The sequence below is a fragment of the Cydia amplana genome, chromosome 8 (assembly GCF_948474715.1).
Source record: "Cydia amplana chromosome 8, ilCydAmpl1.1, whole genome shotgun sequence".
NCBI lineage: Eukaryota > Metazoa > Arthropoda > Insecta > Lepidoptera > Tortricidae > Cydia > Cydia amplana.
The window spans coordinates 13,795,570-13,856,517 of record NC_086076.1 but is presented as its reverse complement, the minus strand read 5'-3'; the positions used below and the strand labels follow the sequence as shown (position 1 = coordinate 13,856,517).

Sequence of the window (60,948 nt, the reverse complement as noted above, 5' to 3'; positions counted from 1 at the left end):
GTTATCGGAGAGCGCACCTACACTGGTTTTTTGAGCGTTGGACTAGCCCGCGCTCAGGTGCCAAATAGAATAATTAGTACCCTTTTTTGCAGGTAAGTAGCACGTGCGGTTTTACTGAACAATAGACAATAGGATAAGCCTTCGGGCTCTACTAGAAAGCTACAAACTATAGCTGTAATTTCCTTTCGAATAATAACACTTTCTTACCGATATATATTTTCTCGTACTGTGTTTCTGTAACGAAATTGTATTATATTTTTAGAGATTTGTTATATTTAACGTTTGTTTTAGTCTATAATGATGAAATGCAATACTCACCTATATCATCATCATCATCATCATCACTGGACTGAACAGTAATTTTTCTTTTATGACTTTCTTTCTAAAATAATAAAAGTCAGTGGTTATGAAGTTCTTATACTAGATATTTTTTTTACTCTAATCTAAACTGTAACTCGAGTACATACCCCATTAAGTATACCAGTATACGTCTTTGATCTTCTGTCAGCATCGGTTTTACCTTTTTGGTCAAAATGTTTTTTGGTTGTAGATTTGCCACCAACTGTACTTTCACCGTAAGGTTCGTCAGATGGCGAGTAATCGTTTCTCTGTCTATTTCGTTCAGATCCTTGACCTGAGACCCGAGACCTTTCATCAGAATGCTTTCCTGTTCTATGTCGCTCGGTGGTAGATGTTTCGCTGATGTCTCTTTTTCGTTCGGCTGAAGATTTCATAGCCATACGTCTTTCGGTTTGAGACATGTCGTCCGAGTGTTTTTGAGTTCTACCTCGTCTTGCTGAAGACAATTTATCGGCCTTTTGTCGTGAAGCAAGAGACTTTTCCACCTGTATTCTCTGACGGGCGGCTGGAGATCTTTCAACAGAGTATTTTCTGGCTCTCTGTCGTTCAGATGGTGATGTTTCATCAGAGTACTTTCGAGCTATAAGTTGTTCAGACCTAAATACTTGAGCTACACGCTTTTTTTGTAAGTGTTTGTCACCTGTACGCTTATGAGATCCTTTGGTGTAACGCTCTTCAGTTTCGCTTGAACTGGCATTAGATAAACGCTTTTGAGGGAAACGCTTTTGTGCTTTTCTTCGTATTCGTTTTTTTACCTTAGTGCGAATTTTCATTTCAGTCACTAGTAAGCCGGCCCTTGCAGCAAGTTGTCGTCGCATTTCGATTTTGAAGTGTCTTTTAAGTACGTTCAAGCGCCCCGCAAGAAGGAATAAAACAGACCCAATCATATTAAAGTTAACAGGACAGCTGCTCTGTGAACGAAAACAAACTTGTTTCTATGATTGATTCCTGTTAATAATAAAAGTTAAATAAAAACTGTATAAAAACTGACAGCTGCGACAGATTGTTTCTATAAAATACTTACATCTGTTTCACCAAAAGCAGCGTCTATCATTTCCCTAACGGTGTAAATATTAAAACTTGACATAATGTATAAATAATATTTATCACAATGAAAAAACAAACATATAAGTAAATCATTTAAAAATGACACTTTTGCATTAATAATGTCAAGACATTGTCAAGACGATAGAAATGTCATGTTTTCTTCTTTATTATTTTGCTGCCGTCTACGTAGTCTCATTACTTACGAACTGGTGGACGACCAAACATTACATAGAGACAAACCAAAGAAAGTCTGCAGCGCAATAATTTGACAGCGAATTAAAAAACTACATATGGCAATGTTTTTTAAGCAGTCAGTAAACGTCATGCACTATGGTATGTTTGTCAAAATCGTTTAAATATTCATTGTGTTATGTGATGAACGGAATAAACATGGTGAAACCTTACAAAACCGGCGTGCGGGAGTTACTTTTCCGCGTGACGAATAATTTTACACTTGTAAAAAGTCAGCACGAGGCGATTCAAGCTGAAAAACGACAATGTTTACAAAATTTGGAGTTGATGACGGGTAAGTGGAATGAAACATCTTAATACTTCACCATATGTACCTACTTAGATAATATAATATTGGTTTAGACTAAGGTTTCACAGCAAATTGAACACACCTAATAGGTATAGGCATACTTGTGAACTTCCTCTAACATTTCGAGAAACTCATTGGTACTAGCCGGGTTTTGAGCTCGAACCCACAACCTCCATGCTTATGCTCACGGCATGGGTACCTACTAGTTAAAGCTAAAATTAATTTTTAATATACAGGGTGTCCCAAGAAGTAGTGATATACTGAAGCTGGGAGGTAGAGGACCTAGAGGGCTATCTGAATCACCCCCATGTATGTTCCGCGATTTTTCGTATTTTCGGAGTTATGATTTTTTTAATTTTTCACCTATCGCCAAATACGATGAGATTTTTATTTATGGTGACGTGAATTATTGCGGTAGATGCTTGATTTTTTTTGTGTGCTAAGCTGATAGATAGGCCAATTCAGTATGGTAACATTTACTATCGTTAGATCTTTGAATGGAATTAAAAGAAAATTAATGCCAAGAAAGATAAAATTACCCAGTATGTTCACAACTTCAAGGGCGCTTAGAAAAATAAAACATTCAGTATATCACTACTTCTTGGGACACCTTGTATGTTTATTGTTTTAATGGTTTATTTCGTTTTTCCGAAAACTTTAGTTCGCAAATTGCGGGCAATTTCTCTGTCAATCTAATTACGCCTTAATGGGAGTAAAAGAGAAAGATGCTCGCATATTGAGAACTTCGGTGTTCGCGGTAGGCCCTCTGTACCTATTTACCGCCGTCGCGGATATTACAAAAGCTTATTAATTTTGATGAAGCCAAATGTCACATTCTCCCAATATTATTTATCAATATTAGTATATGTCTACATATTAATAGTGACATCTATTGTTGGAATGAAATTTATTTTACCATAAAAATTAAGCTGTGCATACAGCTAAATTTTTTCATAGACGGTAAATATGGTAGAAATTTCACAAGTATCAAGACTATTTAATCCATTTTCTGTGGTGTTGTCGCATACTGATTTTTAAAAACTACTTTTAATCTAGCGCTGCAGACTTTCTTTGGTTTGTCTCTACCTAGGGAGGTGAATTCGTAAATGCTCCAGATCGCAGGTGTTTGATAAATATGCGATCTGGGGCTTTACGAATTATCGCCCGTGGTTTGTCTAAAGTTTTACGTCTTGCCTTGGCCAGGAAGTGAGATTTTCTTCTCGCGTAGCGGGAAGAAAATCCCACTTACGGGCCTAGGGTGATATGTAATGTAATCGAACGAGCGAAGTTAACTTACATTCAACTTGGAACACACGGCTGGCTAGGGGCACGTCCCGGCATTTCGATGTTTTAAGCTGAACTCAACTTAAGTAAATTGGTTCCAATTTAAATGAAATTGGGTAAACGCATAATTGAGTTGTTATTGGGTTAAGGGCATATTTTAGTCATTAAATTATGAGCAGGCTTGATCAAGGGGTTATGGAGCTAGAAGAGCCTAGAAGGCCAAAAAGCTATTTGTAAGGGGTCTTGCTATTCTTGTCATCTTATTTCCAAGAAAGTATGGTCGAGTTTGGTATCAAATGAAAGCGCTCGGTTTAGACATTTATAATATTGATTTTTATTTACGATTTTTATATAAATACGTAGCAAGATAAAAAACGAAATAAAATAATCATGATATAGGTATTTGAAATTTGACAAGAACGGCCACGGCTTACCACAGATACAGTTTATTTAATCTGTTGATGGTGACGGTTGATGGAAATCTAATAAGCATAAACCAGTGGCATAAACGCCGTCGAGAACGTAATTTACTTTCTATACATATACTCGTACTCGCATATTTGTGCAAACGAGATGTATAGAAAGTAAATTACGTTCTCGATAGCGTAAATGTAAGTTTTGATACTGTCAGTGACTCATGGTACGGGCTCAGATGTATGAGAGAGGTCGAAAAAGGCGAGTTTTGTGAGTAAAAACTTGAGCCGGAGATGAAGTCGGAGCCGATTTTTTTAAAGAAAGACGCCACGAGCAATTTCCGCAACAACGTTGCACACAATACTTTTCCGATAGTAATGTCCCTATTTCATAATAAAAACTATGATTTCACGGGTTTGTAGATATTTGCAGGTGATGTTTAAATAAATAAAACGAGTTGTACAGAAACATGATGTATATTTATAAAATATTTACAGATTTTCCTTTTTTAATTATAGCTTAATATATTTTGACACCATCAACTTGGATAATACATTTTTATTTACAGAAGTCGTAAGTAGATGTAGCAATAAAATATAAATATTTTAATCTAATATTTAATGGTTGACCCTGTCTCAAGAGACGTAAATGATAGTCATTAGTTTGCGACAACCGTTTCACTGCGCGTTAGAATCAACTAATATTTGAACAATTTGAAATTTGTCTATCTAAATAATCTACCTAATATGAGCTAAATAGTTAGGCATGGGTCCGACAGTCAGTGGTACCCGGAAACGCGCAAGTGGGCGCTTCTAGGGGTGGCTGGGGCGGCGGTGACGCGGCGGGGGGCGCTGCGCCCGCGCCTATGCTTTGACTAGAGGTTGTCTGCGCTACAGACGACGTCGGCCTCGACACAAACACCAAACGATGATCATGTTTAACGTTATCGTTTTTAACCGTTACTGAATCTTTGTTAGGCTTTCCCTCATGCTTATCATGTTTTTGCCTTTCATAATGAAAAATAGCGAGCGGAGGCATAGAATGAACGTAAGCGTGCGGTTCGTAGTTGTCATCGACGTAATCGTTTGGGTTCCAGGCTGCAGTAGTAGTGGTGGTGGGAACGGTAGTTGTCCTACTGTCTGTAGTTGTAGCTCTAGACGTGACTGAAGCCTTGGTAACAGCATGATTATTAGTTACTAGTTCAGACGACACAGTTGCGGTCGCGGGGACTGTAAATATCCTTCTCTTCTGATTCGATCTAGTCTTCCTTCGTTTTTGTAATTTTGGCACATCGAGAAAGAATGGATCAAATATAAGATCTGACTCCTTGTAGTCGTCGTAGTTTATTGGCACAATTGGTTTCACTGCACTGACAACGTTGCCAACAGTGTAGTTTAATCTCTTCCCGTTACTATCGCTGACCGAAGCGCTGGCGGTGACAATAACCCGCGGTGGGCTTTTTGGCTTGTTCTGTGGCGCGTGGGGTGGTGCAACAGATCGCGCAGAGAGAGTTGATTCGCTATCTGGTACAACTGATTCATCACTCCTCTTACGTTCATAATAGAATGGATCAAAAGGTAAAGGCCTCTGAGCCGGCAAGGACAGGTAAGTTTGAGGTTGTTGTTTATGCTTCACTGCCATTTCGTGGCGTTCAGATGATTGTGAAGTTGGCCCAGGACGCAATAGTTGATCCCGGGGATCTAAGGTAGTAGGTCGAAAAGGTTGAGGCTTCTGTACAAAAGGTACCGGTCGTGGTGCGGTACGGGAAGATTCATATTGGAAATGATCAAACTGATGAGGAGGAGCATGCGTTATGAAAACTCCGTCGGCAGGGCGAAAACTTTGGCGCTGAAATGAAATAGCTTCCGAACCAGGTCCTCGGTGTCGGTAGATAAATTCTTGTGGAGACAGGAGTGAGGGATCAGAAGTAGGTGACGCAGACGCAGAAGATAGCGACGAAGCGTGTGACGGAGGAGACAGAGACGACAACGGAGGGCTTTGTGAGGGATTCAAATATGGTCCAGAAGGAAGTTGGTGGTGAAATAAAGAAGATGGTGTAAATGTTGCAGTAGGTTGCGGCTTTCTAGTAGTAGTTGTTGTAGTAGTCGTTGTTGTTGTGCTAGTGGTCGGAGCGTGCGTGAAAGTAGTTGTTGTAGAGGGGGAGTAATCATCGTCATAATCAGGATTTTCGCTATCGAATTCATCTTCTTCTTGATTTTCTGTAAAAGTAAACAAAAAACATTCATAATATATTAAAAATAATTACAAAACTAATCCTGTACGTGCTTAAAATAACCTTGAAAGTCAACTTTAATCTAAATAAACATACTTCTAAAAGCCATACTGTTTTGATACTTTGCAGGAATATGATACAGAAGAGCATACCATACAATAGCACACCATACTATAACAATAGGTACAGTAAGTAATTTGTTTCCAGTTCCTTTGTTCCATATAAGTAACCGATCTAATGATGGAAGTCTTTGGTGGCTACTAGTACTTACTAGACAGCCCCCTAATAGAGATTGGGCTCATATGATTCCTTTTTCTTAAGTCGATTTTTTTGGAAGGGTTAAGTTCACTGTACTTGTTTTTAAAAATGTTACTTTTGGTACAAGAATATTTATTAATATTATTTTTACCCCTAAGTGTAGTAATAACGCACCTTCAATGACTTCTTCGTGCTCTGGCGACGTAAACCCAGAACTAGTTGGGAGATAATGATTTTTATTTTGATGCTCTTCTTTTTTCGTATCTAATACAGGGTCTTCCGTTGAATCCTCGACCTCGGCTTGTATTATATGAGTCTTTTCACTTTGTGCAGGCTCAGCTGCAGGAGCGGGCGCAGGGCTTGCCGTTTTGCTTGGTTTGGTTTGTTGGTTTGTTTGTTCAGTCGTTTCTCCTTGAGGTTTAGATTGTTCTGGCTGTATTACAGGTGGCGCTAGTGTACTCCCGTATAATTCTAAATTTAAGCTATAAAACTTTTCAGACTTTGTACAATCTACTTCATCCACCCGTTCACATACTCTTGTCTCCTGAAAAAATAAATAACATTCTTGTACTGAGCCTGTTTACAATTTATGAATGATCTATCGATTAAGTTTACATCATGTACCACATTTTCCGTGAAAAAACTATCCAGATTATTACTATTATCTAAAAAAACAGTGGGCTTAATTAACCGACTTAAATCGAATAAGTTCGACCTAATTTGGATGGTTATTATGTAAAAGAAATTTCAGGATAATTTTAAATTATGTAATTATTTAATGTATGTAGGTATAAGGTGCGCAACTGCGCATCATAATGTGATTTTGAACCAGGTAGTAACTAGACATTTATTATCTGGTTCAGTATCTTCGAAATATAAAAAGCTGTGCGGCTATCAGCTGCCAAATTTTCTCAAGTGTTCTTCTAGAGTTACAAAGAACATATTAGGTACCGACATACAATGAAAGCTAATTTTAAAACGACGTGATGAAGTAGTTTGAGATTCATTGCCATTGACATTACATTAAAATGTATTTATGTGTAGTATTAAATTTCGTTGCTAAGGCCTAGCGGTAAGAGCGTGCGACTTGCAATCCGGAGGTCGCGGGTTCAAACCCTGGCTCGTACCAATAAGTTTTTCGGAACTTAGGTAGATACGAAATATCATTTGATATTTACCAGTCACTTTTCGGTGAAGGAAAACATCGTGAGGAAACCAATAAGGGCCTAGTTTACCCTCTGGGTCAGATGGCAGTAGCTTTCGTAAAAACTAGTAGTAGGTATATAACCCACGCCAATTCCTGGGATTAGTTGTCAAGCGAACCCCCAGCCGTGGCAAAATGCCGCGACAACGCGAGAAAGATGATTAAATTTCGTTGCTAAATATTTCTGTAATTCGTTTTACAATGAGAGCGTACCTTCGTTTTAACGGCGGCTATGTTTTTGCGACTCTTAAGCTATGACAATATCGTCTATCTTGATGTGTTAAGGCTAATTTAGACGATGCGAGAACTTCCATGCGAGTTTCATTACATTGCGGGTTTTGATCGGTCGGTTGAATTGGACGTAACCAACAGTCCGCAATATAACTAAAATCGCATGCGAGTTCGCGCGCCGTCTAAATCAGCCCTTACCTGATCAAAGACGGTGCCGTTAAGGCAAAGGAACTTGATGTCCATGGGCTCCTCCTGCTGGCCCACGGTGCACACGTGGAACATCTGGCACGAGGTCTCGAGGTCCGCGTAGTAGCCGCCGATGACCTTGCCAGCGCACGTGAAGTTCGTCTCGGGGAGGTTGTCGAAGTCCAAGTACTGGAATTGAGAGGATTTGGTGTTAATTGACACTACCGTCATTTTCGCCGTTCAGTGATCACTCTTTTATAAAGATCAGGGTAGGTAGCCAACGTGCCAATCGTTTATGCTACGTAGAGAACGAAACGCAACTGTCACTGTCGCACTAATATGGAAGAGTGATAGACACAAAGCGTTTCGTTATCGTAGCGTAAGATTGTCACCTTGGCTAGGCATCCAGGTTTGAGGTAGTGGTCATGCGCTGCGCTTATCAGCTTATCACACATTGGCAGTCAACCTTGCTGGGAAAATTCCCTTGCTGGGTCCAATACATTACTGTATTCTCATTCGTTCCGTGGGAACTAATCAATTTCCATTCCTGGAAATGTGAAGTAAATTTCCTATTTGTACTCATGCGTTCCATTTGAGCTTCACTTGCCACTTCTATTTAATAACCGACTTTATAAAGCGATAAACAAATAATAGTTTTAACAGAATAAATCATGTCAATCTAATGCAGAGATAATTATAGTAAACAAAAACTGTACTTACTCCTGGTTCTATGGACCTCGATATCCGAAATTCGTTTTGGAATACGTATATCAGTAGCCACAGCCATACTGAAAAAAGAAAGTTAAAACATAAATTTTATGAATTCGAACTTAAGTGGAATACAATTAGAAATTGACATGTGGGTTTAGACAATCAATTAGTTCACTAGACTAAAGGGCCGGAGTAAACTGTAAATTAGAAACAAACGAAATTAACCAAATTTAAACCCTATTAAAAAAATAAAGTCTATTTTTTTATTCGGTTGACTAAAATGACAGTTCACAGTATGAACATAAAATGTCATTTCATACTATGAAATGTCATTCTAGTCTACCGAATTAAAAAATAGACTTTACTATGATATTTTTTTTCGTAAAAAGCACTTCCCTTTTGCAGTGTCCATTGAAAATTTATTATATGTTACCTGCGCTATAATAACAATTAAATTGACCCTTTATTCTCAAAAATCTGCTTAGTACTTTGAACGCGACAGTGGAAAACACGATATAAACACATATAAAATACATAGACTAGTCAAATCATAGCCCTTCCGGTATAAATGCAAGGTTGAAAATGTAAAATGTTCAACACCCTATGCCTAAATAATCCGCTACGAAAGGTTCGTCTCACAGATATCGACATTCAGCGATTGATAGGATTGCTTCTTACTTGTCTGAGACGATAGTCTTTTATCGAGTTGTATTTAAAGTAACTTAGGCCCAAGATACACTTGTAAGTTTTACTTACGTAAGTAGGGACTCAGCTATACTACAGATTGAGAGATGAATATCGTTATCTCTTTCTAACAAATAGCTTCGTCCCTACTTACGTAAGTAAAACTTACAAGTGTATCTCAGACCTCATTGTAAAGGATGGGAATAACTGCAAACCTTAAAAAGCGGCCAAGTGCGAGTCGGACTCGCCCATGAAGGGTTCCGTATTCAGGGGATTTATGACGTATTAAAAAGAACTACTTACTAAATCTCGTTCAAACCAATTTTCGGTGGAAGTTTGTATGGTAATGTACATCATATATTTTTTTTAGTTTTATCATTCTCTTATTTTAGAAGTTACAGGGGGGGGGGGGGACACACATTTTACCACTTTGGAAGTGTCTCTCGCGCAAACTATTCAGTTTAGAAAAAAATGATATTAGAGACCTCAATATCATTTTTGAAGACCTATCCATAGATACCCCACACGTATGGGTTTGATGAAAAAAATTTTTTTGAGTTTCAGTTCGAAGTATGGGGAACCCCAAAAATTTATTGTTTTTTTTTCTATTTTTGTGTGAAAATCTTAATGCGGTTCACAGAATACATCTACTTACCAAGTTTCAACAGTATAGTTCTTATAGTTTCGGAGAAAAGTGGCTGTGACATACGGACGGACAGACAGACGGACAGACGGACAGACAGACAGACAGACATGACGAATCTATAAGGGTTCCGTTTTTTGCCATTTGGCTACGGAACCCTAAAAAGGTAGAACATGAAAATACCTACCTTGTAACGCCGAGGCGGAGCGTCCAATCAGCGCGCCGCCGCATGAGATCCGAGCCTGCCGCCGCATCTGAAAAGTAAACAACAACACTGTTAACACATTTAATTTACCTTAATATAACTCCAAACAGACGCTGACACGATATAAAACAATACGTAACGGAACAAAAGATGGGTCGCCTCATTCGCACGCGCATCACGATCAACAATAGTTCTTTCGACATTTAAAATAATTATTCATTTACGATGAAATATTTCAATAAATTAATTTCATCCAAAATTATATAATATGGTAATTAAACATTTTGACTTAATACTCTACTTTTTAAATAGTAATTGAGGAAGTGGTAAAATAGGAGGAGTATTGTGCAGGCGAGAGAAGATATTAAATAAATCATTCATGTCGTGTTCTTCAAATTTCTAATCAAAACTCTATTGTTCTGCCAGTAATTGTTTTTTCTGCATATGTTACCTCACAATTATATCTAACTAGCAATTGAAAGCTAAGAATGTCGGACAACCTATTATTATAAGTTGAGTCCAGTTGGTAGGTAATGATACCCTAGACATGGAGCCATGTGTGTTTTAAATTAACAAATTTCTAACCGTTTGGTTGAGTTATAGTACTTTTGTAGTCTTATAGAGTTGAGTTTAAAGACAAGAGAAAAAGTGTTTGTACGGTGTGATTAAAAGTATGTAAAGGTTTCACATTAGGTATAATAGTTTCCCTATTGAAACAATTTACAATTTATCGATTGTCAAATTGTAATCAAAACTGAAATAATAATTTTTGTTGGAATCTGTCCTCCCAATTTTACTTTCGACGTGACGTCTCTGGTGCTTTTTCGTACGTGAGTAAGTACCTATTCTTAAATACAGTTTGTCACTACTAAATTTAAACCCTCAGCCTAGTTAAAATATTAACTTATGTCTTAATACTCGTACTTTCGAAAATTCCTTAAAGATACGTTTTGTAATTTCATGTCCTTAGAGGCGTATTTATAAGAATATAAGTAAGCCAAACTGCAATTTTCCAATTTAAAACCCCTTTAGCTACACTACTAAGTACCTACCAATCTCATGTACGAGTAATTGAATCGGACCGCGGACAGGTGTCTACGTAAAATTAATGATGGTCATTAGGAATAACAAAACAAACTCGGAGTTACTTCATACAAGAGTACCAACCTTTTCTTTTTTTCGATACATTACATTAGTATGATGTAACTTTCATTTGTTTGGTAACACTGCACGCACCGCCTCTATTCAATTTAACAAATAGCTCATATCATTGATGTCAAAATATATAATACAGGTGGGCATGAGTTTCCAGCTTTAGGCTCAGAGCAATCTAAGTAATTAATAATTATTTAACCCTATAATGCTATCGAGTCAATAATTGTAAACAATCACTATAATGTTACATAAAGAAGGCCATCTATTAATTTTAAGCCTATGAGTCCTATGACATTCTAACACCCAACATACACTGTTTTGGATTGATACCTTGTGATTGCCTTCATCAATATTTTCTATTTTCATACCAAGTGACCCGTTTTCCGTGAAGTCACACGTTTTCTTTTACGCTTTCTTTCCTTATTCGATAAGTGTAAGTTTGTCGCCCTGGTTTTGATTATTTACCATTGATTTTGTTAGCAACATTTTCGAGTCAGTAATTATACTTATAACAGTAGTTAAGTACAAACAGCTCTTTTATTGCTATACAATACTCTATAGTAGTTTAGTAAGTAAATAATTACACATGTAAATTCTGTGTGTGTGTGTAAGACTCTATATATATATTTTCATCAAAACAACGCAGTTTAATGAATGTAATTATGCATAGTATTACAAGAAACAACTTCCACCCAGATTCAATCGATTATCGATCGACGTCAACATTCACCGATAACAAAAAATGGTGGTTGAGCGTGCATTTGCAATGCAATTGCCTTGCCAACCAAAAAGTCGTATGTCAATACAGAGTACTATAGTAACGTATGGCTTTTTGGTGCGAACGGGTGGTTGTGTCAGAGGCAGGGCGTGGTTTCCTCGTCGTAAGAGCGCCCATGCCCAGTGGTCCGGCGCAGAACTGGAGCACGAAGTTACCAATGCAGTGCACACACTGTTGCAAGTTGCACAGATTATTCAGCTGATTGCGTGATGAAAATGTGAAAAAACCGGCCAAGTGCGAGTCGGACTCGCGCACGGAGGGTTCCGCACCATCAACAAAAAAAGAGCAAAACAAGCAAAAAAACGGTCACCCATCCAAGTACTGACCCCGCCCGACGTTGCTTAACTTAGGTCAAAAATCACGTTTGTTGTATGGGAGCCCCACTTAAATCTTTATTTTATTCTGTTTTTAGTATTTGTTGTTATAGCGGCAACAGAAATACATCATCTGTGAAAATTTCAACTGTCTAGCTATCACGGTTCGTGAGATACAGCCTGGTGACAGACGGACGGACGGACGGACGGACGGACAGCGAAGTCTTAGTAATAGGGTCCCGTTTTTTACCCTTTGGGTACGGAACCCTAAAAAAAACATGATCTTATTTGGAAATAAATCTTCTGTCTCTACAGACTGTAGGTACTTAGGCATTTTTACTGATATCAACTTTTGACGCAGACGAAATTATCAAGAAAATTGTAAACTGGCCTATTTATGTATGATCAATAGGTACCGATTAATTGTCTGTAAATAACCTATGGCCGCATGCAACAAAACACAAATAACATTATAGGTTAAATATTGCCGCGCCATCTGTCATCACATGGGTAAATATTTTTACAAGATTTTTTAACGACCTACGATGAAATGAAGAGACGGTTGGTCGGTCTTTAGTTTTTAAATAAGATTAAGAAAGGATCAACTAAGTTCAACATGGTCGTATTGAACTAACTTGTAATTATATTTACTGTCGATACTTTATTGCATTACATGGGCCGTAATCATAGCAACTGTTCCACTATGCACTAATGGCAAATGCACTAAACCTATTATTTTATAGTTGTTATTAGTTAGGTACTAATCCAAAACTAAATATAGATCGCAATAGGCATGTCATACTCTACGTTTGAAACTTAATAGTTATTACTTTAGTTATCTAGTAAAAACTTGATCATTGATGTAATCAGAGACCATATTCGTCATTTCATATTATGTACTTATGTTTTCGTTTAGGGAAATGAAATATTTTCTCGATTATAAGGCATTTTATTTCACGCTTGTCGTTTTTATTTCGCAATGTATAATTAATATTGTCAAATTATGTGCAGTATATCCACTTCTGTTTGCGCAAGTACATGTCTAAGTTGACTAATTCCAATTAGTTCTATTAATTATGGTAGGTACGTAATGATTATTGATTAAGTAGCAGAGTAGCAACACTCAAAACCGTTATTATTATTACGTATGCTTTTGATACATACGAAGGTTATCAATTAGAAGCGTGCCTAAATTATATAACAGATAATAGTAGCCGTAGATCTATTGCAAATGGACAGGTAGTAATGACTTTACTATCCGAATATAACGGTTCTCTTTATGGAAGTATTATGATGTATTGACGGTTATTGTAACAATATTATAATAGTGCCAACAGATTGCATAATTTATCAATCTTGGATAAGTAGATACGTTTTAAGGTATCCGGTTAGTTATTGATTGACGGGTCAATAAATTATATATTTCCTGATGGATTCACTCGCCATATACATTAAGCCAATATATTAGCCAAGTTACTCACTGTTCATGACCAAAGCATATCGCAAAAAAAATAATTGCGTTAGCAACTGATAAGTTTAAAGTATGTAGTAGTAAATAAGAAGCAAAATGTATTAATGACAGGATTCTCACTTACAGTTTCCTTAATTGTGAGAGCGTGACAAGTAGGTAAAGAACTGAGCTCATACTAAAAAAACATAAACACCAAAAAGCACTCATCTCATTTACGATTTTTCTACTTACTTTGGCACTTAACGATTAAGTTTTTTTTAATAGGTATGTAGTTTACTTCTTAGCGTGACATGACGGAGTGAAGACGGAATGAAAAGGACTCGTGTATTAATTCGTAATTTCGGGTTTCTTGGTGACATACCCATGTAGACCCCCGCTTGCGCTCAGTGCATCGATCAATTGTTTATCTTTACATCTTGATAATATGGTTCGCAATCGAATGACTTGTCACTGTAGGTAACTCGTTGTAAGTGTTGAGGTAACGGTGCATGTGGGCCGGCGCGCGCGCTGCCGTTATGTCATCAAGTATGGCGATAGTCACATGGCGGTTACTGTGTTACCGGGCCGCTAGCAAATCAATGTTTTGGGCTATTCTAACTAGTCATTACTGCTACTTTGATGACGCTTTTATGGTTATGGAGTTATTATTTATGAGGTAGATAATATATAACATGTTGAACAACAACGCATAATTAACAGATCAGATCAGAATTCAGTTACGTATAAAATATAGTGAGCATTAAAATTTGGTGGTAACAAGTAAAAATAAATGGGTTACTTAACAATAATTGAACTTATTCAAGGGACATAAGGGGAAAAAATGCTAAATAAAAAATGCCGTGGTTGGAATAAGATATGCGCCAACAAAAAAACTTCTCTAAGTACTTATAGATAAGTACATGTAATTTTATAAAATAAGACTCTCCTGATATAAATATTTTCATGTGGTGTTATTAATACGGAAATGGGTGAATAGCAATTTGGTTTACATAGTGAAGGACCTGTAATTAGTCCAAAGTTAATTGATTCCATTGTGTTACGACAATTACGACGCTTCTCTTTTTCTTCTACCTAGCGTTATCTCGACTTTTACAATTAAGACATTTCCATTTAATTTATATGCATGAAAGTGTGTCTTATATGTGTACGACTTATAAGTACAACAAATACAGTCCAATACAATTTACATAGTTAATGTTCAGAACACAATGGAATCAATTAACTTAAGAATAATTTAAGATCCTTAAAACTATGCTTAACTACGTAATTTTTTTTTTCAATTCACCCAAATATCTGAGTAGGTGCCGAATAGGTATCTCTAAGGGTCTCCCCAAACTTATCGACGCGGAATCGGCAATGCCAATAGAAATGAAACTTTATGTCCACGCAATAAGAGCGAAAAAGACGCCGACGCGTCGGCCGTCGACGGCCGAACGGAGCCGAACCGAACCTTACCTGTTTATGCTGTTTACTATCGGCTTTCGCCGAATCCGCGTCGATAAGTATGGGGAGACCCTAACAATATGGATTTGTAATATAATACGTAATTATACTGACAATTTGAAATAGTTAATATCAATGATAATATGTTAATTAGACACATGTTTTTCATTTACACTCCATAATTAAGTTATCCAATACTGAAAGACATGACATGTTGGTACAAAAAGAACAATAGAAAGGCCCATTAGTGCCGATGCCTTTAAAAAACAAATGGATAGCGCTCCACTTTGAAAGAATTGGTGCTTACATGAAATGAGATTAAGGTGATGTTTCAATAAATGTTACGTAACTCTGGCACGCCTGACCGACCATCCGTATTATACATTAAACAACTCTCGTCTGTCCGGGTATCCGATCACGCCTTGTCAGGAGGGACACTCACGAAATCGTTCCAGTTTCAAACAGATACTTTCCCTATGATATGATAAAGGTAAATCGAAATGTCATATCGATATCAGAACATAATTTGAATTCGTGACGAAAAATTCACTTTTTGCAAAATGGTTACAAAATAGCAAGGCGTTATCACTTTAAGGTTTTTGATATATCTTTGTTGTGTTGCCAAATGTGTCTTAATGTGGCAGTTTATTGCACAGATCTTGAATATGACAAAGTTGGTAATAGGTGTGCTTGAGATTCACACGATATCATGCTTGGCCATTAAAGTAGCAGACAGATTCACACTTTAGTACAGTGGAGAAACGTAGTTAGAACATTGCGTTTTCATACACTGTTAACGCCTACTTGAGAAGGCTGAATAGCGCGCCTACTCGGAGACTATTAAGCTAATAATTGTGACCTATGACAACACGTGCGGTGTATATTATCTAAGCCATATTAGGATCTCTTAACAATCCGTTACGGATATAATTCCAGGTTGATTCACGAGATGATTGTAATATGCTTATCAATAACAACGCTTTGCGCCCACGCACTCTTAGTTCATTCAATTGTTATTCTTTTATGGAAGTCAGGTGGCGTTGTTTAAGCTAAATCACGACTGAAACGTTTTTGGAGCTTGAGTCATTATTAAATTGGGCCAGCGCAATAAAGATAAATATTTGTCTGCGGTGACCTCGTGGTAAAAAACAACTGATTTGCACTCATACTTTGGCTTACCCTATCTAATCTTCTGACATCTTGAAATGATATCAGTTAGTACCTAATAGGCAAAAGTTTTAATGATTACTATTTTATATACTCACAGGCAGTTTGGGAGACTATCTCCGTCGCGCTGATGGGATGGGGGCGGCTCCTAAAATTAGTGCGATAAGGTTGTCCTTGTCCTTCCTGGATTTAATATTTAGTTAAAAAAGGTATTCCCGTAAAATTATTTGATTTAAGCAGTATTAACGGACAAGTTCGCAAGTACGTACGCATTTACGCAAGTTGCGTAAGAATCTCAGTACACTTATGACAACGAGATGAGTAAGCGAGGTTGTTGCCCCCAACGGAAGTAGCGAATAGTTGGCATCCTGGATGACTGGTCCGGAATGCGGGATGAAGGTCACGGAACTCACGGAGGACAGACGACGCGTGGGTATTTGATAATTTGTCCAGTACGGGGTATAGGCTGGAGCGATTTTAATATCTTGGATATGAGCAGTGATCGGCGTTTAGGGTGCACGCCCCGCGGGATATCAAGTCGGAATGGAAATCTATTTATAAAGCACCTATACGACAATAAATAAACAGTTATCGAGGTCATTCACCCCGAGTGGCACCTAAACGCCCATCACTGGATATGGAGATAAGTACATATTGCATGATTATTCGTGCAGTTTTATCCGTGTATGTTCCATAGTATGTTCGAATTTTCACTTGATTCTCACTAATATAGTACCTATGTGAGCTAAATAGTTGAATTTTACTTATATTATAAATGACAACACAGTTTTTAAACGCCTCTTTAAACAATTCTAAGCCACTTCCTATTTGCCGCTCTCAGTACCTACACAGTTCAATATGTTGTTGTTGATGTTGTGATCCCAAGGCACCCCAGAGGTACGGTGGGCCTTCACAAGATCGCACCACGCCTTCCTATCTTCATACGTGAGCTACTAGCTGTCGCGCTATAGTATTCAAGTATCCAATATACTCGTCGTACATAATAATTATTGTATTGTAGCCACCAAGTGGATGCCGGTAGAGGGACGTCGACGGGGCAGGCCCAAACGGAGATGGCGGGATGACCTGGACAGCTGGCCGGAGGAAACACCAAATCGGGAGTCGTAGAAATCAAGGGGGAGGCCTTTGCCCAGCAGTGGGACACTCAGATAGGCAAGGAAAATAAAAGTAAAGCATAACTGAACCGCAAAGCATCCGCCCCTGGCTCGGACCAGCTCGCCGCCCCCACCGCATTCCGAGACGCTTCCTGTGTCTCTCTCATAGTTTTTATTGTTTGTTAGGCTAAGATGACGAATGAGCCGGATAGGATAATCGTAATGGGCCTTAGTCACGCACGATCGTATGAGAGTGATATTTTGTTAGGACGTATAGGACGTAACCCGATTGAAATTGAAATTAATCATATGAGTACTTTACTTTTAATCTCATTCTCGATAATAAAAGACACGAGTTAGCACAAGCTACATATTAATTAGGATACAGATGTACAGTCAGCGTTAGTAGTATTCATAGTTCTCGAAGCTGTTGCTTGGCTTGGCTTAAAAAATGATGTACTCTGTTGAGTACATCATTTTTTAAGCCAAAAATTAAGGTGCTTAAGCTTTCGGTGACAAGAATAATATTCCTGAAAAATTGGTTTATTAAAATTTTGGGGGTTATCATTTATCAGAAATGATTGTCCTTTTATAATGTAAGCGGCGCCTCTCGCAATACGAGTACCAAAAAACATTCCGCGGAAACACTTCCCTCCACATCTTCTAATTAGTATTATGTTATTGTGGGAAATAGTTATTTGTACAACAAGAGATCAAAGTCTGATATTTCTTCGAGTGCTTATTTTGAGTCCCGTGCAAGCGAAAGATTCTATACTACTCGCTACGCTCGTGAATCTAATTTAGAATCTAATTTAGAATCTTGAGCGTAGTAAGGGACTCAAAAGCGCACGAGATGTAAATAACTTTGATCTCGTGTAGTTCACAAAACTTTTCACCTCAGCAGTGAGAACATATTAGAGAACCCGAAAAATGTATTCCTTCTTCATCACTTACCTCTATTCACTCATGTTTTCTTAAGATATACCAACAATTAAATGTTCACCTCAGCACCTTGAACAAGGGTACTTTGCTACTTAAAAACAGTGAGCAAAATCGCATTTTGCTCACTGGGTGAGCAAAATCACATTTTGCTCATTTTATCTCACTCAGTGAGCAAAATGCGATTTTGCTCACTGTTTTTAAGTAGCAAAGTACCCTTGTTCGAGCTGCTGAGGTGAAAAATATATGAAATAGTCGTAAACATACACTTGTCGAGTGAGTCTGCGGCTAGTTTATATGTATGAATCGGGGATAAGCAAATAATATAAACTGTTAATCTATATCAAAGTCGTGTGCCTTTACGCATTACGCATAGGGAAACTAATATTAGTGGATAAACTATTTTTTGGTGTTATCCTAGCACAAGTTTAGTAGAATGCCCATTATGGAAAGGGCTTATGACTCTGTGCTTATGACTACTACCACAAAAATGCATGTTTGGCGCATTTAAATACTATAGAATCAAGGCTTTTAGAGTTGTCCAAGGGAACGTAACCATGGCAACGAGTGGCAAATAAAATTTTATACACCCACATTTTTTCTTAACAGTCTCAGTTTCGTGATTAATTTTCGTTACGAAACTGAGAATGTTAAGAAAAAATTAGACAAAGGTACAAAAAAATTGCAAATGACCCACTTATAAGCGCACGAGTGCACTTTTATTTTATACCTGAGATCTTTAAACTAATTAAAGATTTCAGGTATAAAATAAAAGTGCACTCGTGCGCTTATAAGTGGGTCATTTGCAATTTTTTTGTACCTTTGTCTATTTTTTTCTTAAATGTCCTGTCATATGTAACTGAGTACACAAATTAACATTCTTTATGTTTTACTTGTCTCCGTTACATATCGCAGTTGGCATTTAGATGGTAGCAATTTCGACAGAAAAGTTCCCATGCGTTTGCTAACGTTACATAATATTTAGCAGAGGACCACGTTACCTATGCAGACATTTGACCTCAAGGTATCTAAATATGTACCTACAGTACATACAGTTTCTGGTTTGTGGGAACCTATGTCAATAGAGATGTTAAATCGAATACGAGATTTGTTTGATAACACTGTGTAGGTACTAAAACTAGATTTGTAGCATGTGGTCCGGTTAGCAGTAAAGTAGTCAATTTATGTTTACATATTTGTAAACCCGTCTACATATAGTGCGCCATCCTTGTTACGTAGGCACTACGTATGTATATTCAATGTAAATAAATAAATTGAATGTGAGTAAAGGTGACATTCGGGTAGCAACTGCTGCAGCGTTGCTGGTGTGGTGCAACGTTGCAGATACGAGAAATGGCCAATGTCACTGTGGATGTTGCAGTCGCTATCTGAATCTTACCTTTAGTGGAACTTCTAATGCCTTGGAAATAATGCTGTTTTGCGAATATTCATGGCGCCGTATTTTTGGCAAATACAGAGATGGATATTGTAGGTACCCTTAGAAAGACGATAATTGCGGTCTCACTGCAATAGTCGACGTAGAATCTGCATCAGGCGATCAATGCATTCAAGTTAGAGTCTGTGCGGAAAGAGAAGAGACGTGGAATGTATGGGGCCCAATACAATCCACGACTCTTACCTTTCCGCACAGACTCTACAAGCGCAATAAAATAAAATAAACACCCAACTATGATCCAATACTATGCTTCAAATGTTTGAATGTGTAATTAAATATCAGTAACAATTTTTTTTCAGTTTGGTGTGAGTTTTTATTTTCCAACATACGATAATCGAAATTTCGTTATCTGCATATATCTATCACTCTATCACTCTTGCATAGGCAGATAATGTCCCGTACTTTATATGAAGTTCACGAAATGGCGTCTGCTACAGACGATTCGGCTTAGGTACCTGAAACCTATACCTAATGTAGTTATAAAATAATAAACCGTTTTGAGGCGCAAAAATTGCGTTCGTTGTACAGTGAAATTTCGCAGCCCATTTAGGCGTTGCTTTGTAATTTTGTAAAATACATTAATGCCAGCCACGACAATCGCCAGATGGTTGTTTAATGCGGCGTAACGTTGGATTTACTAAACTAATCTCAGGAATTGTCTCAACTCTCTACGTAATATTACGATACAGATGCGGTAGTTACTTTATGTAACACTTACATTTGTTCTCTGTGCGCAGTCACGTCTAAAGTTATTATAATCGTTAATGTTAGTAATTGAACATAGCAATTAAAAGTTATTTTGTCATTATACCGAGGTGTTCGGATGTGGTTCCCATGACCTTTTACTTCTTTTTGTTTACCATTTATTTACCTTCCGAGTTGTACTTCCACTGAGGCGCAAACAGATTGTGAAAATTTAATACCAACGTATCAATATCGTGGTGTCTCTCGCAATGCATTAGAGTGAGCAAGATGCACCGACATCGTAAATATTTTGGTATTATATTTTTTGACAGAACTGGCAGTAAATGTATCATTGAAAATTCGCTGTTTCAAGTGTATGTTATTAGTTCCAAAGAGTGTACATAAAACGCTCTTTTTAAATGCAACAAAATTAAGTAAATTGTAGTATGTAAATTACAGTACAGGGCGTGAAGTAACTTGATTCTTATTACTTTATTACCTATTAATAACACGGCTAGATGGGTAATACGAGTCCACCAGTATTAGGTTGTCTTTTAATAACAGGGCTGTTAAGGGTAGGGTTTCACAAGGAGCAAGGAGGAGGTTATTTTATATCGCTTGTATGTTTTCATCAGGGCCATTTCAGATCCAGGTGACATAATGCAATAGGACTAAATTGTTGTTTACATAAATGCGGGAGATGGCCTTCAAGGTCATCATCTTGGGAATACAGTGTGACCGAATCCTTTTATTGTAAGTTAAGTTTAGTAAATACATAATTACAGCGGCCAAAAAAACCTGACAGGATTTAATCACGTATTCCTAACGGGAATAAGAATAAATGACATAAGGTTATCAAAAATCAATTTTACAAATATTCCTTGGTAAATAGTAAAAGATTAGGTATGCGAGCAGGAAGTAGATACACCCTGTTACAATTTCTAAAGTATAACTATGGGAATCTAAGACAGTATAATGCGCCTCATGTCCGTCAATTCGGTTTGACGGCTAAACAATGATGAACTGCAAAATTACGGACTCGCTCTGAACGGATAATGATATATTTCACGGTATTGTCTAATACCATAGAACTAGACGTAACCCATACGCACAGGTTAAATAATGCGGCAGATACACCACTCCAATACCTTTCATTCTATATAGTGCTTTTGTTAATCTGACCATACTTTTAGGGGTGAATATGTAGGCCGTACTGGTTTTATGATCAACTTTTATTACGGGGCCAAAATCTGTTGTATTACATTTCGGAGAATCATATAATTATGTGAAATGTAAAAACGTTTTCTATGGAACAGCCGATTTTTTTTCGCGATTTCGGGTTTGGCCCTATAGGAAAAGTGGTTCAGTATAATCTACTTATTCACTTTATTCACCCCCCAAGAGTATCGTCAGACATAACAATATCGACGGTGGAAATTTCAACCTGTATTTCAGTTATTCCCACAAATGTCTCACAGTTAGGAAGTCTATTCAGATATTTTTGATTTTAATACATATTTCATTTTGAAATAAAACGTAAAAAAATGAATTCGTTGTAAGTTAGCGCCAAATCGAATGCTTTTAGACTAACAATAATAGAAGCCAAAATTATATGGCTCGTCGCGACTCGCAGAAAATAGGGGTTGGACTGTGTCGCGACTAACTAATTCCTAATTATACTAGTGTTTTTGGGTGGCGTATCTCCATTGCCATTTTAAGCTGTGTCATGGACTTGGTGCCCGATACTTTACACGGAGTTCGTCAAACTGTATAATGTAGACTAGGGGCGGAGATTCAGTGACAACTCTTACGCCGACAATAGAGAAAGTACATCGGTAACAATTTGCTTTACAACAATAAGTACAACTTTTTGTATGTCGTCTGCAAGCGAGTTATTCCCTATAGATTACTAAGCGTATCGCTTTATGCACTGACATAAGTCTGATCTCTTTACCTTTTAAACTTGTTACGCGTATCGTTACGGGTATTCTGGTTTACTTAAGGCGTTTCGCCAGTTAGCAGAGATAATAGCAGTGCAGAATGACAATACCGCTAATTGTCGTCGCCTACGATTTCAGATTACCTATATTGATAATGTTCTCAGCAGCTGCGAGAGTTGTTGCGTAATCAGCTAAAGAATGGGCTTTTGATGATCAAATAGCAAATAGCGCGATAAATGCGTAACATGTATTTTACAGTTTAGTGTAGAAACTTGAAATGGAAATAAAAACCGGTCACGTGCGAGTCGGACTCGCGCACGGAGGGTTCCGCACCATCAACAAAAAATAGAGCAAAACAAGCAAAAAAACGGTCACCCATCCAACTACTGACCCCGCCCGACGTTGCTTAACTTCGGTCAAAAATCACTGTTGTATGGCAAAACCCACTTAAATCTTTATTTTATTCTGTTTTTAGTATTTGTTGTTATAGCGGCAACAGAAATACATCATCTGTGAAAATTTCAACTGTCTAGCTATCACGGTTCGTGAGATACAGCCTGGTGACAGACGGACGGACGGACGGACAGACGGACGGACAGCGGAGTCTTAGTAATAGGGTCCCGTTTTTACCCTTTGGGTACGGAACCCTAAAAAGGTAGGAAAATTGAAAAAAGTGAAATTGAAATTACTTATATATTTTTATGCAGTTATAAAATCAAAGTGCGAGTTTCTCGTAAATATTGGATTTGGATTAAATTTATTAAGGGGTTAGGGGTTAGGGGTTGCGAGCCCCCTTGCGTCGTATTTGTAACACTTATAATAAAGAATTTACTTCCATCGGTATATTCAATGTCACTAGGCCCAAATATCGTAACCAAATACTCAATATCCTCAACGGCCAACATAGTGTCCGTCAGTAATGTGTCGTCATCATCGCTAGTATCTCTGCTGTCATTGTACCTAATAATATATTGATCAGTTTGGTTGTCAGTATTTTCAACTTTACTATAATTTTCTTGTTTCTCTCATTTAAATTTCAGAACCTAAATAATAAATATTATAATTCACATAAGAATGGTCTACAATACTTGGTTAACTTGTATATGTAAAGATACGTTTTAGTTAGGTCCGTTTATTTTAAGTATGTTTTAGTGAGAGCGTTTAAGGAAGTAAGTGTTCATCTCAATAATATATATACTTAACAATGTAAGCTATTATCCTGTCGCATACTTCTGTTGTTTCACCAATAAAAAAAAAATAAGTCGTTAATTTGAGTAATTACATGCCCTTGGCTGACTTGTATGTTTTACTAATTTTGATGAAAATACCCATGAACTGAACACTCCCACAATGCACCCACCGTACGTATATGTAGGTATGTAAGGTCGCACGCACATGCATTATAGCGTGACGTATTACTCAGATATCTATGCCAAATAATATAAGTAATTTCACTTCTCACGGTCGTAAAATTCATTTTTATGCTGAAAACAAACCTACCTACTGTAAAACTCATTTTACGGATAATAACAGTTTTTACACGGTGGTCCGTGTAAAAACTGTTATTATTCTTTACTTCATATGAATGAAAGAATGAATGAATGAAATCGTTTATTTACAATGAACATAATATAAAACAACCAATCAACGTACGACAGATTAAGTTACTAAGTACGTAACCTAAATGCCGAGGAACAACTTTTGTCAAATGATGTCTACTGTTGGCGTTATCTCGATGGATCTCTCAGGTGGTCTAGCATGAGTTGCGTTCTCGCGCGCGACTCCATACATCTGGCGCGACTTCAAGGTATGGAGTCGCGCGCGAGAGCGCAACTCATGCTAGACCGCCTGATGACCGTGCCAGTACCAAAAAGTCAGTTTACCATGCTGGATGTGTCAGAGTCACATTTGAAATTATTTCAAGCCCAATAAAAAAAGACAATACTTAGTTGCTCGTTAAAAATACTTATAATGTGTTACCTCTACAAATGGAAACACAGCCACTATTCGACCACTTTCGTCCACTTTCACATATTTAAGAATTAATAAAACAATACTTTCTTAACATTTTGATAAAAAATTAGAGGTTGATTTTTTTTTATAAATGCAAGAAAAAGCTTCTAGAGGCTTCAAGAAAAGTTCTATAACTACTTATAAGGTGCTTAAGTAAATAAAAAACAACGGGTTGCACTCAGGGAGTGCCGGCAGAAGTGAAAACTCAATCACTGTTGCAAAATGTCTGCAGCACTATGTATAATTGAGGTTAACGCCATCTAGCGTTACTTCGTCGCATTACTTGAAACCCCTAAGCACATCACTGTTAGTACTCGAGTTATATTAATACCAGTTAGAGGGGAAACTCACTAGATGGCATTTAAATCAATAAAGAAAAACTCAACGACATTGAAGTAAAGTTTTTCGATTCTGGTCACGTGTCCGTCTTACGTCTTACGGTCACGTGACACCTGTTACGAGTTTAACGTTTTTTCCCCATCACAAAAAGTGCACAGCGCCGCTAAAGAAGTTTTCACTTCAATAAGTCTACTATGCGGACACTGCTCGTTGTAGACGAAACATGCGTAAAATGAGCAGCCTGCAGTTAAGGTGCTAGTTCTAAAGTTACGATTAAACTTGTGTAGGTAGGTATATAGTATAACATGCATAAATATAACATTCACTAAGAATACAATAGCAAAATTGTCATACAAAACATACATTTTCTTGAACTAGCGGATAACAAATCAATGATTCACCCAACACGCGCAAACGCAAGGTGCCGTCCCACTGACTTATGCATCAACTGCATATCATTGTTGCACCAAGGCCACTTGTCTTCTAACTCAAGGCCGACTATAGCACAGATTGGTGATTATAATAATTTGTGTAGGCTTCTTTGGCTATTGCGATGTCGAAGAGATTCGCAACGTACATCGTTGGGAAATTAATATAGGTATGTGATGTTGATTAACAAGTTTATAATTATTGATTTTAACAGCAAAAACGAGTATCAGCGGCTGTGTCATGAATATAAAAAATAATGACATATATAAATGGGAAGACTTTTATCATGAACCATAACCAAGCTTGGGCTTACATTAGCGATGACATATAGGGCCCGATTCGGATTTTGAACTAGATACCTATTAGACATCACCAAGATACGACAACGATATTTTTAAGATCTAGTCTGTCAAATTTGACATTTCCGCGATTCTGGAGATACTCTTGAATGATTTCCATAATGTCTAAAACGTCTCGTTATGTATTTATAGATCTCAAAACGATTTTGAAACGATCTTACTAAATGACACTGGTTGCCCAAATTGAGCTTTAAAAGATATCTAGTTGAAATCTAAACTACCAGGTATCTAGTTCATATCGTATCGTTCTCTTCCCTAGAACGGATCTTGTTTTCCGAATACTGTTGATATATGGTTTCTGCTTGTGACATTTTGACATATGAAAACTTTCTCGTATTACTGTCAACTCGTTGGCCCGTTTCACGCTTTGGCATCGTACCTACTTATACACAAGTTATCGAAGATTCAAAAATACCATATAAATATATGGGAATGTGCAATGATAGTGTAAAAGTATACGCGAACATGTGTATGGCGCGCATATTGATGATAAGCGATAATTGAAAGCAATGTGAACGATTGTTTACAACTTAAAGAAATCCATACCTACTCTATATTCCAAAAACCGCGGCGTAGCTCATTCTTTAGAAGATAAAACGTTTTCGCGAAAAATAAAAGTAAACTAACAAACCAAAAATATATTTTAGTAATCCAATACATATCTGTACTGACTAAAAAGTAAACAAGAAACAAAAATAGTATCGGTAGCATTATCACGTCAACGGCCGAATGACCTCCAAACTAAGCATTGGATACTAAGTGGAGGTCGCGATAACGGCCACTTCCACTTAGCGCGTTTAATAAACCTAAATGGTAAAATGCTCATTATCCTTCGAATTACCTTGTAGTCTTCCGAATACTTACATTTGGAATACAGCTAGCACTACTATTTAAATTAATATTTAATATTCTATAAAGACTACTATTTTTAATAACGTTAATCGGGAGTTTGAACTGTTTGAAGAACTCCGAATCCACTACATTTGCGATATTTCACTACGTAAGTTATATTTGAAAGCCTTATGCCTCCACCAAGGAGGCAGTCTAAATACAAACACAACGCACGCTGTGACATATAGAGTCTGTGCGGAAAGAAAAGAGTCGTAGACTGTATTGGGTCCCATACATTTCACGACTCATCTCTTTCCGCACAGACTATATTATGAGAAGTTTTCCGGGGTTAATTTATATATAGCATCTCATCGGCGCAATGTAGGTAATCTGTCAAATAATTACCTATTTCCAACGGCGTCAGGTAACGTACAGACAACATCAATAGCCAGCGGATGAGACTACTTAGGTAGAGTTAGGGAGGTAGAGGTAGATTAGATAGGTAGTACTTATATATATATAGAGAATGGACTTCTCTAATACTTTTGCAAAAAGGGATATGTAAAATAATTGGATTGTGGCAAATGATTTTGAATGTGGTCTGTATTCTAACTTTGTTCTATACGCTACTTTACATGCTGACTACAGCGTGCATATGTATAACCAACATTGAAACAAAGTCTAAAACTCGAATTGCCCGTTTCGTCTACCGATGGACATAGTTTTTTTAGTCGCTACTAGCGCGAATAAGTCCTTAACGAACATTGCATGCATATGCATCAGTTTTGGCCGTTTTTAACTTTGCATACTCGACATGTATTAGGGATTTTATTTTGCGCTGAGCAGACCTTTCGTCTTTCTGAATGCACTTACAGTTGCTTCTATAAAGTCTTCATAGAATTGCATTACCACAAAAGAAACCATAACGGCAGAGAATAAAAAACAGGATACACTGCACCGGCAACGGCAGCGGCTTCTGACTCGGCGCGCTCTTACGCAACCCGCTTTTACTTGCCAGTTTACATACTATGTCAATTACGTAAAACTGTATCAAAATTTGTATTCACTTGGCGCTGGATGCCTTTGTTGAGACGACATTGTGTGTCGGTTGTGAGGACTAAAATATGGGTTGAGTGTGGATTGTGGGTCAAGTATGCGTTATGCGCGTGGTGAATTTATCTGTTGTTAGTAAATGCTAACTGTAGTTTGGAAACACGGTAAAGTGACACATTATGTAGTTAATTTGTGGGCTGCTATAAAATGCCTAAATGGTGCAGAACCTTGGTAGTAAAGTAACGTTTAAATCGTATGTTTGGCTACATTTATGTTGTGACAGTTACTAGTTTAGCCGACATAGTTTCTCACGCGACAGCAAGTCATTTTTAAAAGCTTTTACGTAGTTTGACTCAATATATTGTTTGTTTATTTTTATTCCATTCAAATTTTTTGTAAGTTAAAATTGAACCTGAGTCTGGTGAAGTTGGAAATTGGTATAGTTTTGAAATTTTAATGACAATGTAATACTTACTTTAACACGGAGCTCATTTGATGATGCAGGAGCAGGATGAACAAAACAAAATGCAACCACGAGTTTGTACTCATTAGAAAGGTCTATAGGAGGTGTTGATACAAGTACAAAGCGTGAATTAAAAATGATAATGATGTAAATTTTACGACGTTATCATGTATATGATAATAAAGAAAAATAAATAAATTAAATTAAACGGGTATATATCAAATGTGACTTAGATTATAACACCTATAAAGAACTTTAAAACACCTCTAACGTTTTTAAATGCAGATGCATGTCCTTTCTCCTTTAAAAGCGTCTAATATTAAAACGTGTACTTACATATAATGTGTCTATTCTTTTTCTGTTGTTTCACTTACGATACCCAATATTAGTAGCTATTGTAATTCGTGTGACATGCCAATGCGTTAAATTTGCAGACTGGTTTCGCTCGTGACCAGTTGATCTTTAATTCACGCCATTAATAAAGTGCCATTCGGCTTTCGACCAGTTTTGTGTAACATCCTGTCGATTAGATATTCTAATTCTGCGGTCAGTCAATCTGATTACATATTCATAGTTGGCATTAATTTGTGTAACGGAGTATGTAGAGCTCCGTATGTAATGTAGAGCAATAAATTAGCATTGACAATATTGAAGAAAACATTTATTAAAATTCCAAATATGACTAATAAAACACAATTTAATTAAATGTTTCATCATTGGTGATCCATGTAATAGTGGTTGACCTAATCTGGTGGGAAGAAAACGGTAGGTATGTATGTTAAACATTTTTAAGATACTATGATGATTAATTCTGTTGTCTTATTACTCAAGTTATATGTTACTTACTAGAGCAAATAAGATTAAATTACCAATTTTTTTGCCCACCTTAATTTCATATGAATATGCTATTGCAGTAATTTAGTTAAACTTATACAATTCGTTTTAGTTACCATTTAGGTCCTATATCTATTAAGAACTTGCTTGGCTGAATGAACAAAGTTGCAAGAGAATTACCGTTAAAGGCAACCCCTTTGATTGGTCTGTAAGTACTAAGGGCCCGATTCCGATTTTGAACTAGATATCTTTTAGTTATCTATTAGATATCACCAAGATATGTCAGTGTCAAACAAGTGTCAAAAGTGACGTGTTTCTTTGAATAAACGTCACAATTGACACTTGTTTGACACTGACATATCCAATCCATATCGTTTCAATAGTCTAGTATTGGGCACCCTCCCGAGGGCACCAAATTTTGATATTTTTAATTTTTAGTTTTAGTTATTTTAATTGTAGTTAGTTTTAGTTTTATATTCCTGTCTATGTCTTTTAGTAATTTATATTGATAAATCTTTTAAGTCTAGTATTTGACGTAGGTATCTTAAAGTTGGAATATGGCTGAAAGTAACTAGGAAGCCACAAGAGCTGTGCTGTGTCTGGAAATAGATCAATAAATCAGCACCTGCCGATAAACACTAGGACTTATGCAAGGAAACTTTTACTTGCCTCGTAACGGCAGTTCTGTATCTCGCAAAAAACACATTTTTTATGCCTATATTGAGTTGTTATGACCGGGTGAGTGTTTTTAGCGTTTTTGCGCTACCGATAACAATGCAATACTCATAATGTAACGAGCCACTATGAAGATAATTGGTGTAATAAATACCAACAATCAACACTTGCTGTGTGATGTGTAAATTGGTACTTAATAAAAAAAAATAACAGTATAAATATCATCTATTTAATTACAGTATTTACCTTAGAATCCTTAGATAGCAACCAGATCCCATGCAGCTACGCCGAAATGTTCTTAGGAGATCATCCCTAATTTTTGTATTAACTATTATTGACATTCTGCCGTATTCGAACTTCAAGATATTCACAAGAGACGACACGTACTAGATCCATTCTAGATACGTTATAGTTTAGATTTCAACTAGTTCTCTTTTGCAGCGCAATTCGAGCAACCAATGTCACTTTTACGTTAGATAGAGTTAGATATCTATTAGATGTGAATTGGATCTTTAAGCCAAATATCAAATTTGACAGGTTAGATTTTAAACATATCGTTATCGTATCTTGGCGATGTCTAAAACATATCTAACAGATGTCTGTTTCAAAATCCGAATCGGGCCCATTATCTGTATACTAACATAATATAAGATAACTTTACTTAAGACTAATACTAACCACCAAGCAATGCAAAATTTGCAAGAAATAAAAGGCAATTTTGACATTTCTAGATTTTGGTAAAAATACAAATACAGTGGAAAACAGTTAGTTTCTAAGAAGTTTTTGATCCTCCATAGAAATTGAAACAACTGGAATGAATTTTTTTTTGTCTAAAATTACGATTTTGTCATTGACTGTACATTTATTCGAAGATCTGTAAATGTCAATAAGTGTTAATTAAAAAATTAGGAATGGTCTTATACGACAATTTTGGCGTAAGCAGCAACATGGGATTAGGTAGCTGCACGCAGTGCTCCATTTAAAAAAAAATGAGTTCAACAAACTCAATTTAAATTTCAATAATGTTTAAATTAATACAACAATCAAGTGTCAATTTGCATCCTCATTCTTGCAATCCGTTTTACTTGCTCGTATATATTCGTAAATTCACTTTGATGTAAATAAAGTTGTAATGACATACCTTACAACTAACGTGCATTAACGCATTAAGTGTAACACGCGATACATACTTAGTAGGCAGTGTACACGTTACTGGGAGTAATGAACCCAGTAAAAAGGTTAACCCGATTGTAATTGACCAATGGTTAGTTTAATTGCAAATATAATGAGTTCTGACTACAGAAAGGACAAAAAAAAACAAATTGTCATACTTACCATAATCATAGGTAGCATAATAATATTTACACTTAACTGCAAAAGTGGTTAGGCACTTTTGCAGCTCGCTGTACCTACACCATTATTTTCAATTATGTAATTTTGTTGTTTGTGTCTTTCTACAAGAACAAATAATATAAATATTGAAAACATTGATAATAATAGCATTCAAGATGAAAAAAAATAGCTCTTTTGAAACCAGCTTAAAATAGACTGCCTTTAAATATTTAATCTCATTTACACTAGCATAAAAACTAAGCCACGTGTAGGTACATATAAGTACAAAAGTTCGTAAGGCCGGTAGCTCAGGTTCCGGTAGCAGTACAATCGCGCACCCAAGGCCGCTGCGCGCGGCGCCCACTTGCCAGCTGTCAATCATTGGCTTCACACCTTGCGCGTAACCATGTGTGCGTGAAGTCCGGGTAATGCTTTTGTTTCAAGCATAGAGAAATATATAGCTGGTCAAGCAGATCTTGTCAGTAGAAAAAGGCGGCAAATTTGAAAAATGTATCGCGCCTTTTTTTACTGACAAGATTTGCTTGACCAGCTATAAGTAAAGAAAGAGTGGTAACTCCATACATCAGTTGTCTTACCAAAACCCGAGTTATTTCGTAGTCGACATCTAACGTCAAGTAGCGGACATTATAAGTTCTGCTAGTTGACAATAGATGTAGCAGCAAACAAAAACTCTAATGCTCGACAATTTTTAGCTAATATTATAACCGGATTAACCGGAACTATATTTTCAACTCCTTCTGCTTATTATATTAGTTGTAAATTGTTTTAGTAGTACATTTTTCGTTAGTAGCGAAACTAATGCCATCTGGTGTCAAGTAGCGGTACTGATAGTTCCACTACCTTGACGTTAGATGTCGACTAAGAAATAACTCGCGTTTTGGTATTAAAACTGATGTAAGGAGTTACCACACTGGTAATACCACTCTTTCTTTACTTATATTTCGTTTCAAGTGTAACGTTACATATTGACTAGTCTGTGTACTAATATTGTCTTGAGCGAAAAGGATGCGGAAAGCACGAATTATTTGATGACTACTGTAAGTTTTTTGATGATGATTGACTGATTATACCTACATGATTCGCAAGGAACGCCCATCTGATGACAGGAACACCTGATTGCGCAACTTGCACTATCCCACTAACCCGGAGTTAACCGGTTAAACCGTTAACCCTGTGTAAAATTGTAGGGTAACCCCCTGGTTACCCTACAATTTTACACAGGGTTAACGGTTAACTCCAGGTTTAACCGGTTAACCCCGGGTTAGTGAATTGTGCAAGTGGCCCTTAAGGATTTTAAATCCGAAGGTGTCACATGCGTTTGTCAACTTTTAAAAGTATGGTACCTGCTCTAACAACTGCCATTGTTTTTCTATGAGTATGCGTATAAAATAAAAGTTATCGATATTAGGTTAGGAGGGTGATATTTAGGCTGCCTTTCCACTTAGGTGGAGACGAGGAGCGGTGAGGAGAGCAGATGTGCGGGAATTAACCAATAGCATTGGTTGTAATCCAGCGGAGCGGAGAAGAGATGTAGATTACACGAACCGCACGTCTACTCTCATCAACCGTCATTTCCGCCTTAGTGGAAAGGCAGCCTTGGGCAGGTCATCATTTACTGGGCTGACAGTTTAATAGAACGATGCACGATGCCAGTCTTTGTCAACAAATCAGTACATCCTTGGAAGTTTTCTGCTGCTATTTAAAACCAGAACACTATACTATCTGGTGACCATTACACAAAATTTGGTATTTCCAGTAAGTAGCAATTTAAAACATTAGGTAACTAGAGTTGGCAGGTACTAGTAGTTGGTAGGTATATAAAACATTTCAAATATTTGAAGGTCAAATCAAAGTGGAGAAAAAAACATAAATGCCACTAACATACTTTACTAGATTCAGTACTGGTTCACATCGTACAAAAACATTTTAAGTACACGTACGAAGTGAATGTCTGTTGGTAAAAAAATGGCTTCACTACATATACATACTCAGTGTAATAAATATCTCTCAGTGTAATTAATGTGTAGTATTAATTACTTATAGGTAATGTGACTAAACCTGATTTTTGTTATTCATTTGTCCTAGTAAAACACCTCTCAATAATTATTAAGAACTGTATCGTTGAAGAATTATTCGGGGAACGGGGTTTAGGGACTATAACTATTTATTAAATAATACTTAAACGGGTCACTCACGTATTTTAAGTCGAAAATCGCTCGACTGTGCCGGTCTGCCAACGCGAGCTCCCGATGAAACCACTCGATACGGAGTAAAACATGCATACATATGTATGTGTCTCTCGGACGTTTTGTTATTAAAATATAACTATTTACGAAGTGCCCAATAATTCTGTAATTATTTGTTTTACAAGTGGGCAGTGGTTGTTTAACCCTTCGTGCAAAAAATTACCCGAGCAAGCGAAAAATTCTAAAATTTTACCACGCAATAGACCTTGGTTCATAATGAACAACTTGGTTCAATATGAATCAATAATTATAATATTAACTTACCTATAGGTAAAATCAATGAATCTTCGCTTCCAAATAACATTCGGAACGACATCATTTTAAGAGGCCAACTCCGTGACCCATTGCAATACTTATCTTAATGTGACCACGAATTTGCTAAGTTAACTCGTGCGCAACATTGATTAATGAGTATCACTATGAGCAATTAATGCCGATGCCATGGTGCGGTGTTATCATTAGGCACCTTATGAAGTTGTTCTTTCAAAACATGAGTGCCAATTGAGTGGTATGACATTTTATTTAAATTATATGAACTGACTATGTAAATTATAATACAATATTTCCATAATAAAGTGAGTTTACGAGTTTTCATAAGTAGGTACTTTATTTACTAAATTTACTAGATTACAAAATTATTTTATCTACAACGTACCTTATAAATCTAATAATTTTTCACGACTTTCACTAGGTATATAAATGCAATAAGTGCACGTTTTCTTTGCAATGATTAAAAAGTATACAAAACAATACTACACCGTATGTTTTTATTCAATATAAGCGTTTAAGTACTAAACTTTTTGCAATTTTTTGTGATTTTTTGAGTAAACTGTTCCGGACTTTCTAACTTCCGTTACCGGTATTACCGATCAGAACTTTAAAAACCGTTTTATATATTCATCTTGTTACATAAACCTATCAGTTAACTCTATCCAATTAAATATAACGAGTTGCTATTCAAAAAGTTTTATAATCGATTATTCGTTGTGGGTGTTCGTCCACGCAACAAAGTGCGGGACATGTCAGCATGTCACGGGTCACTGATGACACAGACGAGTAAAAAAAAAGATAATCAAACTTCTTACAAGATGAAATTGAAAACACATAAAAATCTTGACTAGTTAGTATACTAAGCGTTACGGCGGGCGCGAGGTTACCATAATGCTAATATATTAATCAGTGTGTTTTGTGTCTAGTCAACTTTTTAAAGGTGTTTATGCCTTTGAATAGCATTGGGAGTAAGGAGAATTTTTTTTTCTAATATCAGTAAGTTTTGTTGTCATAAATTAGATGTTCGGTAAATCTATATCCTACCTTCTTGTTATAGGAAGGGCTTAAATGTTTAGAGCACGTAGGTCGTAGGTTGACATTTCCAGCATTAAACAACATTGTGTTTTATATCTTGAAAACTTTCCAACCTAATTAAAACGAAGCAATGATCAACTATTGATTTATATACAAACCTCTATACTTATATGGGATGTTGCGACGGTTACAACGGGTATAGGTACAATCAATAGGGTTGACGACTTTGTATGCAGATTAGTAGTCATTTTTATTTAATTCGTTGATTCTCCGTTCATTTATTGTTTTGTCAACATTTTTAGGTGTTTGCTTTTTAAGCTTTATTTTGCATTTGCACATATTAAGGTTCGTTTTACAAGGAGGTGGTTATTAAATTGCCTAACAGAAACTGTGGAGGCAGTAAGATATTGCAGATTTAAATATAGGTTAATTAATAAGTTAGCTTTGCTGCCTACATTCTTTTTAGGAGACGTTATCCTTTATTATTATGTCAATATTTTAAAAATTTCTTCGTCGAGGTGAAAATTACAGATACAGTCTACAAAACAAATGCTGCAGTGCTATGTCAATGTTGTATACAAAATTTCAATTAACTATTATTTTTGATCACGATGTTTTAAATACATGTAAATTATCAAACAAAAACACGCAAAATCTAAATTATTATAATACTCTCGCTGATCAGTCAATGAAGTTTTCACTCGCACTTTTTTTCCCACCACTAATTCGCAAGCCAACGAGCCGTGTGTTCTAATATGGGGCATTATCTATGAAAAGGGACCCTATTGTCGATGGCGCTTACGCCGCACGGCGTCTCGTGGCCTCGTATTTATACTGGAGCATCGTTAATAATGGCGTAACCGTCATCGACAATAAGGTCCCTTTTCATAGATAACGTCACATGTATTATTAGTGCGTTACTTAGGCGGAGAACACACGAAGCGCTACAGCGCTGAGGGCCTACCGCGAACCACGTTCGACGTGTTGCCTCCCCGTCACACTTACGTACAAATTTACAAGTGCGACAGAGAGACAACACGTCGAACGTGGTTCGCGGTAGGCCCTCTGCTCCCCGCGACGTTGCGTGATCAATTGTTTCTTATTTTAGCGTATGACATTAAAAAAATGTGTGAGCACCAAAAACCCTGCTGCGAGAGAGTGCCAGTGGTCAAACGGTCATGAAATTTTGAAACTATGGGTCTTGGTTTCAAGAAAGAACTTTAGCTTACAAGAACGAATTTGAATGCCATTTGGTTTACCATTATATGTGGTCTTAGTAAAGGATCATCTTGTGAGAAAACTAGACTGACGTCAACAATTCCACGGCAGAAGTAGCTTTTCTTGAAATTAGTACTTTTCGCTTTTGTAGTTATAATATAAGATTGCAATGAGTGAGAGCTCCGTGAGCTCTTTTAAGGATGCGAAAAGTGCTAAGTTGAGAAAGATATTTAAAGACGGCATGGCTTGCGAATCGTCACGCTGCATGCTATGTAAATATGCTATGACAAAGTTGCTTGATTTACTTACACATTCATATAAGCATTAAACTAATTTTGCGGTTTAACTATACGTAATTTTTTGTCACTCGCGTACGCGTCACGATTTGTGCTTGAAAATGGAGACCTGGGCTCTCCGAAACATTTCGCGTAAGTGACTAAAAATACGTTAGTTCCTTAACCCATTATAGACTGAGTTTTTTCGAGGTGTCCAATTTTTGTGATTTTTTAACATGTTCTTTATTAGAGCATATGTAACGAAGTTTTAGTAATAAAATTTTTTTGAGACCTTTCGTTTTGAAAAAAAAACGCTGGTACCATATGGGACCGCTAGGCACGTACTGAGGTAAAAATTTGGAAATACTATGAAATTAATAAGAGTACAAATATGTTTATATTATTTATTTAATAAATCAGACTCTTCGGTTGCAACTTAATAACATACAGTACGTATGTTTTACTATAATTATTTAATAAATGAGCTTCCGAGACGTTACAAAAAATACTTTACTTTACATGAAATTGGTAGTTGCATGCAGCACATAATCCTACATCACATTTCGATTTCATCCTTGGCCTCGCCCCCGTCCTCGGCTCCGTCCACGACTATGTGATCTAACTGTACCTCTAGAAACGCTGTTGCTGCGGCCTCTTAGTCCCTTGTCTTCTCCATCTTCTTGTATCTAGATACGGTATTCTTATTGCGGCATGACCGACGCGGTCGTGTGGACTGACGCAATACAACTTCACATGGGGCGTTGAGTTGTCTGCCGCTCAAATTATTTATTAAAGCACCAGCATCTTCTTCGCCTGAATCTTCATCGGAAGCGATGGCGGGATCTGGAGGTTCAATATAAATTATTCAGCCTCAATGTCCTCATTATCCTCTAAAATTGCCAATGCCTCGTGTACACTGCATCTAAAATATGACAAAACTTTATAAAAAACGATAAAATATGATTATTAAATAATACTTCATCTTGATCTTTCGATAAAATGTCAAATCACTATCGTGTATTACTAAAAACAATAAAACTACTTAATAGATAAAAAACGAAAGGTTGACGAAAATATCGCACGGGAATCGCCTAGCGATCCCGTACGGTACCAGTAACTTTAACACGCGGTAGTTATAATATTTATACCTACCGGCACTAGTTAAATAAATTAAACTAAAGCAATGTTACTAAATTAAACGATTTTGCAATAACATTCGTTATTTATCTGTTAGTAAACCAAATATTGTAACTTACTTGAACGGCGTAAACATTTTTCCGCGAAATTTGCGATTCACCTACTTTGACCTTCAATCACACGCAACTGATGTAAATAAGTACTGTTTTAGGTTAACAATCGGCAGCGTTATGTCTCCTAGATCAACTTTCGCCAACAAGAGCCCGTCTTACGCGTCGCAATTTGGCTAATCACGCGAAAATAAAAGTCGTAAATAAATGGTACCATATGGTACCGCTAGTCTATAATGGGTTAAACGAATAACGCATCTTAGACAGATAGTCCCCATACGGCTGACCTGTCAAAAGTGAAGCCGAAACTCGATCGATGTGTGCGTGCGAGGCTCGTTTTTTACGCTCAGCAACACACACATATATACAAAAACGTGTTGCCAGTATATAGATATTTCTCTCAAAGTGGGGTATTTTAACCACATCCTTAACACTTGGTTATTAATAATTTGTATGTGTGTAGATTTGATTTTGTAGCAAAAGCTTTTTATGTTTTTTATTTAAAATGTGCATAAAATAATAAAAATAATACATAAATTGAAATAAAATAATGAAATACTAAAAATATATAAATTTTATGCAATTATACAAGGAACTTCAATTAAGCGTATTTATTTTAGAATGTAAACGTCATGTCTAATTTTGAGGAAAAAAAATCACTACACTGGCAACATTTATAAGAAATGGCGGCTGAAGAAACTTTGGATTTTTGTATTTACGATTACGTAAAAATATCACATTAAACTCGATACTTACGCGTGAAATGTAATGTCAGTCTGTTTGTTTTTATGATATGATGCGTTGTGACACCCATTCACTGCTCAAACAACAATCTTTCCTGTGTTTTTGATTTTTAAACGAGAGGTGTACACAAACCAATTTGACGTTGAGAACTGCCAGGGCGGTTCGAATACGGTGACACGAGTGCGACGTGACGTCGCACTTGAAATGGCTTCACATGGTATGTACGAACACTCCATCTGTGCCTTATAAATCTATGGTTAGTTCAACCGTAGAATTACCTTAATGTTAGTATGACTCACGACAGTTTAAATTCGAACATTCATACAACGTTCGACCGACGATGGCGGCGCCGCTATGTTCCGTGTATTCCGCGCCTAATACCGCGATAAGAGTCCAGTGTAATAGAGTGTAATGCCGTCCGTCATGTTGGCAATTAATTCAAGTCGAGTCATTGCACGCGCAGTCACTGGCCTGGTTAGTGCGGTGCAACTCGCGACTCTACTAATGGGCGCCATTGTACGGTCAAATTCCGAACATTATGATTAGGTAGAATACAATTTAATATTCTTTATTCAGAATCTGGCGTACCTCTATAAAAACCAACTGTGTTTTTTGAGGCTACAAAATAAGATGCAGACGTTAGAAATGTGACAACCGGAGCCAGAATTGAATGGCGACATAAAGTTACATTGTAGAATGTAGCCCCATAAATGTTGATTTAAACTTTCACGATTTTTACACATTATTAAATTGTACACCGGGACTTTCGAGGACGGCGTTGTCCCCGTGGTCCTGGAGAAGAGACCACGAGTCACGGGTGGAGTCTCCGAGACCACGAGGACAACGCCGTCCTCGAAACGTCGGAGGTAAATCTTAAAACTTAGATACGCGATTAAGTCCCGGTGTACAATTTAATAACCCATATATGTTGTCATAGTTACAACTTACATAATTTTCATTGAATAATAACAACACTCATCAACGCTGTTTTTATAATTGGATAATTTTGAGAGGAGAAATGTATCGTCGACGGACTAGCACATCAGGTGTACGAGTACAGTATCAGTTACAGCATTGTCATCATAGGTCATGGTTTGGCTTAAGTTTATTGAAGTGAAAACGTCTTTAGCGGCGCTGTGCACTTTTTGTGATGGGGAAAAAAATGTTAAACTCGTAACAGGTGTCACGTGACCGTAAGACGTAAGACGTACACGTGACCTGATCGAAAAACTGTTACTTTAATGTCATTGAGTTTTTCTTTATTGATTTAAATGCCATCTAGTGAGTTTCGCTCTAACTGGTATTAATATAACTCGAGTACTAACAGTGCTTAGGGGTTTCAAGTAATGCGACGAAATAACGCTAGATGGCGTTAACCTCAATTGTACATAGTGCTGCAGACATTTTGCAATAGTGATTGAATTTTCACGTCTGCCGGCACTCCCTGAGTGCAATCCGTTGTTTTTTATTTTTTTTACCGCCTACATACTTGGCTGAATATCCTATACGATAATGACTGACAGTTTATGAACTTTCGAAAATTACTGCTAGTGCTCCTTAAGTGTGAAATCCGCACACTAAGTAGGTTTACTTTAGGCGTTCATTCGTGCTAAGTTTTTGGGTCAAGCTAACTAAGTGGGCGGAGTCATTGGAAACCGACATGCAATTATTTGACAACTAAATCCGAGTATTAATTGCAACGACCGTTGCGCTTTACAAATATAATTATAGTTATAGTAGATAAACCAGCCAACTAGCACGGATATGCTGGAAGCTTTTATAGGGCTCTGATCACCTACTTAGAAAGGGACTACAGGGAGCGAGTATAAACTGTTAAGTATAAAAAAATTCCAACATAGGTACATTGTTCTTGTCACTGGTGTGTTATGAGTCTTATGTTGAGTTATGTTATGAGTCTGTATTACTGTTGTCTTGAAATGACTCACATCATCATCTTTGGTTCATATCCAAATATTGCTCCCAACTTCTAACAGTTTTCTATTTCATTTTGGATACCGCTTTACAGACACTCATTCAGGTAAAACCCGATCTAAATATTATCTGGCGCAATAAATTAAAATGTTGTGATAAAATTACTTCGGTGCGTGTTAAGTTTTTTTATCGTGTTTTAGTGTCACATAATTTTCTTTTTTCGCGAGGCAACGTACATAATATACCATACATATAGTTAATATTAATATAGTTAAACTACCTAATATTACAAAGAACTACAAAAAATATATACCATGTCCTTGCTCCCTTTTTGACCCACGGATAGCCTTGATTTTTGTTTTACAAAGAAGTTACGGTTAGAGATATTTCACACCTTGATGACCAATATAGATGTTAGTTAGGACCTTATTTGTGAGACTTGTGCTATAATTGGAAGATTTACGGTAAAACAAAGTGGGTGTTGCCAGTGTTGCCACTGCAAACTTGCTAATCAGCTAGTGTTTGTATAATACAAACACTGCAAGCCATTTATTCGGTATGCGCACAATAAGATATCTTGAGATAACCATCGTGAGCAGTCGCCGCGTACCATTATACCATAGCACCATTTTTCGTAACATGTAAGTAATGTGTATTTGTTTTTTTCTTGACACTCACGTCTGACCAGTTTTATACAATTTACCTAGTTTGCTATTATAATTACACATGATCATTGCAATAATCATATTACTTGTATATGGTCTGTACTCGCTTTATGTACTTTAACAGTTGCCGTAAGGCAAATTTCTGCCTCGCACAGCTAAACGGTCGCCTACGGTATTTTCGGACCGATGCGACCTTCTAGAAAAAATCGTCCTTCTATCTAAAGGCTGGCAACGCACTTACAATAAACCCTCTGGTGTCGCGTGTGTCCATGGGCGACGGCAATCACTTACCATCAGGTGATTCGTCTGCTCGTTTGCCTTTCATTATGTTATGTGGAAATCCAATATGGTTATCAAGTCCGGGTGGAGATGTAATATACGAGGGGCGTTCAAAATATTCTCGGTATTGATATCTTACGACCTCTTCTAAAATTTCTTTCGTTACTGGCCGCTAAGGTTTATTCATTGACATTAAAAAAAAGTATAATTCGAACCGAGATAGTCTTTTGTTTTTCTGCAATTGCTGAACAAACATGAACATCATGTGCGAATTGACAATGTTAACTAAATTAGAACATCGATGCGTGATAAAATTCGTGAAAAAAGTAAGTGCAAGATGGGTTCCGCGAATGCTGACTCGGCTTCAAAAAGACATGCGTGTAGCTTGTTGTTCCGATTTTATTGACCTGTGCGGTGAAAATCCTGATGAGGTGCTGCAAAGAATAGTTACTGGAGATGAAACCTGGGTTCATCATTATGACCCAGAGAGTAAACAAGAGTCCATGCAGTGGCACATTAAGGGTTCAGCTCATCCCAAGAAGTTCAAGGTCATCCCTTCAGCTGGCAAGGTCATGGCCACGATATTTTGGGATTGTGAAGGAGTATTACTGATCGATTATAAAGAAAAAGGTGTAAATATCACAGGACAGTACTACGCTAACATTCTACGTCAATTAAAGGATGTAATTAAAGAAAAGAGGCGAGGAAAGTTAACCAAAGGTATTCTGCTTCTGCATGACAACGCCCCCGTCCATACTGCTCATATTGCCAAGGCAGCTATTGTTGAATGTGGGTTTAAAACTGTTACTCACCCACCGTATAGTCCGGACTTAGCCCCCAGCGACTTCTTTTTGCTCCCCAATCTTAAAAAGGATCTGCGTGGAAATAAATTTTCTGACGATGAAGCATTGAAGGCGGCAGTGGAGGAGCATTTTTACACGAAAGATAAAAAATATTTTTACGAGGGATTAAAAAAAATAATTGATCGATCTTTTAAGTGTATGAACATAGGGGGGGGAGTATATTGAAAAATAAAAATATCAAACTTTTCGTACTTGTTTGTTTTCATTCTCATACCGAGAATATTTTGAACACCCCTCGTATGTAGCTAGTACTTAATGAGACGCTATCACAGTTGGCAGAACTAAATTGTTATCAGGTCCCTAAAAATGCATGATAATTATGCAATGGTTTTATTCATAGGCCTTTTCGAATGAGACTACGCCAATATTGAAGAGAATGATTGTAATTTCTACAAATAGCTAAATCGTGTCAGCTAAAATCAAATTGAAACGCGATAACAATTCGCCAATTCGAGACGGCATTGATTTGTAAAAAATCCACTGAGCCTGTGTCACACGTTTGAAAGGTCACACCTTTATCAGATAAAATTGCAAGTGCAAGGAGACCGTCTTTATAATAGTCGATAATTGGTGACTACTGGAACTGCGGGACGGGCTCTTGCTCGATGTAATATCATTTTTCTCGGTGGCCTTGGCACACTGGCGTAGGGTTTCTCTCGATATTGGGAGCACGGCTAGGTTCCGTCACTGGGAAATTCTAGAGAGCTACAACAGGAACTTGTGTTTGGGTGCTAATTGGATTTGGTACGGTTTTAAGACATTAATAGAGAAATCGTGTATTTTGGAGGACCTCTTGGAAATATGTATTATAAGGTACCTACTTACTTGGGAAAATGTAAACTGTTCTACTTAACTTTATACTCGTACATATAATGATGCGAGCATGCATTTTGCTCGTTCTTGTTCGTACATTTACTGGCGAAAGTGAGATATATTTGTGTAGCTTAATATAAAGAAAAAACTCTATTTATTTATTCTCCATTTATTCCAGGAAACCGTGTATTTATTGAGGAAACATAACCTCTAGCCGCCCAGAGACCTATAAAAAGGTCTCCTGTTCCATTCTAATTTGAACTTTGTGTTGATAAAATAAAATTTCATTTTGCGTGGCAAGGTTTGACGTATGGGCGGATAGAGGATAATAATATTTTCAATGTGTCATCTAATTCGTCAAGGTGTCGTAATGTTTGAGGTGGGAGCTCATCAAAAAGCTCGGCACCAGACCAGCATCGCCCCAACTTATCCACTCGTCGTCAACTAGACGTCAACCATTCGTAAGCACGTAACGGACTCAATGGTTGGCCGATAGCGCGTTTACAGCTTAAAGCGCCTAGGGGGAAACCACGGGCGGTAAGTGTGCCGTCGCCACGCCGACGGCAAGACGTAAACTTGGTGACAAACAGTTGGACGTTACTGCGAGTTGTCAATGCATCGCTTAGCTTACAAGCTTAGCTTGTAAGCAGGCGAGGAGATGTTTTTTTGGTGTGATCCAACCTATATTATTAGTTCTTTATATTTGTTTGTTCGTTGTATTTTTTATTAGGTATTTTATTTTTGGTGTCTTTACACTTTCGGACTGACATGAAATATTAGAGGAATTCGGACAAAGAATCAGTTCAATTAAAATAGGTATTCAAATATTCGGAAAATAAAAAATGTGGACAGAATCAGGCAACTAGCTAAACATGTTCTTAATTAACTAATACAATAAAACCTACAAATCTTTGTACAAGTATAGTTTTGTTAATTTGTTAGCGGGAAAACCGAGTCGACATACCCGATGTAACATGTCGTGAGGCTCATTAAACCGCCTGTGGCAAGATTTTCGCAACGTTTGTTTAGGCGAAAAAGAATTGCGATTTTGTTTACAATGTAGCCTCGCAACTCGCACTGGTTTGTCAATAGTAAAGGCAAACACGGCATTTTCTATGTAATTACCAGGCTTTACGAACGCATTCCTTAATAATTATTGGCAATATGTTTTTAATTTCGTTTGGCGTTATTAGACATAAGTAGTACTTAAATATGTTTGCTTATTTACAATTGTATATATACATTGGAATATCGTTTAATTCTTAAGCACTGTTTGATTAACCGCTAGTAGTGGTTGGAAAAGGAAATACCTACTCCATGGATTGACCGACCGATGCAGAGCTTAGACTCTGCATACAACTGAACTTGATCAAGGTCGCGCATAAAACTGTCGGCATTATCACCGTGATCTAACTCATGTCAACAGCACAAGAGCAAAGCCTCTCGCTGCAGATTGTCAAGTGGTTTAATAAATAAAAACAAATAAATATTATAGGACATTCTAACACAAATTGACTAAGTCTCACGGTAAGCTCAAGAAAGCTTGTGTTGTGGGTAAGTACTCAAACGGTAACGGTTTATTGAAACTAATACATTTTTTTCTACTCGTCGACTGCAATGCTTGAATGAAGACTTTGTAATACTTTGTATACCAAAGTGAAATCGCATACTTTTTTCACTATGGGACCCCAACTCAACTATAATATTCACTTCGATACAGTTTAGTCAACTATAATGAAATTGACCAATCACAGCTCGCCTCGGTCAAGAGGACGAAACAAAACGATAGCTCAAATTAATTATTTTAGATTGTATAGTAGAAACAATTGCTTCATAAGTCAGAAACGCGCATGTGACACCCTTCATATAGCAACATTCATAGACTACGAAAACCGCTTAGCGTTGCTTGTTAGTCTCCATAGGCTACGGCGGCCAAAATCGAGAAAAAAACCTGTCTAAAAATTGAATTTAGCGCGGAGCAGTACCAGGGCCTCATGAGTTACGAGAAGGTGTCGTTGACCAACCGGCAGGGGGGCCGGGTCGCGGGGCCGGGTCGCGTACGAGTATGAAGGTATCGCGGCTGCTGAAAAGCTCTCCATTATATCACGATTGTATAAAATACTATAGACTCTTTGTAGAACTGACCTCAATCTCTCTAGTATGCGCTGGTGAGGCTGCGTGGCTAGAGCGCACATAAGACCGCCCGCATGGTTGCCGGGCGCTACCTCATAGCACCGAGCGCGACTCCCGTAGAACTTATCCGCCCATGTCCTGAAATAGAGACATATCTTTATCAGTAAATTAATACTATATAAAGCGTACTGTAGCCAACATGCCAATCGCTTACGCTCCGTAACGATCGAAACGCAACTGTCATTGTTGCACTAATATGGAAGAGTGATAGAGAGACACAAAACGTTTCGTTGTCGTAGCGATAGCGAATGTCACCTTGGCTAGTTCGGCAGGACCTTTTCTGTTTTCGTGTCACAGCGATAACATTTAACTATATAAGCTGTTAACATTCGTGAATTTTATTGACGTAGTGACATAATTGTGCTAATAATGACATCGATGACTCTTAACCCAAGATCACGCATAAAATAAGCGTAGAAAAGTTCGATTTCGTACTTATATAAACGATTGGTTGCGGATCGTTGTCAACCAGTTTATCTAAATTAGACTTTAATATAAATCGAATTTTAATTCGAGCCGGGTGACTTATGGATAACCTATTACTCACGTTTTATTTTACAAATTGTTCTAGTTGACAATAAAATGATTATATAACATTTAGCTTGATCCGATTTCAAAAACATTAGATGTTGAATATTATTAAACTATTTCTCCTGTAGAATTTTTGCCAAAAGTATATTTTTGTTTTATACACAATTTTACGTTCGTTGACTGGCCAATACCTAAAATGATACACTGCGATGCGATATACTCGTAAGGTCTATTTTACTTATAACAAACAACCATATTTGATTCATGTTTAAATTAAAACTAATAATTACTGGGTAAATTACCATAATCATTAATTAATTACTCAGTCGGTTGTCAATGTCAAACGCTCTAAGTATTTGTGGAATAACTAGTTTTGTACAAAATATTGGACAAAAAAATCAGAGAATAATCATATTTATAAGTATGTTTATTGAAACCTAAAATAATACTTTCAGATTAAATTATTATATGAATAAAATATAAATATAGATACAATATAGACAAACTAATTAAAAACTAAAAATCTATGTCCAAAGAGGATAGTGCCAAAGATACTGGCAGCATTTCCTCGCTGAATCGCAACGCTTATTCGTTGAGCGAGGAAGCTGCTATCTTAATTATTAAATCAATACTTAATCAATGAAACAATTACCAGAAGCAAAATAAACTCCATCAAAGAATAACAGTAGGTCAAATTATGCGCTTAAAACCCACATTCAAAGTAAGCCAGGGTATTGACGGTAAAATGAATTTGTTTTTAATAGAGGTCAGACCGGCACCAGCTATATTTTGTCGAGATTATAGTAAAGAGATTGGCATTATGGGATTACTTTTGCAAAACATCTCATTCAAACATCACATTCTATTGACAGGTAAGATTACAGAATAATAAGCGGACAGAGCCATCTTAGATCATTTAATTCCTAAAATCGTTGTAATATCATCAATAAATATGCAATCCTTTTTGAAATGTTGCGTTTGCGTAATAGGTCATGTGCATTACACTTAGCTGTGCCAATAAATGTCAATCTGTTAAATTAACGAGCTTTATCACCGCCTATCGTGAGCATCTTCTGATTGTATCATTGTGTCATTTGTTTTAAAGTAGGTACTGTAGGTAGGTTCGTACGGAATATATTGAAACGAAAGGTTCTTTGTAGAAACATTTGCAGCTGTACTAAATAAATAACATCTTGGCAAAGGATAACCCAACATCACTATACCTATAAAATTGGTTTATAAGCAGATTACTCTTTTTGTAGATGTCATTGAAAACAGTGGCAGAATATTTATTTAAAACGCTAGAGCTATATTGTCTTTCGGACAACGGGAAACGGCCGTATTAGAACAATGCTTACAAGATGTCACAGCTATACGAAATGCGAAAAGTGACGTTTTTGGTTGAAGAAATTGTATTTATGGTACATATTAATTACAAACACAATGGAGAAAAAAAAAGAAACTAAACGTTAAAATTAAAACTAAAATAAAACAAATCTTAAACAAAACTTATAAGTAAAAAATGCTCCCCAGGTCACCTTCATCATGCGATATGGTGCCAAGAAGGCTGGCAGCGTTACCTTTTTGGATGGCCAGGCTTATCCTCTGTCCGAGGTAGCTGCCAGCCCTCCGGTCACCTGAGGTGTCAATGAGACGCTGGGACATTTCCTTAAAAAAGCTTTTTGCGCTAGGCCCCCACGGTCCCAGAGTCTCTACGCCAAACGGCGCAAATATGTAGCCCTCGCCGAGGACAGCATATTTGCGCCGCTTGTTCTGTTCAGCGGTTGTAGCCGCAGCTCCCGCCTTGACGGAGGTCGCCTGTAGGTGGGACGGTGCGAGCGTGTCAACGCAGGTGGCGTCCCACACAAGCGTCCTCCCCAGCCTCCAAGGAATGAGTGTCATCCCGTCGGGCCGCTTGCCGTCGTCGCGTGCGATACCGTTCGGCTCAAGGATGGCCGGCACGCTAACGGAAGCAAGCGCCCTCCGGATGACATCATTCAGGGAGGCGTGGCGAGAGATGCGGCCCGCGCTTCTCTGGCAGGACAAGCCGTGGTGGCCCAGCTCATCAACATTGGAGCCACAGCGGCAGCGGTGGGGCTCATTGGTTTTGACCCCCAATCGCAGACTGGTAGCGAGTGTGAGGGTCGTTCTCTCAAGGAGGGTGCCTATGTTGGGGGATGGCAACGCATGGAGCCAGAGCCCCGACTCTGGCTCCGAAACGGCTAGGAGGCGAGCGCGCTCTGCAGGGCTTTGAGCATTATCAATAAGAGATTTTAAGGTGGCTCTGCAGAGGGGCTCATCCCAAAGTTTTTGTGAATGTACGAAGGCTGGGATTGGATTTTCCGGGCAGGCTTGCGTCCAAGCATTTTTGGCCTCGATCTGTATTTGGATGCAGATATTGTTGGCGGGAGGGCAAAAAATTTTATTGGCGAGATCTCGCGTGCTGTGGAAAGAGGACAAAAAAGCTGGGAGGGCGACGCTGACAACTTGTCGGATGCCCAGGCCGCCATGACGGATTGGCAAAGAGGCCTGGGACCAGGCGCGGTTGTCCAGGTTGATATTGAGAATTGATGAAAGTGTGAGTTTAAGGACGGAGTCTAGGGGTTCGATGAGATGAGGGTATTTCCAGACGGGGCTGCATCTAAGTATGTATGTGAATTTGGGCACAAAAAGACAAAATTTAATGATTACTAACGCCATGTGTGCACTGATTTTTAGAAGGCGGTCCGAATAAGCTTTGTGAGTATTTAGATGTTCACTAATGATAGGTTCTATGGATTCCGGGAAGATAGGAGCACCAAGGAGTCTAAGAGAGGTTTTGTCTATGATTTTCATATTAGGAGCTAAAGTGTTGAAATTTGAAATAATGCTTTGCAGGTCGGTAGTGGGGACAGGATTATTTATAAAAAGTTCACATTTTGTAAAGTTTAATTCTAAGCCTATTGTGTTAAAAGAGTCGGTTAGGCTTCTCAAATCATCTAGAACAGACCTCCAATCGCCACCTAGTGCTCCGTCGTCCAGGTACCACGAATTAAATTTTGATTTTAGGTTGGAAATTATGGGGTGGATGGCAAGGCTGAATATAGCTGGTCCAAGTGGGTCGCCCTGCTGACAGCCCACAGCTGACGCCAAGCAATGGGTTTTGAAGAGGAGGTTTGTTGATTGGTGGTAACATTGCCACAGGTATTTGTAGATAAGAGGTGTGGCATCTTGGATTTGTGTCAGAAGGGCGCCTCTATCGACGGAGTTGAAAGCGTTTTTCACGTCCACTTTCAGCAGCATCTCGCACGAGTCGTCATCGACAAAGGCGCGCGCTGCGTGAACAGCAGCCTCGCAGCCGCCTTTGCTGCCGAAACCAAGTTGGAAAGGTTGACATTTTTTGGTGAGGGTTGGAAAAATATGTTTGCAGCAAATTTTAGAACAAATACGCCGAAAGGTAAAGCCTACAGCGATAGGCCTTATACCGCCGTCTTTCTTTTTAAGGGCGCAGAGATTTGCGCCATATAAGATTCCTGAGATCTCGCTGCAGACTTTACCAGACAGCATGAGGTTTATCAGTTGGGTGATACCGTCCAATAGACGCTCGCCAGCATCACCGGTGGCACCGCAAAGCAAATCTTTTAGGTGTTGCGGCGAGAGGCCATCGGGGCCACCGGCGGAGCCGTTTTTGAATGACATAACTGCGGCCAACACTTCTTTCTTATTAGCAATCAGGTGTGGTGCATCGGGCTCCAGGGGTTCAGGCAGGCGGAGGGATGCTGCTGGAAGTGGATGTTTAGAGATTAATGCTGAAACGGTGTCAGGGGTATCTGGAGCAACAACGTCACTGGAAAAAAGCATTTGGGCGGCTCCCTTTATATCACCGTCTGTGACTTTTTGTTCCACTATTTTAAATATTTTATTATTATTTGGGGTACGATTCGACTGAGGGCGGGGAACTGGGTCAGTTGGAAGGATACAGTTCGATTTAATTTTCTGAGTAAGGGATATGTTGTTGTTTGTGTCGCTGACGTGTAATGTTCTGTAGGTAAAGGATAATAGCTGGGTCCAACTTTGAAATGAATTCTCGCTAACAGTTTTTAATATAATTGGGCATAAGGCATTCGCGACGGAAATGCGAGCTCCCTTAGGAATTCTTTTAATGATAGGAGTTGCATTCCGTTGTGAACCAAGCCAATCCGGTAAATTGTTAATTGTATTGTCGCTCCTGATATGACTGGGCGCTGTATTTATGTGTTGCGACTGTTGGGAAGTTTGCGACTGAGATATGTGAATACGAGTAATATGGATGTTGAGACCTCTGCTACCTTTGTAAAGACGGCGGGACTGTGGGCAGTGAGGGCAGGGTTAAAGATCTTCAGTGACGTTGTTGCTGGCAGTGCTAGGTCCATTTTGGTAAACGGATGTTGAAGGGGTTTGTGACATAAGGCTGGGGAACATTAACTATATAATAGGCTAAATACTATGTCTTAAATATAAGTAATAAGAAATAAAATTATATAAAAACACCACTGCACTAAATGAATCTTCTGCACAGGATAAGTTTTTACGGAGTCGGAGAAGAGTCGAGCTAACAAAACTTGAAAACTGTTGAGTATCTGCACCACTGATACAGCATGCACTTTTCAAAGTGTAGTTTCGATAATCGGCGGAATATTTTCACAAAAATATTTGTTAGTAAATATTTTCAATGTTGACATATGGTGTCAAACGACGGGGCATCGAGGTGCACCACACACAGGCGGCGCCAGCCCGCACTGCGGTCTCCGCAGAGACAGTGCTGTTGTGCGGCTTGTCTATAGCTTGCGGATCTTAGGGATATCGGCAAACGATATATATATGATTAGTTTTATGAAATTTTGTGGAAGAGAAATAAATTTTACTTGTTATTCCGTTGCTAGGCGTTTTTTTTTTCGCGTGAAGAAATGTCACTTTTGACACTGACAGATCGGTTTTGTATCGCTGTGACGTCTTATATGCATGATTCAAGTACGACCGTAAGTAATATGAATACCTACACTCTATAATATAATTACACATGCATATACTTACCTAGACTTAAGAAATATTGAGTGCCCTTACAGGGTGTCATGTACCTACCATCCTCAAATTGTAACACCTAATGTAACATGAACATGACTGCAATATAATAAAGAATAAAGAATACAGAAGTGGAACACTATTCGATGTCTTAGTACGAGTATTATCATAATAAATTATATCTACAAGCATTATTACGATGCATAACATTGTTTTATCTACTCGTCGACTGCAATGCTTGAATTAAGACTTCGTATACCAAAGTGAAATCGCATACTTTTTTCACTATGGGACCCCAACTCAACTATAATATTCATTTCGATAAAGTTTAGTAAACTATAATATTCATTTCGATACAGTTTAGTCAACTACTATGAAATTGACCAATCAAAAGCTGTCTAAAAATTGAATTTAGTGCGGATCAAGTACCAGGGCCTCATGAGTTACGAGAAGGTGTCGTTGACCAACCGGCCGGGGGCGCGGGGCGCGGGGGCCGGGTCGCCAACGAGTATGAAGGTATCGCGGCTGCTCGCGCATCTTAGCTGTATAATTTTGGTTTTTTTACCTACATATAAATGATTCTTCTACTAGTTTTAAGTATTTTTTTTTGTTGATTCGTAGAAAAAGTATTGTATACAATAGTGATATAATCAAGCATTTCAATCTCGTACCTTCCTAACACGGTACTCGACTGAAAAGCTCTCCATTATATCACGATTGTATAAAATACTATTCCAAGGGCTTGTGAACAGTTGCTTAAATTATGCTCCTAATAGGTTTCGCGAAAATGTCATAATTTCATAGTATTAATTAAGGTGTGCAAAGGATACCACTCGTCAAATGTTACCGGACCGGTTGCCGCGCCGACTCCGATGATGTAAATACCTCACTATTTGCCCTAGCACCGATCAACGGAATTATGAGACGCATTTAAGATAATCTGTTATTTAGCATTGAAATTTATATCGAGTTACTTGGCCAATCTTTGTGAGTAATAAGACTAATAGTTGAGAATATACGATGTCGGTTTTAAAGGCAAACGAGGTTTAATTACACTTAGGAAACTCAAACCTGATTTATTGAAGAAATGTTAAGGAATTCATAAATATAAAATACATAAATAAGGTACTGCTCCTGTTAAAAAAACAGTGAAGTTTAATTACTTCAATTGTTATAAAATTACAGTTTATCCTTTGAATTAATATTATGAAGATAAACTAAGTAATAATTATTTACAGATCAAAAATATTAATTTTCGAAAGCCATTACTAATTATTTGAATTTTTGAGACAAGCCAGATAGCTTGTCAGACTCACTGACAGATAAGAATTGAGGAGAGATATTTGTGGCCATGAGATTTATTGAAGATCAAAATCTTCAACGCACAGAAGTTGTTCATTTCAATCCACATGACAGTCATGACAGTGAAAAACAGGAAACAGCCACAGCAGTGACAGGAAAGCTTGGACGCCTCTTATCTGAAGTTTATCATTTGACAGACGCCTTACTTGATCTAATTACTGTGACCCGATAGCCAAACGAAAGCGTGCCGTTTTCTGGGTGACCAGGCTATTGTACGCAAAAACCACGTTTCAAGGCACACGCGGGGTCGAGCGACGCACGCGCAGCCTCGCCTGCCAAAATAATAACCAATCACAATGCCAAATTGTTCACTAACTGAGCTCATAAGAAATAATCTCACTAATATGTCAATAGACAATCATGTTCTAACGCTACGTGCCAGCGTGCCTATTGTCAATTTTATTGAATAGAATGACGATAAAAGCATTTGTCTTCTGACAAAAATCTCATTGTTACTTAGATTGGAATTTAATCTAGTTCAAATAGTTTGGATTCCAATTTAATTTTTGCACAGCGGGACAGCAGATAAACCCTATGGAGATAAAAATAACAAGCCAAGACATGCAATAATGTGTAGAGTTAAATGAGCTGTTCGCAACGTCGTGAATACAATTTAGTTATCATCAAATTCGACATAATTGCGTTAGACAATAAGTAGCTATTGTATTGTTTCTATTGCTAACATTTCTATTGCTAGTGAAATGGAGGTGATTTGTGCAATAATGCAGGCACTATATTCAAAGAAATGATGTCCGATTACGAGTAGATATTACGGATATCGAGGTCAAGGTATACCTATTACGTAATATATCACAGTCAAGTCAATTATTTTTGTTAATTAGATAGCAGCTCCTGTGTCCTGTGTCTCAGAAACATACCTACTTCAAAATTCAAAACATATACTTTGGTTGAAAATTGGCAGGTATTTATTTATACCTGACTTGCGATAATGCAAAAAAACGACACTTGAACTTTACAAACCGGCTTAGCGGGACAAGTAAACACAAAGTCAATTAAAACCAAATACCTCAGAGTTAATGAAATAACCTTATTTCCTAATTCAATTTCACCATAGCGATTATGACTGACGTCACTTGACATTGGCATTGCATTGCTTTCGGTTGTTGCGGTTAATAAGGTTAATAAGCGAAACCGACTAAATAGTTAATGGGTTTTTAAGTACAATATGTTCGTAAAACCTCTGATTGTTCCGTTCCCTTGTTAGCTCGAGGCCGGTAATTGAGTTTAGTATTAAATAAGATACTAGCAAATACGCACATATTCCCTTTTTAGGGTTCCGTAGCCAAATGGCAAAAAAACGGAACCCTTATAGATTCGTCATGTCTGTCTGTCTGTCTGTCTGTCTGTCCGTCTGTCCGTCTGTCCGTCTGTCTGTCCGTCCGTATGTCACAGCCACTTTTCTCCGAAACTATAAGAACTATACTGTTGAAACTTGGTAAGTAGATGTATTCTGTGAACCGCATTAAGATTTTCACACAAAAATAGAAAAAAAAAACAATAAATTTTTGGGGTTCCCCATACTTCGAAATGAAACTCAAAAAAAATTTTTTCATCAAACCCATACGTGTGGGGTATCTATGGATAGGTCTTCAAAAATGATATTGAGGTTTCTAATATCATTTTTTTCTAAACTGAATAGTTTGCGCGAGAGACACTTCCAAAGTGGTAAAATGTGTGCCCCCCCCTGTAACTTCTAAAATAAGAGAATGATAAAACTAAAAAAAATATATGATGTACATTACCATGTAAACTTCCACCGAAAATTGGTTTGAACGAGATCTAGTAAGTAGTTTTTTTTTATACGTCATAAATCGCCTAAATACGGAACCCTTCATGGGCGAGTCCGACTCGCACTTGGCCGCTTTTTTTTTTGTAAAAACGAGCTACTCATAAAGTAGTATTTATTTGTGTCGTATTTCTTTGTATTATTTTACATGATTATCGGCTTTTTTCTTCAATTTAAGCGTTGTTTTGTTTCCATGGTGGGATATTGCTGGAATTAAAAAAAGTCATTGTTACCATATTATATCATCAATTTAATTCAAGCACCTTAATGGATTTCCTATTGTACTTCCTCATTTTATGACATTAGATCAAACAATGGATATATTTATCACTTATAAATTTATCAATAACCAATCCTACAAAGATTAGGGATTCCCTAACCTTTAAAAACGTACGCGAAACTGCGGAATTTGAATTACAGAGTGACATGACATTTAAACATTTATCTGAAATACCTTTGATATCCTTATTATGAGGTGCAGAACAAAAGATATCAATTATCTAATCCACGTTGAACACTAACACGATTTTGATGCTTATTCCAGTAGTAGAGCGAATTGCGGGTCATGAAATTATGTATAATATTTAAGCTTTTGATAGCTATTGTCTTATTACCTTGAAGGAACCAGATCCAGCGTATCTACTCTGTGTTCCGCATTTCAAAAGTAAATATTGATGCGTTATGCTCCAAACCTAGTCCTAAATAAAACATCGAAGACATAAATATTTTTACCCAATTTATGCATCCATTACTTTAGTGACTTGAAAGTCATTATGATATGAATATCATAAATTGTAATTTGTAAATAATAATAAATTGTAATTGTAGTTTACAATAAATGCTTAGGTGCAAAGAAGATGCAATAGAATAGAATAGGCTTGTATTGTAAAAGTGACATTCGCATGTCAACTGCAGTTGCACTAATGTTGCGATATTACTGCAGCGGCGTTGAAGCCGCGGCTGCATCTGTCAATTTCTTTGAAATAAGTGACGGATTGAACGTCATAATCGAGAATAATGATATACAAAGCCGCTGCAGTAATGTCGCAACAGTAATGCAACTGCAGATGACATCCGAATATCACCTTACGACTTTCCTGTATCAATGCCCTGTCTAAGTAAAGCCTTTATCGTGAGTCCCTAACAAAAGTGAGGTACGGAACATAATACTTATATGGTTTACGAGCTAGCTTAGCTAAGTAATTTGTTTTTCGTAACTGCACTGCAGGTAACATTACGAGAATCTATACATATTACAGAAATGTAAAATAGGTACCTACCTACCTATTCAAGAAAAGTGCCAAGAGGGCTCACAATGCATTGTGTGGCAACAATAATCTAGTCCTCAACTTGGCACTCTTTCAGATACCACTACCTTAGGCACTTAACAAATGAGAACTAGGTCTACTATTTATACCTATTTAAAATGTTCATATTTAATCCATTGTTTTACCCCAATTAGCTACCAACGTAACATCATTAGGGCGTTTTTTTTTTGTTGTCCCCTACACTTTTTTTTCAAATTTGGGGTTTTTTATGTTATTTCTACTCAGAATCACGAGCTCTTTCTATCCTAATAGGAAAAAAAAAGTGTCCCAATATTTCCATACATTTTTCGATCTTTCCATTCCGCGACCGCCATGCAAAGTTTATGAAAAATGGTGACGTAATGGAAATAAAAACCTTAGGACACTTTTTTTCTCCTATTACGATAGAAAGAGCTCGTGATTCTGAGTAGAAATAACATAAAAAATCCCAAATTTGAAAAAAAAGGGTAGGGAACAACAAAAAAAAAACGCCCATTAACAACATAAGGAGATGCCGGTAATTCCGCAATAGTTACAATACATATTCTTAGACTACATAATGTTATGTCAATTCCGGAGAATGTCAAAACACGACCTCAGTGCGTGTGTCTTGCGTTATAAATAACTTGTTTAATTATTTATTGAACTACACATAGTTACAAGTTACAATACACAATGGCCGTGGGAATTCTGTTGGCATTTAGACGGCCCTCTTCTTACCTTATGAAGAAGAGCTCTTCTAGAGCGATGCTAAAACATTTATACAAAAAAAACTGAGATGAGAGCTTATTTCATAATTTACCAAAGAAGCAGAGACTAATCTAAAATTCATGAAGACGGGTCAGATATATGATGTGTTAATTGCCATGCTACTCGTATTTATCCCATAAAAAACATCGACGTTTGATCAGCATAGAAACAAAAACTTGTAACTTGTGAGTTGTTTGACTTTCTTCACATATCATACTTACATAAGTAATTAAGCATTCAATTAAAAAGTAAACCGTCGGATTGAATATTATTGTAGTTTACCATAAAATAATATACAAAAAATAAAAATCAGTTAACACGCGTGGATGGCGGTGGCTCAACACACGTCAGCGGTCAACTTTTCTCTAATGCACACACTGATTTGTAGATTTGACACGTTGTGCAAAGATGGGTGTTGCGAAGTGCAAATAGGCATACGGCATGAATCAGCGGTGAACTTAATAGCATTTGTGGGTGAAATGTGATTTTTGAGTGTGTTAAAATTTGCAACATGTTGTGGTAAGAGGAAAATGGGATTAACATTAACAAAAAAATACAAGTGGTGTATAAAAATATCTGATGTACAATTTTCGCGAAAAGAATATAGATGGATATTTAAATTATGATATATATTTAATAAAAATATATAAATAAAATAACTAACTAACTGGCGTGGGATGTGTTGATTTGGTTTAATTACTCTTTAACTTATTTTCGTTACTAAGAAGTGTCCGTTGGAATCTAATATATGTATGACATTCTAAGAAATATGATTTAATGTATCGTATATATAGCATGCTTATCGAATCGTAGGCCAAATTCGGCATGATCCAAAGTGCGCGTGCGTGCGTGTAAAATAATAAAAATAAAACTGAACTGAACCTTGTTTTTGTTTTTAATTTACTTACTTAGCGGCGGCATAGAATTGCATAAAGAATAATAACAAATGTAACTGACACCATTTATTTACCTCGATAAAGTCATAATCTCAATGCTGATTTTTATTACATACATCCTGTATTTAATGTGTGATTATACTCAATCGGCAGGTTTCATTTTCGACCAACAGTAAATTGTCGTTTTCTATATTTGGCCAATCGTAACTACTTTTCTTTAAAACCATTTCAAAATAAGTACCACAGCTTTCAATTTCAAAGGCAGCTGAATTAGCAGGCTAATTTTAAGGTCATGTAATATTCCAAAATAGCAGTAACTAGGTATTTCAATAACGTAATTAGTAACGTAATTGGTATGTATACCAATAAAAAACTTGTAATTACGTATAATCATGCTAACTCTTAAGTACATTAGTACAAATACAAATTAAGTCATATAATAATCATGAGAGATCAGGGGCCGGTTTCTCAAAAGCTTGTAACCCCAGCCCCCAGTTGGGTCCCAGCTTGTGTTTATATATTACAAGCACGTTACTTCTAAATTCCATTTACAGATTAGACAAATTTTACCTAAAAATAAAATTTATATTCATAGTTTTGTCTCAAATGTCAATAAGCGACGTCATGACTAGATGATTGCGTCGCAATTGCGTTTGTGGGTAATTGTGCGACCGTCCAGGTGACAAGTTGTAGTCATCAGGTCGGTCACGATCCACCGGCGATCTACACTCGTCCGATCTTTAACTTTCTACATTAGCTCCATTACAACGACGAGTGACATTTGTGGACCACGATTGTACATGCCCACATTTAGAGATGGCCGACTAGATAAACTAAAAAAAAATATCATGGCAACACTTCAATTAAGTTGCAAGCGACATGATTTAACCGATCAATAAAATTGATAGACGTTATTATCTTAGTCGTTCATCGCACGTACGCTGTGTTTAATTAAATAGTCAGTATGTGATATTGTCTGCCTTAATGTCGTAACATCTCTGTAGTACAAAAACCACACAAAGTTTTAATTAATGTAGATGCGAAACCAAAAAGAATTCGAAGCGTCTCGATCGCTGTTGACTTTAACCAGATTAAATTTTCTTCACAGTCGGTGACTGGACTATTGAGTTAGTTATGACATAACATTTGTCAAATTGAGTCGTACAGGCAGTAAATGCATTAGACACGGATATGCCTGAGACAGCTATGCTAGTTGCACCTTTGACCTTGCACGTGCTACTTTCAAAACACCGCATTCCGTAAACCGTCGTCGCACCGAGTGTTCGCAACTTCGCAAGGTACGTCACAGTTATTGTTCTTTATAACACTAACCCTTTTTAATAACGAGTTTTCACAATATCAGCGCAACGAAGAATTTACATCTTTCTCTCATAATGCTTAAGGTGCATAGTAGCTTAACATTTTCGTTCGTAACTTTGAATAATAGTATTATATTATGGTAGAACCATAACTATATTTACCAGAGATTTACACATGACAAGGGTAAAACGTCTCAAGGGTATCATTTTATTGGAAAAAGCAAACTGTCTAACTGCCGTATTCGAGCTTCAAGATATTCACAAGAGGTGTTCTCAAATTACGGCACCTATGCAATTAAAACTGCACGAGGCCATGCGCTTGGCGGGGAACAGAACCCTATGGAGGAACCTGGTCTTCAACAGAAGGACATGATGTCACGATCCTCAGTATTGAGGGACCGATTGAAGAAGAAGAAGACACGTACTAGATCCATTCTAGATACGTTATCATTTAGATTTCAACTAGTTCTCTTTTGCAGCTCAATTCGGGCAACCAATGTAACTTTTACGTTAAAATATCGTATGAACGAACGATGTCCATTCGATATCTATTAGATGTAACTTGGATGAGTATCTCCAGAATCGCGTAAATGTCAAATTTGACAGGCTAGATCTTAAAAATATCATTGTCGTATCTTGGTGTTGTTTAATAGATATCTAATAGATGTCTAGTTCAAAATCCGAATCGGGCCGTAATTCAATAATCGTCAAGTCGCTGGAGGTTGGCGAGCGAATATTAAAAATTATACCAAGTTGTTCAAAGTTTTTGAATTTGTTATCGGTACAATATACAGCTACTTACTTGTACAGGTACGTACTATAACGATGGCCTACTTATTCCTTAGTTAGTAATAAGCTATTTAAACCAGTACAAAACCTTGACAAAGCTAGTTAAATATAAATACATACATACCTACGTATATATTTCTATATGATACGGATATGTAAGTATTTTAATGACTCTTAACAATAAGAGTACGTACCCTACAGGTCCTACTTGCGTTGTCGATTAAAACAGGTTCAATTGCTGTCTGATGGAGATTTCACTGGAACTAGTCACGACTGTTTTAATTTAGTTTGTCGCTGGATTTTTACCTTTTTTTCCTAGCGGAAGCGGTCGGTCACGTTACAATTGGATACAGGTAAATTGCATTAAGTTGAATAACTTTGCTGACTTGCTTGTGTAAACAATAATTGACGCTATTAACTGAATATGAAGATAGAATTTTTTTTTGGAGATCCAACAGCTATGACATTAACATAGAAATTTTAGTAGATACAGGAAGCCAATTATATGAACTCACAGGTAGTAACATAATATTAAACTAACAGGTTCGCGTTGATTCGCGTTGATTCGCGTTGATTCCGAATGCAATGTGCCGTCACGTACGGTAATAGGAAGTCATCTGAGAGTTATGCATAGTGTGGCAAGGGTGTGAAATTAATAGGTACATTCAAAAGCTTAGCCATAGAAGTCAAAATTAAAAAGGTATCTGTGCCCGAGACTTCATTTACATTTTTAACAAAATTCCGGTGTCTTATTAATCTGACTGAGCTTAAATTACCTAAATTTCTGGTATTTTGTTAGCACTAATGATATGCTTAGATAGAGCTTTGCTAATGACGCTCCTAGCTCCTAGGAAAGAAGAAGAAACAAGAAAGGACATAAGTGTTCATTAATTGATGTGCAAAGGAAATAAAAATACAGTCAATCGTTGACATCTTTAAAACTAACTTTTTGTAAACCAGAATTGAATTAAAATATGTATGTTTTATGCTAAACACGCTTAAGTACATACTTAGAATTCTAAATAGTTTATTAACCTTCTAAAGCAACTGAGTAGTAAGTAAATTCAATTTTCATTTCATTACATTTAAAATTATCAGGTAGGCTTACAAAGGATTGCAAATCCAACGAAGCATGTCGATCAATATCTATGTAGACTTCAAACCCGCGTACTAGTTTAATATATAATTATTATATTCCTTTTCAATGTTATTCATAGACGTAAAAAAATGATCACCATGACGTACAGTTACTATCAGGGGCCCGTTTCTCAAAAGTTTGTAATTTGTAATACAAGTGCAAGTCCCTTTCTAATAAAAGTGGTCAAAAAGTGACATCCGCTTGTATTACAAGTTACAAGCTTTTGAGAAACGGGCTCTAGATATATCGCTGCGGCCAAGGTGCTCAAAAATCTTCAAACATTCATTGTTTTGTCATTTCAATGTTAAGGCGTGTAGAACGATGGTTCAGGTATTTATAAATACTTTGACCGTTTTATCTGATGTCGACTGTTCGCCTTATTCATAGGTACCTAAGTAATGTTGACTGCACTTTGGATGTAAAGTTCACCGCTAAAACAATTTTACCTAACCTATTGTTTGAAAACAATCGTTTCTTATATTTTAATAGTTTCTTTACCCTCTTTGGATTCCTTCGCAATTATCAACCTATAGTAATCTTCAAGGATTGCAGCAGCATTACACAGACCCGGCAATAAGTAGCAGTTTGCCTGTTTAACCTATTTTAGAAGTAGATTGCTCGTGGCCATTGCTAGTAATTGTATGATATTATTTGCTTTTCTCTTTACCGCAATATGAGTAATAGAGATAGAGTCATTGCGCTAGTTTCTTTGAATTCTCTAGTTTTCATTCACTTGACGGATTAGCGGATAATATATTTCATTTTTAATTTGCTACTTGCGAAATATTATTTTTATGTAGATAGATATATTATTATTGTTTAGACATTAAGGATTGCAATAACTCCAAATTTGTGCAGCAATGTAGGTTTATATTCACATTTCGTCAAGTGGACGGAAACTAGCGCAATGATCTTATTTCGTTTTAGTTCTCAGTAGGTATAACTTGATACCAATTTAATCTTTTCTTTTGTTGGAATTATGGATATTTTCTTTCAGACCAAACTGGGCAGAATTGTGCAACGGAAATCGCCAACCATTAGCGTTATCAGGAACCATCTAATTCAATTACAATTATAAATAGATTCATTTATTTATTACATAACAATAACAAACAAAACAGGGTCGCATTACTTATTGCTGTATTAATAACTAATGATAAGCAATCACTACCTCTCACGAGTCGCGACGACAGATGGGGCGGTTCATCGACCCCTCCCATGTAAATACTCGAACAGTGACTCCGCAATCTTTATGCACCTCACACTGCAATAACATACCTAGATGTCATTGACATGAGGTTCAGTTTTCCTTGTCAGTTGTCAGTAAAAAGTCTTGCTTTATTTGCAAACCGCACCGCGTTAAACATAACAACTTATTTTCTATTTTATTTGATTTTTCGCGTGCATCACTGGTTTC

At 37.2% G+C, this 60,948-nt stretch overlaps 1 protein-coding gene across 1 annotated transcript; it reads right to left on the bottom strand.

Moving 5' to 3' along the window:
- Positions 1–4,103: 4,103 nt before the first annotated feature.
- Positions 4,104–44,670, bottom strand: LOC134650188 (mucin-5AC-like). Its single transcript, XM_063505104.1, has 6 exons — positions 44,545–44,670; positions 9,984–10,050; positions 8,479–8,546; positions 7,771–7,947; positions 6,312–6,681; positions 4,104–5,865 (listed from the first exon to the last, which is right to left on the bottom strand). Exons 2-6 carry the CDS (start codon positions 10,048–10,050, stop codon positions 4,406–4,408), a joined length of 2,142 nt encoding a protein of 713 aa, XP_063361174.1. The 5' UTR covers positions 44,545–44,670; the 3' UTR covers positions 4,104–4,405.
- Between the last annotated feature and the right edge of the window lie 16,278 nt (positions 44,671–60,948).

Bases quoted from the DNA above. Each gene is read 5' to 3' on its own strand.
- LOC134650188 (XM_063505104.1), bottom strand. From the start codon at position 10,050: ATGCGGCGGCAGGCTCGGATCTCATGCGGCGGCGCGCTGATTGGACGC. The intron at 8,547-9,983 runs GTAGGTATTTTC...TTCTTTTTTCAG, and splicing joins CTCCGCCTCGGCGTTACAAG to TATGGCTGTGGCTACTGATA. The intron at 5,866-6,311 runs GTGCGTTATTAC...TTACTTTTACAG, and splicing joins GCACGAAGAAGTCATTGAAG to AAAATCAAGAAGAAGATGAA.